Below are 72,089 nucleotides of genomic sequence, written 5' to 3' on the forward strand. Positions count from 1 at the left end.
CATTGGCGCTGCTTCTTGCACGCATACTGAGCTCGTTGACTTTATTAACTTTGCCTCCAACTTTCACCCTGCCCTCAAGTTTACCTGGTCCATTTCCGACACCTCCCTCCCCTTTCTAGATCTTTCTATCTCTGGTGACAGCTTATCCACTGAGTCTACTATAAGCCTACTGACTCTCACAGCTATCTGGACTATTCCTCTTCTCACCGTCTCTTGCAAAAATGCCATCCCCTTCTCGCAATTCCTCCATCTCTGCCGCATCTGCTCTCAGGATGAGGCTTTTCATTCCAGGATGAGGGAATTCCTCCACCATCAACTCTGCTCTCAAACGCATCCTCCCCATTTCACGCACATCTGCTCTCACTCCATCCTCCTGCCACCCCACTAGGAATAGGGTTCCCCTGGTCCTCACCTACCACCCCACCAGCCTCCGGGTCCAACATATTATTCTCCGTAACTTCCGCCACCTCCAAAGGGATCCAACCACTAAACACATCTTTCCCTCCCCCCCTCTCTGCTTTCCACAGGGATCGCTCCCTACGCGACTCCCTTGTCCATTCGTCCCCCCCCATCCCTCCCCACTTATCCTTGTAAGCGGAACAAGTGCTACACATGCCCTTACACTTCCTCACCACCATTCAGGACCCCAGACAGTCCTTCCAGGTGAGGCGACACTTCACCTGTGAGTCGGTTGGGGTGATATACTGCATCCGGTGCTCCCGATGTGGCCTTCTATATATTGGTGAGACCTGACGCAGGCTGGGAGACCGTTTCGCTGAACACCTACGCCGCTCTGTCTGCCAGAGAAAGCAGGATCTCCCAGTGGCCGCACATTTTAATTCCACATCCCATTCCCATTCTGACATGTCTACCCACGGCCTCCTCTACTGTAAAGATGAAGCCACATTCAGGTTGGAGGAACAACACCTTATATTCCGTCTGGGTAGCCTCCAACCTGATGGCATGAACATTGACTTCTCTAACTTCCGCTAAGGTCCCACCTCCCCCTCGTACCCCATCCGTTCTTTATTTTTATACACACATTCTTTCTCTCACTCTCCTTTTTCTACCTCAGTCCCTCTCACTATACCCCTTGCCCATCCTCTGGGTACCCCCCCCTCGTCTTTCTTCCCGGACCTCCTGTCCCATGATCCTCTCGTATCCCTTTTGCCAATCACTTGTCCAGCTGTTGGCTCCATCCCACCCCCTCCTGTCTTCTCCTGTCATTTTGGATCTCCCCACTCCCCCTCCAGCTTTCAAATCCCTTACTCACTCTTCCTTCAGTTAGTCCTGACGAAGGGTCTCGGCCTGAAACGTCGACTGCACCTCTTCCTAGAGATGCTGCCTGGCCTGCTGCGTTCACCAGCAACTTTGATGTGTGTTGCATATATTCTTTAACTGTAGGTCTTTAATACATAGAAGGATCAGGGTGCCCTAATGCACAATTTTCAAAATTCAGCTCTACATTATTAAATCTAGAGTTGTGCTCAGTATTGCTTTGTGTGTAAAAGAATGATTGCAAATCGTTGCAAACTGTTCTGACAAGATTCACTGGATTAATGCATGGGAAGTATTAGAAGGTTGGATTAGACGGGACAAACAAGCTGTTTGAAAGGGTAAGAGGCAACTTAATTGAAACATAAGCAAAGACGGGAAAAAAGCACTGGAGGAACTCAGGTTAGACAGCAGCTTTGAGAGAAATACACAGCCGGCGATTCAGGTTGAGGCACCCCTCCCCATCTGGACTGAAGGATCTCAATTTGAAAAGTCAGCTGTCTGTTTCCCTTCATAGATGCTGCCTGACCCGTTGAGTTCCTTCCAGCATTTTGCGTGTCGCTCCAGATTCCAGCAGCAGCACTCTCTAGAGTCTTGACTGGAACAGAAGATCCAAAGTCACCTTGACAGGTGTATGTGAAGACAGGGTTTCCTCTTGTGGAAGAAACAAGACCCCTGTTTAAAGATATGGGGTCGCTCACTTCAGAGTGAGACCCTCATTGTTTCAGAGGGTTATGAATCTTTAGAATACCTTTCTTCATGCCTTGTGGCTCATCAGGGCGGTGCTTATGCCGGTCTCCGTGTTTCAATCAAACTCTTAGCTTGATTGAAGCGACTGAGAGTATGAGACTCCCCCCACCGGACAGAACGCCAGTCTATTGCGAGGTTAACCCCCCGGCATTTTTGCTGGTGCCCATTTTCAGCTGGGTGGACTGGAGCATTGTGTGGTTCAGTGCCTTGCTCAAGGACACAACACGCTGCCTCAGCTTGGGCTCGAACTCACGACCTTCACGACACTAGTCCAACACCTTAACCACTTGGCCACACACCACACTTTTCTTCATAGGGTAGTGGAAACTCTGAGTACTTGTAAGGCAGAGCCAAATAGACTTGACAAACAAGGGGTGAGTGAGAACAAGGAAAAGGCAACAATGTGCAGTTGAGGTTACAACTCAATCAGTCTTGGTCTTTCTGAATGGTAGACTGGGTTCAAGGGTCTAAGTGGCCGATTTATTTGTTTATTTGTATGTATGCCTGTGAAACATTAAACAATTCTGTCTTGCTAGCAGCTACTGAGAGTTTTGGTGGTGGATTCAGTGTAACTATATTATTGTTGCAGCTTGACATGAGGGCCCCACATAGCCTGAGAGTGTTTTAAAAAGGCAAATCACAGTAGTCTGGAAAATAATGACTGCTCTACATTATGAAAGAAGCAACATGGTTATTATGTATCCATAGGGCAACAGAGAACACTTTCCTTTCCTTTCCATCATTGGTCTACAAAATGTAAGACTGAATGGTGAAATAGAAGACCAGATATAACTTGTTCTGGGGTTTACCTGAAAACCAATCACTCCCAGAAATCACAGCAACAATAGTACAGTCTTCAATTAGAATTTATCTTCAGCAGTGAGACAAAATCACACATAATATATTACCTTCAGCAAAGCCGATATTCGAATCATGTAGCTTATTTTCTTCGGCAGTGCTATTGTGGGGCCCTTCAGTCTGTGTATCATCGGCACTGGAGGGGTAAAAGTTACCCTTACTTACACAGGCAAAAGGAACAAACACTTGAACAAAGGTTGAAAGGCTGCGCGAAGCATTAGGAAGTACTACAGTGAAAAGTGAACAAATACAGAGGGGCAGATTGGAAGACAGATTTTGGAAAAGTGCAAAAATAACCGGGTTGCTTTCATGGGTGACTTCACTGTGCTAATATTGATTGGGAACTCTTCAATGCAAAAGGTCTAGATGGGGCAGAATTTGTTATGTATATCCAGGAAGGATTGCTGACACAATATATACATGCATAGACCAACGGGAGGAGGGGCCATGCTGGATCAGATACTAGGCAATGAACCTGGTCAAGTGACAGATTTCTAAGTGGGTGTGCATTTCTGAGAGAGCGACCACAATTCCCTGATGTTTAGCATAGCTTCAAACAGGGACAGGAACAGGCGGTATGAGAAAGCAGATAATTGGGAGAGGGTTCTATGATGCTATTAGGCAGGAGCAGATGTACTCCATGAAGATGTTGGAGTTGTTTTGGAAGGACTTGCATGTGGTTCTGGATAGGTTTGTCTCACCGAGGCAGGGAAAGGATGGTAGAGTGAAGGAACCATGGTTGACAAGAGGTGTGGAACATCAAGTCAAGAGGAAGAAAGAAGCTTGCTTAAGGTTTAGGAAGCAAAGGTCAGACAGGGCTCTAGAGAGCTACAAGGTCTCAAGAAAAGAGCATAAGAATGGATTTAGGAGAGTTAGAAGGGGACATGAGAAGACCTCAGTGAATAGGATTAAGGAAAATATACACATTCTATGTGTATGTGAAGAACAGGATGATGACTAGAGAGTGGTTAGGGCTGATTAGGCATAATAGAGGAAACACTGGGAGTCAGGGAAAACGGGAGGTCATTAATGAATACCTTGCTTCAGTATTCACCAATGAGGTCTGGACAAATGTGAGCACAGTATAAAACAGGCTGGAATATGTTGACATTAAGAAAGGGGATATGGTAGAACTTTCGAAAATCTTCGGGATGGATAAATCCCTGGAGCCAAGCTGGATATACCTCAGATAACTACAGGATGTGAGGGAAGAGATCCCTGTGCTTTTAGCAACTATCTTTGCATCCTCACTGGTCACAGCAGAAGTACCAGAAGATTGGAGGATGGCAAATGTTATTCTTTTGTTCAAGAAAGATAGTCGGGATAATCCTGGGAATTATAGACCACTGGGTCTAATGTCAGTGGTGGGCAAATCATTGGGGGGCTTCCTAGAGTCAGGATTTACAAGTATTTGGAAAAGCACATTCTGATTAGGTAAGTGTGGTTTTTGAGGGGTTGGTCATGTCTCACGAGCCTGAATCAATTCACTGAGGAAGTGACAAAACAAGCTGATGAAGGTAGAATAGTGAATGTAATGTAGGTGGATTTTAATAAGGTGTTTGCCAATGTTCTCATCCTAGGCTAATTCAGAAAGTCAGGAGGCATGGGATTCAGGGAAACTTGGCTGTGTGGATTCAGAACTGGCTTGGCCACAGAAGCCAGAGGTTGGTAGTATATGAAGCGGATTCTGTCTGGAGGTCATGGACCAGAGGTGTTCTGCAGGGATCTGTTCTGGGAACCCTGCTTTTGGGGTTTACATAACTGACGTGGATCAGGTTATTAAAGGGTGGGTTAGTAATTCTGCACATGAAGGTCGATGGTGTTTGTGGATAGTGTGAAGGCTGTCACAGGTTACAATGGGACATTGATAGGACGCAGAGCTGGGCTGAGAGGTGGTAGATGGTGCTCAATCTGGAAAAGTGTGAAGTGGAAGGTCGTACTTGAAAGCAGAATACAGGGTTAATGGCAGGATTCTTACCAGTGTGGAAGAACAGAGAGATCTCGGGGTTCACGTCAACAGAGGGATCTTGGGGTGCTCAAAGCTGTTGCTCAAATTAATAGAGTGGTTAAGAAGGCATGAGGTGTGTTGCCCTTCATTAGTCGGGGATTGAGATCAAGCGCCGCGAGGTAATGTTGCAGCTCTATAACACTCCGGTTAAATCATATTTGGAGTATTGTGGTCAGTTTTGGTCCCCTCAGTATAGAAGAACGTGGAAGCTTTATGAAAGTGCAGAGCAGATTTACCAGGATGATGCTGAGATTAGGGAGCCGGTCTTATGAGGATAGGAGCGAGCTAAGGCCTCTCTCTTTGGGGAAAAAGGCTTTCACTCGCTCAACTCATCCTCATAAGAGAGAAGTTGGAGAGATGACATGATAGAATTGTCTAAGATGATAGGAGGATAGTGGACATATTAAGATGATACAGTGGACAGCCAGAGACTTCACTCAGGGCAAAAAAAATTGCTATATGAGGGTTATAATTTTAAGGAAATTGGAGGAAAGTATAGGGGGATTGTCAGAGTAACACACACAAAATGCTGGAGGAACTCAGCAGACCAGGCAGCATCTGTGGAACAGAGTACAGTTGACGTTTCAGGCCAAGACCCTTCAGCTGGACAGGAGAAAAAAAGATGAGGAGTCAGGGTTAGAGGGTGTGGGAGTAGGGGAGGGAGAAACACAAGGTGATAGGTGAAATCGGGAGGGGTGAAGTAAAGAGTTGGGAAGTTGATTGGTGAAAGAGGTACAGAGCTGGAGAAGGGGGAATCTAATAGGACAGGACAGAAGACCATGGAAGAAAGAAAAATGTTCGTCAGAAGTGGGTTCTTTTTTACACTGGGTGGAGGTGCATGGAACACACTGCCATGGGTAGCGGTAGGGGTAGATTCATTGGGGGCATTTAAAAGACACTTATTGGGCACATGGCTGAAAGAGAAACATTGGGCTATGTGGGAGGGGTTATCTTAGAGTAGGGTAAAAGCTTGGAACAACATTGTGAGTGAAAAGGCCTGTACTGTTCTATGTTCTAAGTAAGGAATGCATAAATTGTATTTCAGTACTTATGGTTTAACATGAGACAGTCTTGAAACGTGTCTGAGTCGGGAAATAGTGACACACAATTTTGGCTGAGAGATTTGTAGATTTCTGAGACAGATTATTTTGCCAGAGATAGTACCACTTGGATGAGATCTTAAACTCTGGCCTCAGTTGCAATCTTGTTCCTTTTCACGCCTTCTGGCACATTGGGTGGCAATTTTGTTGTTTCTGTAGCATTTGATTCCCTTTTTTTATGAGGCAGAGTTGCTAGTTCGACACTCAACCCAGGACAGATGGAAAGTGTGCAAGGAGCTGGCCAGATTCAAACTCAGGACCATTTGCCTCGTGGTCCAGTGCTGATGCCACCACACCACTGGCCGGCGATACTGGCGGTCTTGGGTGACCATAAAAGATATCTCATGCTATTCAATTTGAAGGAGTTTCGGAAATTGTGAAAAAAGTGACGAAATGGACTTTTAACATCGCAAACCAGCGGGTTGTTGTTATGTCTCCTGCTCGCTGTGAAAATGGGGGACACCTCCCTCTCCCTTGCCAGGGAGAGAGAGAACCTGTGGTTTGTTGAATCTTGGATGAAATGCGAAGCCTTTGGGGTAACTTTGCTCTGTGTCTTTGCTATTGCTTAGCACACGCTTGGGCTCGGTGATGGTACCGATACATTCTTTTTGCTGCTGGGGGGGTAGGGGGGTTTGTTGCTTGCTGCTGCTTACGCGCGGGGGGGGGGGGATGACTCCGTGCTTCTCATACTTAACTGTTTATTCTTTGGGGGCACTTCTCTGTTTTCATGGATGGTTGTGAAGAAAAAGCATTTCAGGATGTATATTGTATACATTTCTCCAACATTAAATTTGACCTTTGAATTGCCATTTGTCCATCTCGTTTGCTCTTTGTGGGATGCTGCGGTGTGCAACATTGGCAGCCAACTGTGGCTCAAAATAGCTACCTTCTGTTAAAGGAAGGCTGCACAGAAAGAAATGAGAGCAAATGGAAAATAAGGAAGTGATAAAGGATAGCCGGGTAGGCCTACAGAGTGCAGTGGGCTTGTGGTCTACACAGTAATATACTCACCACTTTTGACTATTCAGCATTTTAGAGGATTCCATAACACATCAAGAATTCAAACAGCTGACCTTCAATTTAAAAGCCCAAGTGTTTAACTCCATCCCTCCTACCGTATCAATTTTCACATCCAGAGTTTCGTCCTGGACATGCTGTTTAGAGCCTCATGACGTCACTCTCACCCGGATTTGTGACGTCACATACATCCGGTTAAATTACAGTTTGATCATTCTATGACGCTGCTCAGTAGAGGGGCTGGAGTTAACGTTACATTTGACCGCCTTGATACATTGAAGTTTATTATTTACAAATCACGGCAAGGAATTTTATTGAGTTCTCTAGACAAGCAATGTCGGCATGGTTGCATTGCAAAATTTGTCGTTTAATACAGCACAGTAAAACATTCAAAAACTGTTTAATGTTTTCGCCAGTATATCTCAGTTGCATTTGTGTCTGTCAGAAGTTTGTGAGCCTCGCTCCATGTTTCTTCAACACATCATTTGAGCAGACGAAACAGTGGAATCCTGAGACAAGTTACATTGTCAGAGATAGGAGCAACACACGGTCTGCTGGATGAATTCAACCAGTCGAGCAGCATCGGTGGCAGGAAAGACGTTTCGGCTGAAACACTGCTTCAGGACAGGGATATTTACAATATCCCATTTCAAAGTGTACTAACTGAAACGACGAACACCTGTTATTTTTGATTTTTTTCTCTTTAAATTAAAATACTATTTTTTTCCAAAACCTACAGTAAATGCATCCTCCTTTGCGGGACTTAGATCTTTTCAAGATCACGCCTTTGCTGTCTCGAGTGGGAATCAAGAAGTTCCTCTCCGACTGCGGTTCCATTTCGAAAACGCGTTTTGTCGGCACTGTTGGCGAGCGGACGTCACGTCCTGTTTGGAGCGGCGAGGCTGCCGTGGATTGAACACGGCGTGGTGACTGTGGGGAAGTGATGGACGCTTTTGGTTCCTTGGGAGACACGCCGGTTCCCGGACAGTTTGACGATGCCGAGTCTGGGGAGAGGTAAATATCTTTTCGGGTTCGGCGCCGAGAGAAGTTTCTTCTGGTCATGTCAGGGTCTTACCTGTCTCCCCCACCCTCCCGTCGCAGCCCCTCAACAACGTCGCCCGCCCCCCCCGTGGCCGTGTTAATGGGACCTTTTGAGATGGTTTCGTCAGTTGTCCTCTCTACTCTGATCAATGAGTTTCCAAAAACCGGTGAAGTTAGCACGAAATAAGGACTGAGACAGGAATTGTATTGCTTTCTTCAGCAATCTTGTACTAAACTAGTATTTAAATAATGGGAATTCCGGGCGGCCAACCATTTTAATTCCAATCCCCTTTCTCATACCGACATGAAAGTCCATGGTCTCCTCTACTGCCTGAATGAGGCCACTCAAGTTGGAAGAGCAACATCTCAATTTCTGTCTGGGTAGCTTCCAGCCTGACGACATGTACATCGACCTCGCTAACGTTGAGTAATTTCTCCCCCCCATCACTTTTTCCATTCCCCATTCTGACCCCCACCTTACCCCTTCTCTTCTCCTCACTTGTCTATCACCTCCCCCTGGTGCCTCCCCCTTCCCTTTCTCTCTCGGTCCACTCTCCTCTCCTATCAGATTCCTTCTTCACAACTCTTTTTCCAATTATTGTCTCCCAGCTTCTCACTTCACCCCTCCATCCCCCACCTACCTGTCAAACCCCCCCACCTGGCTTCACCAATCACCTTCTAGCTTGTACTTCTTCCCCTCCCCACCTACTTATTCTGTCGTCTTCCCTCTTTCTGCCCTGATGACGGGTCTCACCCCAAAATTTTGACTCTATTCCTTTCCATAGATGCTGACTGACCTGCTGAGTTTCTCCAGCATTTTGTGTGTGTGTGTGTGTGTGTTGCTTCGGATTTCCAGCACCTGCAGAACCTCTTGTGTAACTGATAGGTTGTTGCTAAAGAAAAGAACATGTGTACAGTTAGCAGATGAAGAACAGACAAATATGGAAAGTGGATTAAATGACCAGATACATAAGAGGAAAGCTAGCTTGGATTGCATCTACATTAATGTAGGAAGCCTAACTAGTAAGTCTAATGACTGGGGTTCAACATATGGGGATTGATGATGTTGCTGTTATTGAAGCTGAGTTGAAAATTGGTCAGAACTGGCAACTCAGCTTTCCAAGGTATGAATTCTTCAGGCAAAATCAGAGGGAAATTAAATATTAATGTAATCTGTTATTACACTAAGGAAGTAGGATATCAGGTCGCAAACACGAGGAAATCTGCAGATGCCGGAATTTCAAGCAACACACATAGAAGTTGCTGGTGAACGCAGCAGGCCAGGCAGCATCTATTTGAAGAGGTACAGAAGTACTCTTACTAGCTCTTCTTTCATTTAGTCCTGACGAAGGGTCTTGGCCCGAAACGTCGACTGTACCTCTTCCAATAGATGCTGCCTGGCCTGCTGCGTTCACCAGCAACTTCTGTGTGTGTTGTAGGATATCAGGTCGATGGTCAGCATGGCTTTGTGCATGGTAGGTCATGTCTAACCAGTCAGTGTTTTGTTTAAGGAGGTTGCAAAGAAGGTTGATGATGAGGTGAGAGGCATTCATTGTGTGGATAGTCAGAGGCTTTTTCTCAGGGCTGAAATGGCTAACATGAGAGGGTACAGTTTTAAGGTGCTTGAAAATAGGTACAGAGGAGATGTTGGATAAGTTTTTTTATGCATGGAATGGGCTGCTGGCGACGGTGGTGGAGGCGGTTATGATATAGGGTCTGTTAAGAGACTCCTGGATAGGTACGTGGAGCTTAGAAAAATAGAGGGCTATGGGTAACGCTAGGTAATTTCTAAAGTAAGTACGTGATTGGCACAGCATTGTGGGCCGAAGGGCCTGTATTGTGCTGTAGGTTTTCTGTGTTTTTATGAAAGGTGGTGGATATTGTGTACATGGACTTTAGCAAGGCCTTTGACAACCACTTGCAATGGAGGCGAGTTCAGAAGGTTAAGTTGCCTGGCATTCAGGATAAAGTTGCCACTAGGATCTAACATTGGTTTAGAAGCCAGGGAGTAGGAGTGGATGGTTGTCACTCTGGAGGCTTGTGACTAGTAGTGTGCTACTGGGATCAATCCATTGATGCTTATCATGTATATTAATGACTTAATATTGATGTGGTAAACTAATTAGCAATTTTGTGTATGACACCAAGCCTGGGGTGGGGGTATCTTGGACATTGAGAAAGCTTCCAATGTAACCTCGACCAGCTGGCAAAATTGGCTGAAAATGACGGGTGAAATTTAATGCAAATATGAGTGTTGCACTTTGGAAGGACTTACACAGAGAATGGTATGGCTCTGAGGTGTGTGGTAGAACAAAGGGACTTGAGAATACAGGGCCCTAACTGGCATCACCAGTGGATAACATTTGTCACATATTGAGTCCTGGAATTGTGAAGTTATGTTGAAGTTGTACAAGATGTTGGTGAGGCTGAAATTTAGGAATGATATCAAGCTTGAAAGAGAGCAGAGAAGATTTTACCTGGATGTTGTCAGAACTTGAGGACCTGAGTGAGGAAAGGTTAAAAAGTGTAGGACGAGATTCCCTGGTGGGCAGGAGAATGAGGGGTGATCTTACAATGGGATAGAAAATTGAGGGGTGTAGATAAGGATGAATGCATGCAGGGTTTTTTTTCCCCTTCAAGTTGTGTGAGCCGAGAACTAGAGATCATAGGTTTGGTGTGAAAAGTGAAATATTTTTGGAGAACCTGAGGGGAAGCTTCACTCGGGATGTTGCAAGTGTGGAACTAGCTGTTGGCTCAGGTGGTAGATGCAGGTTCAATTGTAACATTTAAGTTTGGATAGGTACAGGTATCCCCCGCTTTTGGAACGCTCGCTTTACGAAACCTCACTGTTACGAAAGACCTACATTAGTTCCCTGTTTTCGCTAACAGGTGTTTTCAGTGTTACGAAAAAAGGCAGCGCGTAAAAAAAGTAGTGCATGAAAAAAGCAGCGCGCGCCCCGAGCAGCCGCTCCCCCTGGATTCGGAACGGCATTCTAGCCGACATTGCTTAAACACGTGCCTGTGAGCAGCCATTAGCAAGATGAGTTCTAAGGTATCGGAAAAGCCTAAACGAGCTTGTAAGGGTGTTACACTTAGCATAAAACTAGACATAATTAAGTGTTTCGATCGTGGTGAACGAAGCAAGGACAAAGTGAGTTTGGCTTGTGGAAGTTGACGAAGATGATGTTGAAAAGGTTTTGGCATCCCATGACCAAGAACTGATAGATGAAGAGCTGATGGAATTGGAAGGGGAAAGGATAACAATTGAAACCGAATGCAGTAGCGAACGGACCGAAAGTGAAGTTGTCCAGGAACTGAACGTGATGCAACTGCGTGAGATTTTCGCTGCAATGATAAAGTACGACTTCAATTTTGAAAGGGTACGTCGGTTTAGGGCATATTTGCAAGATGGTTTGAGTGCTTACAAAGAACTGTATGATAGAAAAATGCGCGAGCCTAGCAGTCAAGCAAGCCTTCAGCAAACGACGAACCTTGACCTTCAACATCGAGGCAGGCAGAGATAGAAGATGATGACCTGCCTGCCCTGATGGAAACAGACAACGATGAGATGACACTCCAGTGTCCCACCACCCCAACCACCGGGCCGCGGACAGATACCGATTTGCAGAGAATGCAGGGGTAGCCAGGAGGCACACAGCACATCTTTAAGAAAAAAGCCGAAATAAACAAGCTAATTAATTAGGTGCCGCCCGGCACGTAAATGTTGGCCCAGATCAGAGGCAACGCAATCAGCAATCGCCTCTGATCTGGGCCGACATTTACGTGCTGGGCGGCACCTAATTAGCTAGCTTATTTATTTCGGCTTTTTTCTTAAAGATGGGCTGGGTGCGTCCCAGCTACCACTGTACCCCTGCATGCTTCGCGGATCAGTATCGGTTCGCTGCCGGGAGGTTGGGGGCCTCTGCACCACCCCAACCTCCGACGACTCAACCTAACACACCATCATCAGTGTGCTCAATGTCTTCCTGATTCCCGTAAGTGATACTACACTACACATACATTATTTCTACTTTAGATATGCTGTATATTTTTACGTGTTATTTGGTATGATTTGGCAGCTTCATAGCTTAAAGGTTACTGGGGAGCGCTTGTGCCGTGTTTTTGCCGAGAGCGCTTGCCTGAGATTTTCGTTACGGAGAACAGTTCAGGCAATGATTGTAGATAAGTATTTCTACTTTATATAGGCTGTGTATTTATCATATCATTCCTGCTTTTACTATATGTTACTGTTATTTTAGGTTTTATGTGTTATTTGGCTTGATTTGGTAGGTTATTTTTTGGTCTGCAAACGCTCACAAATTTTTCCCATATAAATAAATGGTAATTGCTTCTTCGCTTTACGACCTTCCGGCTTATGAACCGTTTCATAGGAACGCTCTACTTTCAGATGGCGGGGGAAACCTGTACATGGATGAGAGGATTTTGGAGGAATATTGGGTGCTTGTGGATGGAACTAGGCAGAAGTTCTGATTGCCATGGACTTAGATGGGCTGAAGAGCCTGCTTCTGTGCAGTAGGTATTAACAATGATATCCTACATGGAAGAACTTGTGAAACAGCAAAAAAGTGATCACTTTGCTGTGGATGTGCTGCCAGCCTCCAAACAGTGATGGATGATTGAGGAACGAATGTGCAGAAAATCATGGAGAACCATAAAAAGATTAGGGGATTTCATCTTCCCTGATACGAACTGGGATTTGTTTTCGTGCAAAAGGCTTGATGGTGGAGGGGCAGCAGGGCAGAACTTTTTAAAGTACTTTCTGACATGCTCAACAACAGGAATTCTGCAGATGCTGGAAATTCAAGCAACACACATCAAAGTTGCTGGTGAACGCAGCAGGCCAAGCAGCAGGGTCTCGGCCTGAAACGTCGACTGCGCCTCTTCCTATAGATGCTGCTTGGCCTGCTGCGTTCACCAGCAACTTTGATGTGTTCTGACATGCTCTTTGAGCTAATACAAAGATAGTTCTGGAAGAGGAATGACGTTGGATCTAATCTCTTGTAAATATGGTTGAGGAATTGAAGCTAAGACCTAGGAAAAGTGGCTGGGAGCCACTTCATGTAGGTTAATGTACAAGCAACAAATGGAAGCATTCATAGTGAAATAGAACTCAGGGTCAATGTGTTTCCCTGATAGTGAAAGGTGTGTTCAACAAATCCAATCGAGAATACGCAAAAATCATGGGTGTCAAAGGGCATTGAAAGTTGAATAGAGAAGAAAGGTAGTTTATGACTTGGTGTGTTGAAAATAATGGGGCCCTGAAGGATAAGGTATTTAAAAAGTAATTGGGGCAAAGAGGTTGCATGAAATGGTACAGGAAGGCAAATTCAAGGAAATGTTAGCGGCAAGAAGGTAACCCTTGGAACAAAGGTGGAAATCGGATTAAAATCCTACAGGTGAAGCTGTCAGGAGCCGATGCGATTTGGAGCAGTTTGCTCAATTGGATCTGACGTTGGCTTGGTAATTGGCAGCAGAGCTTGATTAATGGAGGTTATTTTTGAAATAGGCCCTACTGCCTGTTACGCTGGTGGCATTTAGGGCAGCAATGAAGGTCCTCCATCTGTGGCGGTGTTCAGGTCCTCCTTCATTGTGTCAGTAGCTTCCTCTCGGTTTTCACTACTGTCAGTCATTCAAGTTCCAGGTGGTAACTTGGGAATACTGTCGCACTCAGATCTAGAAGGATTCTTCACTGCTGTTTCTGTAACAGTTTTGTTTGACCAGTCAGGGTTGTTAGCCCTGAGCTGAACCTCTGAACCTGCGGACCACACTTAGTCTGGCCTCTACACTTTGACCTGTTTGGCATGGTGACCCTACCAAGAGCCAAAGCATAAAGCCCTGACTCCAGCCAATGTAGTTCTCCGGGTCATTGAGACACGCAAGCTGTGAAAAGGTTGTGGTCATCTTGGAGGTTTTGCAATAGGAGGCCTGTAACAATTGAGTACTGTGGAGATCTGTGCAGGGACTCTTGCTGTTTGTTATAAACCTTGACAATATGGGTGTAGAAGGTATAATTAGAAAGTCCATAGGTGATATAAACATTGATCGTCTAGTGCAGGGGTTTCCAACTTTTTTTATGCCATGGAGCCTCACCTTAAATTGAGGGCTCCATTGACCCAGATTGGGAACCCCTGACCCTGGTGCGTAAAGAGGAGGATATTCTTGACTAGATCAGTTGAGAAGATGGGCGTAGAAATGGCGTGGAATTTAATCCTGAAAAATTTTACACTTTAGGAGGAATGATAAGATTTTGGTACACCATGATTGGTAGGGACGAGGAAGGACAGGATCTCAAAGACCTTAATATATATGCCCAAGGATCTCTGAATGTGAGTTGAGAAGATTGCTGAGAACACATTCGAGCCAGGAGATAGAATGTAAAAGCAGGGAGATTATGCTGCAACTGGTAGGCCAACTGAAGTACTGTACAGTTTGGTCATTGCACTATAAGATGGATCCTCTCTGGCATTGGAGAGGATATGGAGAATTGACCAGGTTTTTCTTTGAATGGAGTGTAACAGCTAGAGAAGAGACTAAGCTGGGTTCATTTTCCTCGGAGAATGGAAGGGTCTCAGATGCACAAAGTTAAACGCACATTGTTATCCTAATATGTTTTATTTTTTCCATATTTCTACCAACGTTCTCCACTGTCCTTCCTCCAACTTCTACCACTAATTTGCAGTCTGGGGACAATTTACCAAGTGCACATTTTTGGGATGTGGAATGAACCCAGAGTACTTGGAGGAACTGCACGTGGTGAAGGCAGAACTTTCAAACTCAACACAGACAGCACTCTCGGTTAGGACTGAACTGATGTTGCTGGAGCAGATCAGCTAGCTCTGCCACTTTTTCACCCGGCAAATGTGTCTAAGCAGCAGGCAAAGGTTTGAGAGAATGGTTTGGTGATTGAGAGAGGACACCAGGAAATCAACCAAGAGTAGTTGAAATTTGGAAAGCAGTGCCTTGGGAGTGGTGGGGGGTGGGGTGTGTGGTGGAGACAGGTACTGTCACAATATTTCAGAAATATTGAGGTGAATACTTGAAATACAGTGACATAGAAGAGTACTGGTCGGGTGCTAGGAATCAGATGAGTGTAGGTATGTACCTGATAACTAGCGTGGGCAATGGGTGCGGAAGGCACAGTCTATGGACTGTGCAATCCTATAACTAACCATGTACAAAATCATCTTCATTAAATTAATGGCTGCTTTCAGTAGTTAATACCTGGAGTTTTCTACGAAATAAAAAGGGTAAATATTTTACTTACATTTGCAGTAGTATAGTAGTCCTGCTATCCTAAATGGCAGATCTCTTGGCTTATTTTGAGATTGTGACTTGTGGTTCTCAACCCTAGCCATGGGGAACATAAGATCAGCATTTATATTGCCAAGCCCCTTCATGTTTCCACATTGACTCTTCCTGGTCCTTTTATTATTTCTAAGTCCTCGATATGTGGGCACGTGGCCAAGTGGTTAAGGCATTGGACTAGCTACCTGAAGGCCGTGAGTTCGAGCCCCAGCCAAGGGAACATGTTGTGTCATTGAGCAAGGCACTTAGTCACACATTGCTCTGCGACAACACTGGTGCCAAGCTGTATGGGTCCTAATGCCCTTCCCTTGGACAACATCGGTGTTGTGGAGAGGGGAGACTTGCAGCATGGGCAACTGCTGGTCTTCCATACAACCTTGCCCAGGCCTGCGCCCTGGAGAGTGAAGACTTTCCAGGGGCAGATCCATGGTCTCTCAAGACTAACGGATGCCTTAATAACTCCTGGGTTGCCACATCTTTAACAATAGATAGTAGTCTTGCAACTTTTTTTGTATAAGAATTTCCTAAAAACCCAAATACTGATAAGCAAATGCCCTACTGTATTCACAATTGATAAGGTGAAAGATTGAATTTCTGCTGCATTATGTGGAATACCTTCCTATTTTCAAGACACTAAATGCAATTTGTTTTTAGTGATGGTGGCTATTCTGATAAAGCACAAGAGGAGGTTAGATGGGCGGAAAAGAAGATTGAGATTCTGCAGCTGAAAAATCCAGATGAAGAGGAATTTCCTTTTGAGAGCGATGAAGATGAAGACTGGGACTGGGACGATTGTGATGGTGATCTCACCAAGCGTTATACAGCTTATAGAAACAACAGTCAGCAGGTAATGCAAAGCTTCAAAAATTCTCTTGTGCTCTCTGGTAAATCTGTGCACTCGGCTGTTCATACTTGCAAGATTAAATTGCACCCAAAATGGTTTAAAATAATCATTTTTTTAAAACTGAATAAATTTGTTTTGTTGAATGGTTTCACTTATACAATGTTGAAAATAATCTGCAATATAAATTGATTTTGTAGTAACAGGGCTATAATGTTGTAATGCTTGTAAAGTGTTATGCTTATGGTTACATACCAAATGTAAAGCTCATAAATAACTATTTTTGTGATCATTCATAAAATAGCTTTGAGATTAATTTGGCCATGTTGTTAATGAACATTGCATTTTAGCAAAATCAGCATGTATCCTAACTTTGTCCTTCTGGACAACACATTTTTAAGTTTTTCTATAATATTTCTTGTGAATTTATATTCTGCATTCGTATTACATTTTCATAAATACTTTTGATGATATGCTGTTGTCCAAATGTTAATGTAAATATTATTTATTGTTTATGTCTTTGTATGAATGTTAAGTTGATGACATAAAAGTTTTTCTGCTGCAATGCTTTAGGCAAATAGGCAAGCTAACTATAATTCAACGAGGATGTCCGCTCCACCAGACAAGGCTCTGAGAAAATTTGAACATAAAATTAATCTCGGTAAGTTTTAAGTATTATTTAGAATCAAAACTTAAAACTTAATTGATGGCCATTTTGTTCATACTTTGCAGTCCTACCTCCAAATTATTGGACTTTGGCTGTACAGGTTATGGTTCTTATTCAGGTGCTTTTATTTAAATGTTTAGATTCCTATTCTCATGTTAATACAAAAAGGAAGTTGGATTTCTCCAGTTTTAGCACATATAGTTATGATAGCAAGAAAACATAGTCATAAAAATATGTCCCTGAGTGGCGTGGCCTATAACTTGATGGTGCATGGGTTGTTGTTCTGAGCGAACACTGGAGGGCAGCACCAAGCATAAATCTAGTACGGATTCCAGCTTGCCCACAGAGCCCTCTGCTCACTCCCACAAAGCCCCGACATCTCCTCTTCAGGCGGCTGCAACGGGTGACACTGGCATAAGGGCTTGGTCCACACAACAACCGAGGCATTGCAGCTCACCGGCCACCGGTCTCGCCAATGAACCAGTGAACCAGTATTCTACATTACCAGGTGCAACAGGGTCTTGCAATCACAATAAAAATGTCTAAGACAACCATTTGCCCGACTTATTAGATTGCACACCACCTCCACACAACGACGATATGCAACAAGTCCAGGCAACCATCTCTATCAGGCACCTCACGGACGGGGTAGACCTGCAGTACTTGATGTTCGTCATATTCAGCAGTGTTTTGCAATCGTAAAAAAGATGTAAAAGATGGACAATTGCACCTTCGGATGGACCGGGAGAGGCCTTCGCGACCGTGCATGCCGCCATCTTACCAGAAGGACAGTGCAAAGTTAGTGAACTCTAGATTCTGACCTCATTCTGAAATAATTTTATTCTCAATTCCTCTCAAATCCTCGTGTCAATTGATCTATTGTAAATCCACCCCCTCCCTCACAACTATTGATCTTTCTGCTAAGGTGAGTAAATCTTTCTGCATACCTTATAGGCTCCTTAATTTAAAATACTTCAACTGAAGTATTCTGAAGCTTTGGAGCAAGTTCTCCAATTACCTTTAATACTTCAGCCCTGGCAACATTGTAGGCCTGCAGATTCAATTAGCATTGGAACCATTATTAAACTGTTGGATTTGCTTCTCATATTGCTCAATTTAACATTAATGAATGTTTGAACTAAGTTTCTGTTTTGAGTTTGAGTCCAAAAAAGTGAATGCCACTTACTGTTTGGGTTTTTGACCCAGTGAAATGTGCATTAAAATTTTGTCAATACACCATGTTAGAGATTGGTCTGATATTGCTATGATTTAGTTTCTTTTTTAAAGGAAACTGAATATCTTATTAGAAAACTGAGTAAACAAAAATGCATATTTTTGTCGGGAGACTATTGGAAGTTCAGATGAGTTAAATTGAGCCAGTACATTGTTTATGGTGATCGAATGCATAGTATTTATGCCAATTGTCAAGGAATCGAATATGCCTGTTTTTCAGCCAGGAAATAATGCGCGATGTTAGATGAATTTAATATGTACCATCATCAAAATAAATTTTTCGTGATGGGCACAGAACAGTTCAGTTAAAGACTAGCTTTTGAGTTTTCAATTTTTTTTTGATAGATAAACTAAACTTTGCTGATTCTGTGATAAACAAAGTAACTGAAAAGTCAAGGCAGAAACATACAGACATGTAAGTATAATCAATCTCGGTAAAACCTGATTAGTTTTCACATGTGCAATTAATAGTATTCTTTATTTAACAGTAGTAAAGGAAAATGGATTTCTCCACTTGAACTAGTTTTTACAGGCGTAATACAGCCATTTTGCGGGTTTGTGATGTAGTCTTACTTTGGTTTGATATCTGGAGAAACATTTGGGGTGTTACAATTGACTTCACTGCTAGGTGGTTTTCCTTCTATTTGCTGTCCGTTGACTTCTATCAGAAGTGCAGAGTATACAAGTGCAAGAAAAATTTTGTGAACCCTTTGTAATTGCCTGGTTTTCTGTATTAGTTACTCATAAAATGTAATCTGAGTAAAAGGATTGTGGGAAAACAAGACTGGTCCATATCAGTTTAGATCTCTTGTGCTATCCTGACATTGCTACGCTGTTGTGTGGAATCAGTGAGTGAGGACAGAAGTTACTTGTTACAATTAAGTAAGTTAACCGTATATTTACAGGACATGAAAAACACTAAACATTTAGTAAATCATGCAAGTTACACCCAGTTGCAGATGCAGAAATCTCGATGAAATTCTGTAAATACTGCAGGTGCTATGCAGGACAGTCGGCCTCTGTAGAGAGAGACAGACAGACAGGTTATTAATGATTATCTATAAAGATCGCTGGATATGCTTATGTCAGGGGTCCCCAACCTTTTTTGCACTGCGGACCAGTTTAATATTGACAACATTCTTGCGGACCGGCCGACCCGGGGTGGCGGGGGGGGGGGGTAGTGTTGCTGTGTTGCCGACAGACGGGAGTAGCAGTCAAATACGTTGTGTTTACCCCGAGAAAGACTACAATGACCATGAAGCCTTGCGCAGGCACCTGTGTGCGCATGCGCAACTTGCACATACGTGTACATGCCGATTTTTCCCTAAAAATCGTTTTTGACTATTCTGTTCGGGGGGGGAGGGGTGGTGGTGTTAATCACGACCGGAATATAGGTGATAAGTGGCTAATACACTCAATTTCGTTTCTAAAAGGGTTTATCTAATGAATTTAACATTAAACACACACCGCATATTTTCCTCGCATGAATATAGTGATGTCAATTATCAGGGGAGGACAGGGGCTTGAAGTAAGTGTTGAACGAACTTCCAGAAGTGGTAGAGGCAGGTTCGATGTTATCATTTAAAGAAAAATTGGATAGGTATATGGGCAGGAAAGGAATGGAGGGTTATGGGCTGAGTGCAGGTCGGTGGGACTAGGTGAGAGTAGTGTTCGGCACGGACTAGAAGGGCAGAGATGGCCCGTTTCCGTGCTGTAATTGCTATATGGTTATATAAGCCACTTATAATCAATAGCATCATAACATTTTAAGCAACGTTTGGATATTAAACACACAGTGCATATTTCCCCCATATGAACATATAAAATCATTGCAACACACCAAGACCGCTGAATCAGTGGGAGCCCTGGGCTTGTTTTCCTGCAACAAGATGGTCCCATCGAGGGGTGATGGGAGACAGCGATACTCAAAGGGGGTTCCTTATGTCCAGTCTATTCCTCAATTTAGTTTTCGTTGCATTCATTGCAAAGATATGTTGGAAATGGAAGCAATGTTTTCAGTGCTTTCAATCCTATCTCAGGATATTTAGCCTTGACGTTGATCCAGAATGCCGGCAGAGATGTTATGTCAAACATGCTTCTCAGCCCGCTGTCTTTTGCAAACTCAAGGAGTCGATCTCCTTCCTGCGCTAACAGGGATGACGTGCGGGTAATGACCGCGCGCGTTCAAGCTCAACAGTGGGCGTGACAGGGAATGAGGAAAGGTTTCCTCGCGGCCCGGTAGCGCATGCTTTGCAGCCCGGTACTGGTCCGCGGCCCGGTGGTTGGGGACTGCTGGCTTATGTAATATAGTGGGTGATAATGACTGTCATTCAACTCCTTTCTCCCAGAAACCAAGCAACTATTCATTAGGAATTAGGGTTTGTATTTATGTATTTATTGTAATCTGTCCACATATTTTAAAAAGTTTACCGTACTTAAGTGAAACTTCAAATATACGTTAGGACTCTGTAATCTGAAATATTTAATCAGATTTAGCCGCCTTTATTAACCATTTGTTTCTTAGGTATCGAGTTAAAGATAAATCTGACCGAGCCACAGTAGAACAGGTAATATTTGTACTGATCATTACACAGATAAAGTATTTGATAAGCTAAAGAAATATTCTGCATTGTGTTAGATCTTTAATTCAGGGCATTGCATGCTTTCAATATTTTCATTAACATAATTTGTGCACTGTGTTTTTGTATGTATAGTCAGAGTAAGAGCTCCTATTTGGAAATGTAATTGCACGTCTAGTATTGGTCAGAGAAATTGTCTACTTTATCCTTCAATCTTAATCTGTTCAATGCTATTTTTCGATTTATTTTTAAAAAAATTCACTTTAAAGGGAAAGCAATGGAATTAACAAACCTATGTGGCCTGAATTTTCTTCTTCAACTTGTATCATGCTTTGAAACTGAATGTAGGTACAAAGTTAAGAATGTTTTCCACCGAAGTATCTCTAAACTACAATTATATTCTCTTCCTTGTGATATTTTAATTATTATAATATGAAATATTGCAGCAACCCTGCAGTATTTTCTGAAGCCGTTCTAAGTCTGTGATGGACATGATGGTTTATGTCTTTGGAGGTTTTTGTCCAGTCAAGACTGAGGAGTAAGACATTATGGAGCTACCCAACCCAATTCTCTTTGAGAAGGGTAATGGGATTCAGCCAAAATGTATAGTAAATATGAAAGGCATGATCTTACTGTAATTTTCAGCTGAATCCCATTACCCTCCTCAAGGATTTGCATTCTTACCCAAGGTCATTTCTTGTTGCCTTATTAAAATCAAGGTCCAGCTTTGCTGAGAATGTTGCTAAAGTATCCTGAACAGTTTTTACAGATTTTTATGAAATTTGGCTTAATAGTTATGTCAATCTCTAGGTTTTGGATCCAAGAACTCGAATGATTCTGTTTAAAATGCTGAGCAGAGGAGTGATCTCTCAAATCCATGGATGTATCAGCACAGGCAAGGAGGTAATTCCCATTAAGAGTATCGAGATTCATTTCAGAAAGACAAATATAGATCAGTGATTTGAATGAGATGACTTTAATGTGCTTGGTAGGTCCCATGAGTATATAATAATATTTTCAGAATTATGTGATAGATGTAGTTAACAACTTATATATTCTGGACGTTAAGAAAATGGATGCAATTTGTGGAAATGCTTAGCAAGAAAGTCAGAAAGAAAGAAATTATGTTTCACGTTTAGTTTGACATGACTAATTTTGTTAACCAACAATTCTTAAAACTTTTCAAATTCATACATTTCAGGGAAATGCATGGCAGAAATGTGGCAAATGCTCAGGGAATATTTGCATGGTGTTCTGCATAGATTTGTTGAGTCAGGGTGGTAGGGTAAAATAACCATGGTGTACAAAGGATGTAGAAAACCTAGTTAAGAAGAAAAGAAAAGCTTATGAAAGGTTGGAGAAACTAAGTACTGTTAGAGGTCTAGAAAATTACAAGGATGCCAGGAAGGAGCTCGAATAAAATTAGGAGAGCTAGAAGGGCTGATGAGAAGGAATTGGCGAGCAGGATTAATGAAATCCTCAAGCGAGGGAGGAGATTACTGAGCCTCTGACGATGATCTTTGAATTATCAGTAGGGATGGGAGACACACCAGAGGATTGGAAGGTTGCAAACATTGTTCCCTTGCTCAAGAAAGAGAGTAGAGATAACCCAGGAAATTGTAGACCAGTGAGTCTCAGTTCAGTAGTGGGCAAGTTGTTGGAGAAGATCCTGGGAGGCAGGATTTATGATTATTTGGAGAGACATACACTGATTAGGGTTAGTCAGCATGGCTTTGTCAAGGGCAGGTCATGCCTGACAAACCTGATTGAATTCTTTGAGGATGTAACAAAACACATTGATGAAGGTAGAGCAGTGGATGTAGTGTATATGGATTTCAGTGAGGCATAGGATCCAGGGAGACCTTGCTTTGTGGATTGAGAATTGGCTTGCCCACAGAAGGCAAAGGGTGGTTATGGATGGTTCGTATTCTGCATGGAAAGCGGTGACCGGAGGTGTTCCACAGGGATCTGTTGTGGAACCTCTCCTCTGCGATTTTTATAAATGACATGGATGAGGAAGTAGAAGGTTGGGTTAGTAAGTTTGCTGATGACGGAAAAGTTGGTGTTGTGGATCGTCTGAAGGGTTTTCAGAGGTTACAGCGGGACATTGATAGGATGCAGAACTGGGCTGAGAAGTGGCAGATGGAGTTGAACCCAGATAAGTGTGAAGGGGTTCATTTGGTAGGTCACATTTGAAGACAAGAGTATAATATTAATGGTAAGACTCTTGGCAGTGTGGAGGATCTGAGAGATCTTGGGGTCCGTGTCCACAGGACACTCAAAGCTGCTGTGCAGGCTGACAGTGTGGTTAAAGTGTATGGTGTGTTGGCCTTCATCAATCATGGGATTGAGATCATGAGCCGTGAGATAATTTTACAGTTATATAAGACCTTAGTTAGACACCACATGGAGTACTGTGTTCAGTTCCGATCACCTCATTATAGGAAGGATGTGGATACTATGGAGAGAGTACAGAGGAGATTTACAAGGATGTTGCCCGGATTGGGGAGCATGCCTTATGAGAATAGGTTGAGTGAACTTGGCCTTTTCTCCTTAGAGTAACGGAGGATGAGAGGTGACCTGATAGATGTGTACAAGATGATGAGAGGCATTGATTGTGTGCATAACCAGGGGCTTTTCCCAGGGCTGAAATGGCTAACACAAGGGGGCATGGTTTTAAGGTACTGGGAAGCAGGTACAAGGGGGATATCAGTGGTAAGTTTTTTCACACACAGTGTGGTAGGTGTGTGGAATGCACTGCCAGCGACGGTGGTAGAGGATACAATAGGGACTTTTAAGAGACTCTTAGATAGGTACATGGAGCTTAGAAAAATAGAGGGCTATGCGGTAGAAAAATTCTAGGCAGCTTCTAGAGTAGGTTACATGGTCGGTATGACATTGTGGGCCGAAGGGCCTGTAATGTACTGTAGATTTTCAATATTGTATGTTCTAACTGAACACATTCATTTGACAGATGTTTTCATTGTACAGCAAGGTGCTTTATGCTCTCAAATGTTAGTATCTAGCTAAAAAGTAGGAATCATTGTCTTGCTGCATACATTGTGGGTCAAAAAATCTGGAGTCTTTTTTGATACAAGTTGTATTTAACTTGTTTGTTTTCTGCATGGTTGCTTCAAGCCTCCTTCACTAGTCAAATTTTGATCCTTTTTAACCAATAGGCAAATGTTTATCATGCAACTACAAACAACGGAGAAAACAGAGCAATAAAGATCTACAAAACTTCAATCCTAATATTTAAAGATCGTGATAAATATGTCAGCGGTGAATTCAGGTATGACATGTTGAAATATTGTGTATTAAAATTCCTTAAATTTGCACATCTGATATTTCATTTACAAACAATATAAAAGACACATCCTGCACCTCACTCGTTCTGTTATTCTGTTTTAGGTACTATAACCTTCTCTGTAATGTGCATGCTGTTCACATGATTAAACACTTGATATGCAAAGATCTCCGAAAATGGAGTCGACCAGTCTTCATTGAACTAGTGTGGCATATGAATTCTGCAGATGAAACGCAGGAAGTAAAGCAAATTGTCAGTGAAACATTCCAAATAATTGAATTTTTGAATAATACATGTAAATTTATATTAATATTTGTTATTATCATTTTAGTCATTGTTGTTATTGCATAACACATGATGAAGACAAATAACCTTTCCTTACCAGGACATCTTTCATGTGACGGGAGCTCCCAACCTGGGTCCACGGACGGTTAATTGTAAGGCTTCATGCCATAAAAAAGGTTGGGAATACCTGGTCTAAGAAATTTAAAACAAACTATTTCTTGAAGCTGCTGATATTATAGGCCATACCTATGTATTTGTGGCTTATTATTCTGCGACAGTATGAATACTAGTTTTCATGATTTAACATGTACAATAGGGCTACATTATTTAAAGAAAATTTTAAAAAGGCATTGAATAGTATAGAATGGAACTATTTATAACCTTTTATAAAAAGAAGTCCTTCTTTTGTAATGAAGGCTTGTAATTAAAGTTTTTGAGCACATTTTGTTGAAAGGGCAATTCTTTTTTTCAGATTTCGCCATGGTTACTGCAAGGGAAATCCAAGAAAGATGGTGAGAACGTGGGCAGAGAAGGAGATGAGAAATTTGATCAGGTACTGAAAACAACAATTTGTTGGAACTTTTAGGTGGGCTTGGTAATTTTTATTTAGCACATGAATGATTGCTGCAAGGTTCATAACTGTAGAGTCCAAGGCGACTGTGGATATACTTTAAAGTTGCTGGTGAACGCAGCAGGCCAAGCAGCATCTATAGGAAGAGGCGCAGTCGACGTTTCAGGCCAAGACCCTTCGTCAGGACTAACTGAAGGAAGAGTGAGTAAGGGATTTGAAAGCTGGAGGGGGAGATGCAAAATGATAGGAGAAGACAGGAGGGGGAGGGATAGAGCCGAGAGCTGGACAGGTGATAGGCAAAAGGGGATACGAGAGGATCATGGGACAGGAGGTCCGGGAAGAAAGACAAGGGGGGGGGTGACCCAGAGGATGGGCAAGAGGTATATTCAGAGGGACAGAGGAAGAAAAAGGAGAGTGAGAGAAAGAATGTGTGCATAAAAATGAATAACAGATGGGGTACGAGGGGGAGGTGGGGCCTTAGCGGAAGTTAGAGAAGTCAATGTTCATGCCATCAGGTTGGAGGCTACCCAGACGGAATATAAGGTGTTGTTCCTCCAACCTGAGTGTGGCTTCATCTTTAAAGTAGAGGAGGCCGTGGATAGACATGTCAGAATGGGAATGGGATGTGGAATTAAAATGTGTGGCCACTGGGAGATCCTGCTTTCTCTGGCGGACAGAGCTCTGTCCGCCAGAGAAAGCAGGATCTCACAGGTTGGAGGAACAACACCTTATATTCCGTCTGGGTAGCCTCCAACCTGATGGCATGAACATTGACTTCTCTAACTTCCACTAAGGCCCCACCTCCCCCTCGTACCCCATCTGTTACTCATTTTTATGCACACATTCTTTCTCTCACTCTCCTTTTTCTTCCTCTGTCCCTCTGAATATACCTCTTGCCCATCCTCTGGGTCACCCCCCCCCCCTGTCTTTCTTCCCGGACCTCCTGTCCCATGATCCTCTCGTATCCCCTTTTGCCTATCACCTGTCCAGCTCTCGGCTCTATCCCTCCCCCTCCTGTCTTCTCCTATCATTTTGCATCTCCCCCTCCCCCTCCAGCTTTCAAATCCCTTACTCACTCTTCCTTCAGTTAGTCCTGACGAAGGGTCTCGGCCTGAAACGTCGACTGTGCCTCTTCCTATAGATGCTGCTTGGCCTGCTGCGTTCACCAGCAACTTTGATGTATGTTGCTTGAATTTCCAGCATCTGCAGAATTCCTGTTGTTTGTGGATATACTTTGTATAGTGTCAATTTTTGTTTTCTCCTGAACATTCTGACAATTTGATGGTAGTTCCCAAATCTGGTCTCAAATGCTTTCAAACAGTAGTAAAGGATAAACACGAGATTTGTGCAGATGTTGGAATTCTCGAGCAACACTCAAAATGCTGGAGGAACTCAACAAACCAGGTCACATCTGTGGAGGGGAATAAACTGTCGATGTTTTGGGCCAAGACCCTTCATCAGGACGGGAAAGGAAGGGGCAGAAGCAAGAATAAGAAAGTGGGGGGAGAGGAGGAGTATAAGCTGACAGGTGATAGGTGAGACCAGGTGAGTGAGTTGGGTGGGTGGGAGAGGAGTGATGACGAAAGAAGCTGGTAGGTGATAGGTGGTGCAAGAAGTAAAGGAATGAAGAAAGAATCTCACAGGAGAGGACAATTCGTGATGGAAGAAAAGGAAAGAAGAGGGGAACCAGAGGGATGTCATGGGCAGGTGAGGATGAGGAAGGGAAAGAGTAACAAGGATGGTAAACTGGTTAAAACGAAAGGGGGGGAAATCAAGGTGCTGGAGCCTGGGCCTGAGAGTGAGGAATGGGCCAGTGTTCGGACATTGCTGGAGCAGACGTGGAGTGGATTTGAGGCGACGATCCTAGGTGAGGAGGAGTCGTCGAGTCAGTGGGGCCTGGAACTGAGAAATGTTTGACTGATTTAAGCACTGGGCCAGATTGGAAAGGTCGGATACATGCTGAATCGAATGGTGGAGCCGGGGCCCGTAAGTGAATTGAAGCTCCAGGGCCCAGGTCCGAGAGTGAGAAATGAGCTAGTGTTTTGCTGATTTAAGTGCTGGTCCAGATTGAAAAGCTCAGGGTGAGGGTGTTTGAAGGTCTTTTTTTAATGGGTTCTATTCGGTTTCTTTGTTTTGTGGTTGCCCGTAGGGAGATGAATCACAAGATTGTATGTAGTATACGTCCATACTTCAATAATAAATGTACTTTGAGTCTGAGGTGTTGCTCCTCCAACCTGAGTTTGGCCTCATCGTGGCAGTAGAGGAGGCTATTGACAGACATTTCAGAATGGGGATGGGAAATCAAATTGAAATGGGTAGCAACTATGAGATCATGCTTTTTGTTGTAGACAGAGTGAAGATGCTCAACACAGCAGTCCTCCAGACTGCATCAGGTCCAACCAATGTCGAGAAGACCAGGCTGGGAGCACCAGATACAATCGATGAAACTAATAGACTCTTAGGTGAATTGTCGCCTTACTTGGAAGGAGAGTTTGGAGCCCTGAATGGTGGTGAGGGAGGAGATGTAGAGGCAGCTGTAGCAATTATCATACTACATGGAAATTAGTGGAGAGGAAAAAATGGACATTGGAGTTATGTGGAGAGCTCCCTACAGAAAGCAGAGGCAAGGTAGTGAAAGATGTGCTCGGTGGTAGAAGCCCATTGGAGATGGTGGAAGTTACAGAGAATGATGTACTCGATATGAAGCTCGTGGAGTGGCAGGTAATGACAAAGGGAACCCGATGAATGTTTAATTTCAAAATATTGTTGTTTATCTACTTGATTAGAAAATGTAACCTTAACATGTTTTAAAATTTGTTGTTACCTCATAAAACATGTATCATTCATCTCTTTAAGAAAGGAGGAGGGCAGTAGAGGAAATTACAGACCAGTTAGCCTGACCTCAGTGGTTGGGAAGATGTTAGAGTCAATTGTTAAGGACGAGGTGATGGAGTACTTGGTGACACAGGACAAGATAGGACAAAGACAGCATGGTTTCCTTAAGGGAAATCTTGCTTGACGAACCTGTTGGAATTCTTTAAGGGGATTACAAGTAGGATAGATTGCAGTGGATGTTGTATATTTGGACTTTCAGAAGGCTTTTGTCAAGGTGCCACACATGAGGCTGCTTTCCAAGTTAAGAGCCCATGGTATTACAGGAAAGTTACTGGCATGTTAGAGCATTGGCTGTTAGGTAGGAGGCAGAGAGTGGGAATAAAAAATCCCTTTTCTGGTTGGCTGCCAGTGACTAGTGGTGTTCCGCAGCGGTCAGTGTTGGAACCACTTCTTTTTATGCTGTATATTAATGATTTAGGTGATGGAATAAATGATTTTGTTGCTAAGTTTGCAAATGATACAAGGATTGGTAGTGGGGTAGATAGTGTTGAGGAAACGGGTAGGCTGCAGCAGGATTAGGAAAATGGGCAAGAAAATGGCAAATGAAATACAATGTTGGAAAACGCACGGTCATGTACTTTGGTAGTAGAAGCAAATGTGCAGACTCTTCTAAATGGGGAGAAAATCCAAAAATCTGGGATGCAAATGGACTTGGGAGTCCTTGTGCAGAAAGCCCAAAAGGTTAACTTGCAGGTTGAGTCAGTGGTGAGGAAGGCAATTGCAATGTTAGCATTCATTTCAAGAGGTCCAGAATATAAGAGCAGGGATGTGATGCTGAGGTTTTAGAAGACTCTAGTGAGGCCTCACCTCGAGTATTGTGAATAGTTTTGGGCTCCTCATCTTAAGAAAAGATGTGTTGGGATTGGAGAAGGTTCAGAGGAGGTTCACAAGGATGATTTCAGGAATGAAAGGGTTATACAAGGAACGTTTGATATCTCTGGGTCTGTACATGCGGGAATTTAGAAGGATGGGGGGGGGAATCTCATTGAAACCTTTTTAATGTTGAAAGGCCTAGACAGGGTAGATGTGGAAAGGATGTTTCCCATGGTGGGAACCCTTGGACAAGAGGGCACAGCCTCAGGATAGAGGGGCATCCATTTAAAGCAGAGATGCAGAGACATTTCTTTAGCCAGACGGTGGTGAATTTGTGGAGGCCAAGTTGTTGGGTGGATTTAAGGCAAAGCTTGATAGGTTCTTGATTGGACATGGCATCAGAGGTTACAGGGAGTGGGGCTGAGGAGGGGGGGGAAAAGGATCAGCCATGATTGAATGGCAGAGCAGACTCGATGGGCCAATTGCCTAATTCTGCTCCTATGTCTTATGGTCTTGTATCTAAAGATGATTGTCCAAGTTATTGCTGTGACTTTTGAATAAACTCAACTTTGATTTCTTAACAATGTCTGATATTCCCAAGCCATATGGATATTGCTACTTAAGTCTGTGTGTGATGGTCTATATTTTTATGTCCTGTAGAAATAAACTGTCAATTACTTTTGATTACCCTAAATTCCAGTGTATAAGCTGACCCCCAATTTTCAGGGTTAAAAAAGTGACTTTTTCATGTTACCTTTGTATAAGCCGACCCTTTTTGTAGAGGTTTTTGATTTAACCAGAAAAGATCACAAGATCTCACATGCCGGTACTCAGCTTTGCTGGATCCGGAACCTGGAAATTTTGTGAACTAGTACCTGCTAAGAAAATTGGCCTACACATTGTAGAGCGTTATAAGCAAATTCTTAATAAATAAATCAGGAAGGGAAGTTTTGGATTTGGTTCCCAATGGTAAAGAATCCTCTGGAATGTAACCCCTGTGAAGCCATTTAGCACCCATCGTAATCTTGTTAAAACATAACACGGGGTGGTGGGATCAGTACGTGTACTCAGTATTGAGTTTGCGACCACCATGTACAAAAGATTAAAACAAATGCGATATGATGTTGGCTTCAAGCTGAAGGTTGTTGATTTTGCTAAAGGAACAAATGATTCTGCAGCTGCTAAGAAGTTTGGTGTAAACGAGAAAGAAGTGAGAGAGTGGAGAAAGGCAGAGGACACGCTGAGAGAAATGCCGAAGACGAAATGTGCAAACCGCAGGAAAACATGCCAGTGGCCAGAACTGGAAGGAAAAGTTTTAGAGTGGGTGAATCACCAGCGATCGTCTGGATTCATTGTTACCAGAGAAATGATTCGAGTTCAAGTGTTGAAATGGGCCGAAAAACGCCGTGAGGTCAGCGAAAATTTCAAAGCTATGCGAAGTTGGTGCACCAGATTTATAAATAGATGTGATCTTGTGTCGAGACAAAAAAACAAAGATTGCTCAGAAGTTGCCGAGCGACCTTGAGAGTAAGATTACAGCCTTCCAATCGTTTGTAATCAAGCATCGAAAGGCACATTCTTACCCGCTCTCACTGATTGGTAACATGGACGAGACACCAATGTTTGATGTTGCTGGCAACCGCACTGTCAATCAGAAGGGGGAGAAAACAGTCCTTGTCAAAACAACTGGACACGAGAAGCAACATTTTACTGTCGTGTTAACGTGTATGGCTGCTGGGACCAAACTACTACCGATGGTGATTTTTAAGAGGAAAACATTCCCAAAGAAAGAAAAATTCCCGCGGGGTGTTGTTTACTTTCAAGAACACGGCTGGATGGACGAAGCGGGTTGCTTGAAGTGGGTTAAAGAGGTGTGGCGTCGACATCCCGAAGGTTTCAGTAAGGAAAAGTCACTACTTGTCTGAGACATGTTCAAAGCGCACTTGTCAGGTGAGACAAAAGCAGCATTGAAAGCTGAAAATACGGACATTGCAGTTATCCCCGGTGGTTTGACGTCCGTGCTCCAGCCACTAGATGTGAGTTTAAACAAACCATTCAAAGAATTCATGCGTCGACAGTGAAACGAATGGATGATGTCTGGAAATCAGTCATTCACTCCAGCGGGAAATATGAGGGCCACATCTCTAGCTACAGTTTGTGAGTGGTAGTGCAATCGTGGGAGGAAATGAAGGCCAAGTGCATTGTGAAGGCCTTCAAGAAGGCAGCATCAGCAATGCCAATAAATATGACCTGTCTTCTGTATATTCGTTTTTCCAAAGTTGGCACCCTCTGTATAAGCTGACCCTTAATTTTAGGACCAAAATATAGGGCCAAATTCTCAGCTTATACACGAGAATTTACGGTAATTACTTTTGAAGTGCAGTTACTATCTGTAAGTAACATGATAACCTTAGCAACAAACACAAAATGCTGAATGAACTCAGCACGTCAGGCAGCATCCATGGAAATGAACAAGCAGTCGATGTTTTGGGCCAGGGTGCTTCTTCATGACCTAGTCCTAGTCATAGAGCACTACAGCTCAGAAATGGGCCCTTCAGCCCATCCTGTCTGTGCTGAACTGTTGTTCTGCTTCATCCTATCTACCCACACAAGGTATCCATACCCCTTATCCATGTGCTTGTACAAATTTGTTGTAAATATTGAAATCAAATTCTCATCCACTTCTGCTGGCAGTTTATTCCACGCTCTCACCACCTCAGGTTCCCCTTAAATATTTCACCTTTCACCCTTAACCGATGACATCTCGTTCTAGTCTCACCTAATCTCTTTACCCCTCATAATGGTTTATACCTCTATAAATTATCCCCTTATTCTTCTGTGCTCCAAGTCCTTACCTCTTCAACCTTTCTGTATAACTCAGGTCCTCAAGTCCTGGCAATATCCTTGTAAATGTTCGTCTTTCAATTTTAGTGATATCTTTCCTGTAGGTGGGTGAACAGAACTGCACACAATACTCCAGATTAGATGTCACCAATGTCTTGTACAACTTCAAGACAACATCCTAATTCCTTTACTCAATACAGGTTTCCCCCGCCATCCAAAGGTAGAGCGTTCCTATGAAACGGTTCGTAAGCCGAAATGTCGTAAAGCGAAGAAGCAATTACCATTTATTTATATGGGAAAATTTTGTGAGTGTTCGCAGACCCAAAAATAACCTACCAAATCATGCCAAATAACACATAAAACCTAAAATAACAGTAACATATAGTAAAAGCAGGAATGATATGATAAATACACAGCCTATATAAAGTAGAAATACCTTTCCATGATCATTACTGCACTGTTCACCGAAGCGAAAATCTCACGCAAGCGCCGTCAGCAGAAAATCTCACGCAAGCGCTGTTGGCAAAAACAGGGCGCAAGCGCTCTCCAGTAACCTTTAAGCTATGAAGCTCCCAAATCATACCAAATAACACGTAAAAATACACAGCCGACATAAAGTAGAAATAATGTATGCACAGTGTAGTATCACTTACTGGAATTGGGAAGACAGCGCAGAGCACACTGATGATGGTGTGTTAGACTGAGTCGTCGCAGGTTGAGTGGTGCAGTGGCCCCCAGCCTCCAGGCCGCCGACCCCATACATTGCCGCGAAGCATGCAGGGCTCCAGCGGTAGCCGGGACACATCCAGCCCATCTTTAAGAAAAAAGCCGAAATAAACATGCTAATTAATTAGGTGCTGCCCGGCACGTAATTGTCGGCAAAGATTAGAGGCAATTGCCGATTGCATCGCCTTTGATCTGGGCCAACATTTACGTGTGGGGTGGCACCTAATTAATTAGCGTGTTTATTTTGGCTTTTTTCTTAAAGATGTGCTGTGTGCCTCCCGGCTACTGCTGCATTCTTCGCGAATCGGTACAGTATCTGTCCGTGGCCTGGGTGTTGGGGTGGTGGGACACTGGGGTGTCATCTCGTCGTCTGTTTCCATTAGAGCAGGCAGCTCATCTTCTCCTATGACTGCCCGCCTCGATGTCAAAGGTTGAGGTTCGTTGTCTGCTGTGGCTGATGTGGAAGGCTTGCTTGACTGCTGAGCCTTGCGCATTTTTCTATCACACAGTTCTTTGTAAGGACTCAAACCATCTTGTAAATATCCCCTAAACCTATGAACCCTTTCAAAATTAAAGTCGTACCTTATCATTGCAGTGAAAATCTCACGTAGTTGCTTCACTTTTGCTACTGCATTCAGTTTCGATTGTTACTACTGCATTTGGTTTCGATTGTTATCCTTTCCTCTTCCAATTGCATCAGCTCTTCATCTATCAGTTCTTGGTCATGGGATGCCAAAACCTCTTCAACATCATCTTTGTCAGCTTCCAAAGCCAAACTCACTTTGTCCTTACTTTGTTCACCACGATCGAAACGCTTAATTATGTCTAGTTTTAAGCTAAGTGTAACACCCTTACAAGCTCTTTTAGGCTTTTCCGACACCATAGAACCCATCTTGCAAACGGCTGCTCACAGGCACGTGTTAAAGCAATGCAGTTCCGAATCCGGGGGAGAGTGGCTGCTCGGGGCGCGTGCTGCCTTTTATCGCCACTGAGTTTTTTCGCGTGCTGAATTTTTTATCGCACGCTGCTTTTTTTTCATAACAGTGAGGTTTTGTGAAGCGAACACCTGAAAAGCAGGGGACACCTGTACTTTTATTTATGCAGGCCAATTTGCCATAAAACTCTCTTTATGATCCTGTCTACCTATGACACCACTTTCGAGGAATTACGGATCTGTATTCCCAGAACTCTTTTGTCTACTGCACTCCTCAGTGCCCTGCCATTCACTGTCTAAGTCCTACCCTGGTTTGTCCTCCCAAAGTGCAACACCTCATACTTATTGTTAAATTCTATCTGCCTTTTTGCAGCTGGTCCGGATATCTCTGCAAGCTTTGGTAGCCTTTCTCACTGTCCACTACTCCCCCAGTCTTGGTGTCATCTGCAAATTTGCTGATGCATACATCAGGATGCTCTCTATCAACTACAATTTGGCATTCAATACTATCATCCCCTCCAAGCTAATCAATGTCAATAATCAGCTCCTTGGTCTTGCTGACATTGAGTGAGAGGTTGTTGTTGTGGCACCATTCAGCCAGATTTTCAGTTTCATTCCTGTATACTGATTCGGCCAATAGCAGTGGTATCGTCAGTGAACTTAAATATGGCATTGGAGCTGTGCTTAGCCTTGCAGTCATATGTATAAAGCGAGTAGAGCAGAGGCCTAAGCACATAACCTTGTGGTACACTTGTGCTGATGGGAGATTGTGGAAGAGATGTTGCTAATCTGAGCTGACTGATGTCTGCAAGTGAGGAAATCGAGGATCCAATTGCACAGGGAGGTACTGTGGCTAAGGTCTTGAAGCTTATTGATTAGTTTTGAGTGGATGATAGTATTAAATGCTGAGCTGTAGTCAATAAGAGCATCCTGTTAAGTGCATCTTCGCTGTCCAGATGTGACAGGGTTGAGTGGAGAGCCAATGAAATGGCACATGCTGTGGACCTGTTGTGCTGCTGGGCAAATTGGAGTGGATCCAAGTCACTTCTCAGGCAAGAGTTGATAATGTTTCATCATAAACCTCTCAAAGCACTTCATCATAGTGGATGTAAGTGCTACTGGAGAGTAGTCATTGAGGCAGGTCACCATGTTCTTCCTTGGTGCTGGTGTAATTGAAGCCTGTTTGAAGCAGCTGGGTGCTGCAGGGTGCTGAAGTGAGAGGTTAAAGATAACAGTGAACACTTCAGCCAGTTGGTCGGCATAGGTCTTTAGTACTCAGCCAGGTACCCCATCTGGGCCGGATGCTTTCTGTGGGTTCATCCTCATGAAGAATGCTTTCTCGTCGGCTTCAGAGACTGAAATCACAGGGTCATCGGGGACTGCAGGAGTTTGTGAAGATTCCTCAATGGTCAAAGCAAGCATACTGATCCTCTGTTGTCACAATTACGGCAAACTCAGGTTGGAGGAGCAACACCACACATTGAAAGTTCAAAGTGCATATATTATCATAGATGGAGCTATATATATTGAGCTCTTCGGGAAGTGAGGCCCTCTCATCAGCTATGTTGCTTGGTTTCATTTTGTAAGAGGTAATGGCATTCAAGCCCTGCTGCAACTGTCGAGCATCCTTCGTTGATTCAGATTTGGTCCAGAATTGCCACTTCACCTATGAGATGGCTTTCTGGAGATCATTCTGGACTTCTTGTATCATATTTGGAAGAAGTCATAAGATGTTTTTTGAATTTAATGATGTGGCCTCTCTTTTTTAAAGATAGTAGGTTCAATCATGCCAAATAATTCTTCCAGTTGAAAATCAATAAAGAAAAAAGAAACTACAAAAGTTGGAAATCTAAAATAAAAACTGGGCGTGCTGGAAGTATTCAACATGTCAGTACAATTTCTGGAAAGAGAAACTGACGTAATGTTTTAAGTCAAAGAATTGTTTTAGGTCGGGTCACATGTTTCAGGGCTCAAAAATCTGGGAGCATATTACAATAACAATTGTTCCAGTCATTGTGATGTGGCCCATGAAGTAATTCAAAACCTTGGGGACAAAACCCTAATTATTTGACACAACATTGGTATTCTCTTAGACATCATAGAGATTGATATCAAATCTGCCATTTACATTGTTGGTACATAAGCAATAGATGCTAACACTTAAATGTGATCATGTTATATATTATTAATTCAGACAAAAGCTGATGACCTGTTTTAAATTAGCAGAGAGTATTTCAATACGTATGCTGAATGTATTCAGCACATTCGAGTTGTAAATGTTCCATTTAACAAAAGTAAAATGTAATACTGTTCATTTTTTGTTATAGGTTGCAGACAGCAGAAATACCTTGCCCGGAGCCAATCATGCTCAGGAGTCATGTGCTTGTTATGGGCTTTATTGGTAAAGATGACATGTGAGTTTTTTTTCTGTGGAATTAAAGCTATTAATATTGAAAATCGATAAAATGTTTAAAAGAGAGCCTTGTTGTTGTGTTCCGTAAATAAACTGGGTTATTCTGATGGGTTTTGTATGTGAGGAGTGCTAAGGGTAAAGTATAAATTTTACAGGACCAGACAAGACCCATTTGTAGAATTGAAGATCTGCTCAGAAACTAGCTGTATCCCTTAACCAAGCTGTTTCAGTGCCATTACAACACTGGGATCTACCTGACAATGTGGTAAGTTGTCCATTTCCCATGGACCTATGCCCTTGTCTTCCTTGGTGATGAGGATGCAGCTGATGCACTCATCTGGATGTGTGCAATACATCTCATCGTACTCTGGACTTGTGCCTTGTAGATTATGGAAAGGCCTTGGGCTATCTTGAGTCACTAGCTACATCTTCCCAACCACTGAAATCAGGCTAACTGTGCTATAAGTAAGGCTAACTTTTCTTCTATCTCTCCCTTCTTAAAGAGTGGAGTGACATTTGTACTTTCCCAGTTCTTCGGAATCATTCCAGAATCTAGTGATTTTTGAAAGCTCATTGCTAATGCCGCCACAATTTCTTCAACTATCTCTTTCAGATCCTGGGTGTAGACCATCTGGTCCAAGTGACTTATGTACCTTCAAACTTTTCAGCCTCCAAAGCACCTTCTCCTTAGTTATAGCAACTTCACTCACTTCTTCCCTCTGAACTCTCAAATTTCTGACAAACTGGTAGTGACTTTCACAGTGAAGACTGATGCAAAATAGTTATTCATTTTGTCTGCCATTTCTTTGCCCCATTACTATCTCTCCAGCATCATTTTTCAGCGATCCGATATCCACTCTTTTAGTATCTTTTATATTATTGTCAAGCTTACCTTCATATTTCATTCTTTCTCTCTTTATCATTTTTGAAGTTGCTTTCTGTTGGTTTTTATGGCTTCCTGATCTTCTAACTTTCCACTAATTTTTGCTATATTATATGCTCTCTCTTTTGCTTTTATGCTGTCTTTTACTTCCTTCATCAGCCACGGTTGTATCATCCTCCCTAAGCATACTTCATCTTTGGGGTGTATCTATCCTGTGCTTCTTGAGATGAGCTGATCCTGCATCTTCCAAGTTACTCTTAGAAAGTCCACCAGTTGCTGCTCTGTATTATCGTGCTAGCGGCCCCCTCCCATCAACTGGTCAGCTTCTCTTTCGTGCCTCTGTGACTGTCTTTATTCCACTGTAGTAATGATACATCTGACTTTAACTTCTCCCATTCATTCAAACTGCAGGGTGAATTGTTTTAACTCCTCAGACTTAAATTTTAGTCTGCATCTATTCTTGCCTAAACCTGCTGAGCCAAATCCTGTCCACTCCAACACTATACACACCAATAGTGGCCACTCTGCTTACACCTCTTTTTTTTTGTTCTGTCACGTACCCTGTGACAAGTTAAAGAACCAGCAGAAATAGAAAACACCTTGGAGTCCAGTATTGCTATTAACTAATGGTATTTAGTAGTAACTATGCAATACAGTAATATAAATGCAGATACGTCAAACAGATTAACGATGATTATATATAAGTAAGTATATCAGTAAGTGTGGAAATATATGAAAATCAAGCTTCTTCAAGTCTGGAGGTAAAAAGATACAATCTTACAATGATGAGTAAAGTTCAGTTCAGTTCGTGGTATTGAGTTGAGTAGTGATGAGAGAGAGAGAGAGGGAGAGATTTGAGTCTTCAGGTGAGCTGACGCTGTCGATCCTCCCGTTGTCCTCCAAAATCCTTTAGAAGTCTCCGACTGTGACCACAACGAAGGGGACCATTCTTCTGTGGTGGAGCTATCAACCCAGGCAAGGGTTGGACACACAGATAACTCCCCACCAGTCACACCCTGTTCTCACTGCAAGAGCCACTGATTGATCCTCCAAAACCCACTTTTTCTGTGGGCACAACAAAGCTCATTCAGTGTCCAAAACCATGTGTCTGAGGTCTATCATCTGACCTTCTATTTATCTGCCCGTGCTGAATACCAACTGCCACTCAAACAGCTCTTCCCTTCTCTGTCTGTAAGAATTTCTAAGCAGGCAGCGACCTTGTAGAACTGTAAACATACTGTGAGCAGTCTTTGCACCTCTCTCTCCCCCCCCACCCCCCTCTCCCCCTCTCCCCCCCCTCCCCCCTCTCCCTCTCCCCCCCCTCTCTCCCTCCCTCTCCCCCTCTCTCTCTCTTAAAAACAAGATGTCGGTGTTAAATAACTCTATTTTTGACAAGGTGCTTGTGTTGGGCACCTCTCTCTCTCTCTCTCTCTCTCTCTTTTCAAAAGCAGTTTTTTGGGGTAATTCAGGACCCCGTCACAGTTCCCTGATTTGTTATGATTTCAGCCCACTGAAAAGTTCTGAAAGTCCCTGAGCTCTTTCTAAATCTTGTGCTACCTCACCAACGAATGACCTCTTGCATGATTACAGCCCACTGTTTTATTTTGTTTCATTAAATAATATAAGAAACTGGCTTTCAGAGAAACAGTGGTATACAGCAGGTATAGTTAAAATAGTAGCAAAGCTGCCAATGTGCGAATGGCTTTATTTGGATTAGAGTCTTGCTTTAAAACTTCAAAGTTTCTTGTGTTCATAATGAAATTATCACATGTTTATTTTTGCAGCTCCATTTTTATTGTTTTAAAAAAACCTGTCTCATCAGTTTCAATGTAAAGGAATTGAGAAATTGTACTTACTCACCATCCTTTCTATCTTCTAGGCCAGCACCACTGTTGAAGAATGCTCATTTGTCTGAATCCAAGGCAAGGGAGCTTTATCTTCTTCTGATTCAATATATGCGAAGAATGTATAAGGATGCTCGGTTGGTTCATGCTGATCTCAGTGAATTTAACCTGTTGTAAGTTCCTTTCAATGCACCTATTAATCATTGGACTTTTTATCTGTTCTTCACAACCAGAGCCACGATCTACAAGAAGTTGCTTTGTTCAGAATACATTTATTATCAAAGTATGTATAACCTTGAGATTTGTCTGTTTACAGGCAGCCATAAAACAAGAAACCCAAAAGAACCCATTTAAAAAAGACCAACAAACACTGAATGCGCAGAGAGAGAACAAAAAACACACGTTGAGCAAACAGTAAAAGCAAGCAACAGCATTCAGAACAAAAGTAACTCCATAGACACAAAGCCCAAAGTAGGCCCACAGCCTCAGCTTCAGTTGCTCATACTTAAAATGCAAATTTCTGTCACATAATTCACTTATCTTGAAATGACCAACATCAACTTGTAATGTTGTAAATATTACACATTAACTATAAACTTCGACATTGTATATTTTAAAATATTTCTCAACAGTAACTGAAAGCATTTTTGTGCTTAAGCAATTTCTTTGTTGGAAAGCGTAGCCAGGCACCACTCAAAAGGTTGACATAGCCAAGTAAAGAGATGCTGTAATATTAGGATGTTTGACAAAAATGTTGAATTGGGATTTGAAAAAAAGATCTTGGAGGAGGGCAGATAGATGTGACTCTTGTGATTGCACACGGTCATTAGTATTAAGTTGTGTGAAGACAAGAAATGGAGAGCCTGGAAACAGCCGATCGTATGAAATGAGAATGGTGGGCATGGATATATCTGAGGGTATAGAAATTGACATTGAATTATCAACTTTGTAAATTCAATTCCTACCTTGTGTTTTCCGTGGTGTGTAGTTTTGTGTGTAACAGTATATGAGCTGGACAAGGATGAAACATAATCACATAAATTTGACATTACACTGACATGCTGTTTAGCTCAACTGCTCTGTGTTGTTCTACAAGAGACAGCATTAAGAAATAGAAACAGAGATCAGCCACTTGACCCCTTGGACTTCCTCCATCATTGACATTGGGACTGATCATTTATCTCAACACGACTATTGCACTCGCTCTCTCTCCCTGATTCCCTGAATATTTAAAACACTCAATTGCAGGTGGAAAATTCCTCCCCTCTGGGTGAAGAAATGTGTCTTGTCTGCCTTGCATGGCAGACCTGTATTGTAGTTCTAGATACACCAGCAAGAAGAAACTTCACTCATCTAACCTGTCAAGCCTTTTATCAACCATGCATTTGAAGGAAGCATTGCCTCATTACAAACACACCATCCGTTGAACCAATCTGGTGAACCCTCAAGTATATTCTTCCTTGGGAAGAGAGGTTGGGCCTGTACTCAGTATCCCAGACATCACCTTGGATTTAAGTTATTGTGGCCAGATGTATTGCAATAAAGACAGCTTTTCTGATTGCTTATTGAACCTACATGTTCAAATAGTGATTTAGCTACAAAGGGTACGTAGGTCTCTTTGAACATCAACACTTTGCGGTCTCTCAACATTTTCTGCTCACTGCTCCACGACGTTTGCTCCACTTTGTGCGGTGCTAAGACTGTGAGACTGCTCCAGGCTGGGAGCTTCGCAGTGGTTTGTTCCACTGTGTGATGAACTGAGGCGGTGGCCTGCTCCTGCTGCTCCAGGCTTCGTGTCCATGGACTCACTTCCGTTCTAAACGCTGCTGCTTGCTTTTATTGTTTATATGATGTGTTTTTTTTTTCTCTGCGCATTGGGTGTTTGTTGATCTTTTTTTTAAATGAGTTATTTTGGATTTCTTGCTTTGTTGCTGCCTGTAAACAGACAAATCTCAAGGTTGTATAATTTATAGATACTTTGATAATAACTCGCCAGTTGGTGGCATAGTGGCATCAACGCTGGACTTTGGGGCAGAAGGTCCCAAGTTCGAATCCAGCCGGCTCCCGTGCACGCTTTCCTTTCGTGCTGGGTTGAGCGTCGAGCTAGCAACTCGACCTCATGGAAAAGAAATTGCCTGCTACAGAAACATCAACAGCAAAAAGTTGATGGCCTATGCTCTCCCGTGAGTTTAAAGGCAATTTCTTTTCTCTCTCTTGATAATAAATGTACTTTGAACTTTAAAAACAAAACTTTGTCTATTGTCTCTAGCAAGGCAGAGATAACACATTTTTCTAATTGTATCTCATGTTCCATGCTTTCACCCATCATCTTAATCTGTTCCTATCCACTGAAGTTTCCACATAGCACCCTCACAGTTTACAATTAGTGTCATTGAATCATAGAGCACTACAGCACAGAAGTAGGCCTTTTGGCATATGTAGTCCTTGCCAAACTTACTCTGCCAAGTTCTATTGGCTTAGAACTGGATCACAGCCCGTCATTCCACCACCATCCATGTCCTTATCCAAACATCTCTTAAATCTTGCAGTAGAACCCAAACTTAACAGTTCCACTGGCACCTCATTTCACACTCTCACCACCCTTTGAGTGAAGAAGTTCTTACTCAGATTCTCTGTAAGTGTTTCATCTTTTATCCCTAACTCATCCAACCTTAATGGAAAAGTGTGTTTTCATTTATCCCTCGTAATTTTGTGTACCTCTAACAAATCTCCCCTTCATTCTCCTACACTCCAGAAAATAGTCCAACCTATTCAATCTCCCTATAACTCGGGTCCTCAAGTCCTGCAACATCCTTGTAAATTTTCTCTATATTCTTTCAATCTTGTTGATTCCTTGGTGACCAGAATTGCACCATATTTGACTTCACCAATGTCTTGTATATGTATAACAGCATCTCAACTTCTATACTTGGGACTTCAATTTATGAAAGCCAGTTTGCCAGAAGCTTTCTCTTTGACCCTGTCTACCTATGATGCCATTTTCCAGGAATTGTAGATCTGCATTCCCAGATCCCTCTATTCTACCACTGTTTTTAATGCCCCACTGTTCACTATGTAGGTTCCACCCTGACTTGTCTTCCCAAAGTGCAACGCCTCATACTTGTCGGCATTAAATTATATCTCCCATTTTGTAGGTGGTCCAGATCCCGCTGCAAGCTTTGGTAGCCTTTGTTGTCCATTATTAAAAACCTCCAGCACTCAGGACATGCCCTTTTCTCACTGTTACCATCAAGTAGGAGATACAGAAGCCTGAAGGCACACACTCAGTGATTCAGGAACAGCTTCTCCCCCTCTGCCATCCGATTCCCGAATGGACTTTGAAGCTTTGGACACTACCTCACTTCTTTTAATACACAGTATTTCTGTTTTTGCACATTTTAATAATCTGTTCAATACACATAATTAATTTACTTGTTTATTTAATATTATGTTTTATTTTATTTTTTTTTCTCTCTTTCTGCTAGATTATGTATTGCATTGAACTGCTGCTGCTAAGTTAACAAATTTCATGTCACATGCCGGTGATAATAAACCTGATTCTGATTCTGTTGTCCCCAATCCTGGTGTTATCTGCAAATTTGCTAATACAGTTTATCACATTATCATCTAAGTAGAAGACATAGGTGACAAACAGCAACGGACTCAGCACCAGTTCCTGCGGCACACCACTAGTTCCATGCCTCCAGGAAGAGAGGCAACCATCTACTACCACTCTCTGGCTTCTCCCACAAAGCAATGTTGAATCCAGTTTACTACCTCATCCTGAATGCCAAGCAACTGAACCTTGCGGATCTGCCTGTTCTGTGAGACTTTATCTTCAGCCTTGCCTAAAGTCCCTGAAACCTCTAAGATTGGATAGATACAACTTCACATGCAAACTATCCTTAACCAGGCCCTATTTATCCAAATACTTATGTATCCAGTACCTTAGAATACTTTCCATTAATTTATGTCAGGCTCACTGGCCTTTAACAATAAGGAAACTGGATCTGCATGCAAATCTGACAGGAATGATTAATATATCCTACATTATTAATCAAACACTTAGGAGATGTAATTTTATAAACAGATATGCAAATTTAAAAATAAATAGCGATAAATATATATTACAAACGCATGCATGCATGCTCACACGCCCACTCCCTCTCCCCTTAGGTACATGATTGTACTTAATAAAGTAGCCACATGAGTGGAACCCAGTGTGGTCTTTTGCTGCTGTAGCCCATCCACCTTAAGGTTCATGATGTGTTGTGCATTCAGAGATGCTCTTCTCCACACCACTATTGTAATTTGTGGTTGTTTGGTTTACTGCAACCTTGCGGTCAGTCTGGCCAGTCTCCTTTGACCTTCTTTCTATTAACAAAGTATCTGCACCCACAAAGTTGCCACTTGCTGGATGTTTTTTGGTTTTCTCACCATTCTCTGTAAACTTTAGAAACTGTTGTATGTGAAAATCCCAGAGGATCAGCAGTTTCTGCAATGCTGAAACTTCCCCTTCTGGCACCAACAATCATTCCACGGTCAAAGTCACTTAGGCCACATGTCTTTCCCATTCGAGGTTTGGTCTGAACAACAACTTGAACCATTTGATTATGCATGCTTTTCCGCATTGAATTGCGATCACATGATTGTCTGATTAGATATTTGCATTAACGAGCAAGTATACTATTGGTCACTGAGTGGGTGTGTGTGTGTTGTTCAAGCTTCGTTTTTTTCCCTAATTTCATCATACAGGTACCATAATGGGGGTATTTATATAATTGATGTATCACAATCAGTAGAACATGATCATCCATGTGCTTTGGAATTTCTCCGAAAAGACTGTCTCAATGTTAATGGTAGGTCAAAACCACAACTAATCTTGTTATGCTTAGATTTTTCCTTTGATTTGTTGGAGACTATGATCAATTGTTATGTAACAAATCTATAATATTTAGTGTTAAGCACTGAATATTTATATAGATGTTAAGTAAATCTGTTTGAGCAGGGGTTCCCAGCCTTTTTAATGCCATGGACCCCTACCATTAACTGAGGGTTCCATGGACCCCAGGTTGGGAACTCCTGTTCTAGAGCTTTCACTGTAAGTTGAGAGTGCCCTCATATGCTGAGAATATAGACTAAGTTGATAGCTGATACAATGCTGGAGACCTAAATTGTTGATCTGCCATCAAATAGTTTCCATAAAATTAAAAATATTATCTATTATACATTCCTAATCTCATAGTTGTCAATGGTTTATGGGAAATCTTATCACAAGAATATTTTGAGATTTTGGAATGAGATATGCTCAAAATAATTGTTACTTTAAGCTAATGTTCTTCCATTAAAGTAGATTTTTTTAAATTCACTCATATTTGGATGTCATTTTAGAATGCATGGCTCGTCTAAGTGTTTCATTTTTACAAATAAACTCTTCTTGGGCTTCCAGCCAGATATAAGTATCGATTATAACTGACATTTCAATGACAGACTCTGCCATCTTCTTCAGGGATGATGCCTGGGTATGTCTAGACCGGTGATATTTATACCTCCATAGTCTGTCCCTCCTGATTGGTTAGTCCTTATCCAATTAGGTTTCTGCTCTCCCACCTTGTTTACAATCAAATTCCAGTTCTTAGAGTGAGACCTTCATCTTTGCTAAAATTCTTTTCCTCTAGTTTTATTTCAAATGCTTCCTTTACCAGGTGGTCCCAAAAGGCAATGGCATGGCACAGTAGTTTTGTACCATCAAAATCAATGCTGTGGTTATTGCGAATGCAGTGCTATGTTCTGCTTCCGCCGATTTCTCCGAGTAATCCAAACAGCTACACCTGCTGTGCTCCTTGTTGCGGGTTTCCACCATGCGTCCTGTCTGGGCGATATACACTGCTCTGCATTCACAGGGAATCCTGTAAACAGCAGATGACCTGAGTCTCAGGTCATCTTTGACCCGCATAAGCAGTAACTTGAGCTTCCGTACGATTTGTGGATGGTGTTAATCCAGTATTTCTTCCAGATCCTGGCTATCCTTCCAGAAAACATGGAAAGATAGGGAAGACCGGTGGTAGTGACAGGTTCCTCCTCATCAGGTTTTCAGGTTTTTCTGTCAGCCCTTTTAAGGGCCCGATTGATTTCTTTCACCTTGTAGCCATTCCGTAGGAAAGTCATGTGTAATCGTCTTATTTCCTCAAGGAGACTCCTCAGGTCTGAAATAGTTTTCGTACGGTTAATCAAAGTAGAAAGAACTGCTCTACATTGGGAGGCGTGATGGTGGCTGTTGTTGTGAGGTATAAGTCCATGGAAGTGGGTTTCCAATTAAAGCCCTGTCCAAGGCTACCATCTGGTTTGCATCATGTTAGAATGTCCAGGAACGGGAGGCAGCCATTCTTCTCCATCTCCATCGTAAATTGAATGTTTGGATGTATACTATTCAGATGGTAGTGAAACTGTTGGAGAGCTGGGAGTCCATGAGGCCACACTACGAAGGTGTCATCGACGTATCTGAGGTTGTTCCCCTTCTAGAGAAGGTACGTCAATGTAAGGGGTGTTCAGAAAGGTGAATGGTACCCTTGTCAAACCTAAAGAGGGACACCATGTCGAAACTGACCATTATGTCCTCCGGATTCAGCTGGATGTTGGTTGTCGTTCTAATGAAGTCGGTCATATTTGTGATGTGATGCCCACAGCCCCTAACAAAGGGAGACAAGCACGGTCATTAAATGCTTAGCGAGGTAGTAAGTCGGAGAATCTATCCCACTGACGATAGCCTCAGGGGAGAACCCTCCTTGTGTATCTTAGGGAGCTCGTAAAGTCTTAGTGGTACTGGCGCCTGAGGTGGAAGTGTCTTACATATGTTTACTGGCAGTCCAGATTTCTTCAGACAAGTGGGGCTCCCTGTGAATGCAAAGCAGCGTATATCAGCCAGACGGGTTGCACAGTGGAAACCCACATCAGGAAGCACAGTAGGTGTATCTGGAGAAATCAGCAGAAGCAGAACACTGCATTTGCAATGATCACCGGATTGACTTCGATGGCACAAAACTACTGTCCACACTAATGGCTTTGGGACCTCCTGGTAAAGGATGCCATTGAAATAGAACTAGAGGAAAAGAATTTTAACAAAGACAAATGTCTCTTTCTAAATAAGAACTGGATTTGATTGTAAAGAAAGTGGAAGAGTGGAAACCTGATTGTATGAGGAGGAACGGACTATAGGAGTATAAATACCACCAGTCTGGACATACCCAGGCATCATCACTGAAGAAGATGGGAGGGTTTGAGGGTTTGTCATCGAAACATCTGTTATAATCGATACCTGTACACGGCTGGAAGCCCAAGAAGAGTTTATTCATCATATCTACCAGGAAAGCAGTAGATCCTGTTACATTATAGCTATTTTTATTGTTTTTTCTAGAATATAATTATGCATACATTTTTTTATTTTAGTTTAAATTTTGAATAATTTTTAAAAATGTAACATTCTATATGTATTCAATGCATACCTAGTTTAATTTTGACTCCTTGGTGTTTTTTTTAATCAAATGGTTTGATGCATTATTAGTATTATGGATGAGTTTCTTCACTTGACACAGTGGGCATTGCTTATCAAATTTGAAGGAATGAACACATGCAATTTTATACAAATTGTCTAAGTTTATAGATTGTTGAGAATGTATATTCTTGATTAAACAATTAACAAAGTTTTTAAAACATTTGCAGGATTCCCATTATTACTATTCAGATCATCAGGGAATTCTTTCAGAATCTGAATCAGAATCAGGTTTATCATTGACATATGTCATAAAATTTATTGTTTTGCAGCAGTGATACAATACAATAGGTAAAGTTTACTGTACATTACAACAAAAATATGTTTAAAAAATAAATAATGCAAAAAAGAAAACAAAATAGTGAGGTAGTGTTTGGGGATCATGGACCGTTTGGAAATCTGATGGTGGAGGGAAAGAAGCTGATCTTAAAACATTGAGTGTTCATCGTCAGCTGTACCACCTCCCTTTAGAAGAGAGCATGTCGTGGATGGTGAGGGTCTTTCATGATGGTTGCTGCCTTAAGGTATCACCTTTTGAAGATGTCCTTGATGTTGGGGAGTCTTATGCCCATGATGGAGCCGGCTGAGTTTATAACCCTCTGCACTTTTAATGATGCTGTGGATTGGCATCTCCATACTAGACAGTGAAGCAACCAGTGAGAATTCTCTCCACGGTACATCTCGAGAATCTGCTAGAGTTTTAGGAGACATACAAGATCTCAAACTGTATATTTTTTAAAAATATGATAAACTTCATTCTTTATTCTTTGTGGTAGAATTTTTCCGTAAACACAATGTCGCCGTTATGACTGTGCGGGAGCTCTTTGAATTTGTCACAGATCCTTCCATTGCAGAAGATAACCTTGATGCTTACCTTCAAAAGGTAAAACAAAATTATAATTTTCTTGAAGTAGCAGAAAGGCATATCAAGTTTCTGATATTTGGCTTTAATCAGTAGTGTCCAATCAGCAAGCTCAGTTTATATCCCCTTTCTCTGATGTTTTACGGTTAATTTATATGCTTGCTCCATCTGCATTGACAGCTGTTTCACTCACCATAAGAAATAAATGACATTACCTGACCAGGAGTATTTATCATGTGCTACAAAATTGTTAAAATATTGCTTATCCATTGTTTTGATATTTTCTCATATTAAATTATAAGGTATTCGAACACAGTGCAAGCTGAAGTATGTTGTAGTGTAATTACAGTTGCACACTTCTGGTGGAGCTGTAGCAATTTGCAGTATTAGACTGTACTGCATAAGCCCTTGTACCTGAGGCAATACTACTTTCTGAATCATTGTATTTTGTTGTTTCATTATAACTTTAGAAAAAATTATAAATATAAACCTGAATGTTTGACTCTTATAACTGTGGCTTAATATCAAAGTCAAATTTGAATTTGTTGTTGTATGTGCAAGTACGTGTATGCACAAGTGCAGTGTAAAATTTGCAGCAGTATCATAGGCATGTAGCATTGAAAGAAAGCAGCATTCAAAAGAAATCATAAACACTATACCCAGTTTTTCAAGTGATTCTGTAATCGAAAATTTGCTGGATCAAATAACGACAGCACAAAAAGATCGTTACTTATCTTTTCACTCGTTTATTTCTTCGAGCTCAGCCGGCGAGTGAACTTGGTCCGGATATCAGGGAGAGAAGAGTTCTCATCTCTCCGGCGGTTCAACAAGTTCACTGCCTAATGTCAGAATTGTTAGAAGTTATACGGCCACTGATACAAAAGAACAATCAATTTGATAAGCATTCCAGCCAAGTCAGTGGACTATTGATACAAAAGAACGATCAGTTTGATAGACACTCCAGCCACCTTAATTAAAGGAAGGAATGTCCTACCTGGTTTGTTGGAGCCACAACTTAATTACAAAGATAAGAACATCCATCAAATTTATTCTTTAATTAAGAAAGGAATGTCCTATCTAATTTCCATCAGGTACTGCCTTTTGTCAAAACCAAAAGGTGTGAAAAGCCAGGAGACATCTTACGTGGGTCTTTAACCCTTATCTTGCTTTACGTGGGTCTTTAACCCTTATCTTGCTCCAAAGAAAGCAGCTGTGAGACATTATTCAAATCCACTGCAGTCACCCACAAAATACACAAATGTAGTCGGTACTTAACCCATTGTTTACAGGAATCTGAGAATCCCCCATTCCCTTAAACTTTATCAATTCAATAATTATAACATAAAAATTCCATGTGAATGCAAAGTGACTAAAGTTGTACCAGTTGGTTCAGGAACTTGAATCTGGTTGCAATAATCCCTAGTTTACTGTACCCGAAGATTACACTAGAACGTAACTCGTACTACATTCTTCTGTGTTTTAAAAGCTTAATTTAAAATATAAATCGTAATTTCCAACAAGCTTCCAGATGGTTTTTATTTGGAGTTTAATACTGTTGAAGATAGATCTTCATTGCAAGAAAAAGTTTGTGAACTCTTTGCAATTACCTGGTTTTCTGCATTAATTGCTCAATATGTAATCTGATCTTCATCGAAGTCACAATAATAGACAAACTAATAACTAATGCCTAAACTAATAACACAAACAATTGTACTTCTCGTCAATACTGAGTACACCATTTAAACAATCACAGTCTAGGCTCAAAGAAGTATGTGAACCTCTGGGATAATGCCTTCTACCAGAGCTATTTGGAGTCGGGTGTTCCAATCAATGAGACGAGATTGGAGGTGTGGGTTGTAGAAGTGGCCTGCCACAGTCAGGTTACTGACACTGCCTGCTCTTCTCAAAAAAGATCTGTTTGTGTGCAAAGCTCGATCAAAACAACTTTCAGAGGACAGACCTTCGAAGAATTGTAGAGATCCATAAAGCTGGAAAAGGGTACAAAAGCATTTCTAAAGTCCTGAGTGTTCATCAGGCCACAGTAAGGGAAATTGTGTACAAATAGAGGAAATTCAGTACTGTTGCTACTCTCCCGAGGAGTGGGCATCCTGCAAAGATCACACTTGAGAGCACAAGGTGCAATGCTGAAGGAGGTGAAAAAGAACCCAAGGGTAACAGCAAAAGACCTGCAGTAATTTCTATAACTTGATAAAGTCTCTGTTCGTGTGCCTACTATAAAAAAATTACTGAACAAGAATGGTGTTCATAGAAGGACATCATGGAGGAAACCACTGCTCTCCAAAAAAAATATTGCTGCACTTCTCAAGTTTGCAAAAGACTACTTGAATGTTCTACAATGCTTCTGGGACAATATTCTGTGGACAGATGACACAAAAGTTGAACTTCTTGACAGAAATGCACACCGACCACAATGTTTGGAGGAAAAAGGGCACTGCACATCAACACCAAAACCTCATCCCAACTGTGAAGCATGTTGGAAGGAGCACCATGGTTTTGGGGCTGTTTTGCTGTCTCAGGGCCTGGACAGCTTGCAATTATTGAGGGAACAATGAATTCAAAATTGTATCAAGACTCTTTACAGGAAAATGTCAGGGTAGCAGTCCATCACTTGAAGCTTAATAGAAGTTGGACGATGCAACAAGACAATGATCTGAAACACAAGAGTAAATCAACAACAGAATAGTTAAAAAAAGAAGAAAATTCATCTTTTGGAATGGCCAAGTCAGAGTCCAGATTTTAACCCAATTGGGATGCTGTGGCTTGACCTGAAGAGGGCTGTTTATGCAAGGTAATCCAGAAATATTGATGAACCGAAACAGTTTTGTACGGAGGAATGGTCTAAAATTCCTCCTCACCATTGTTCCAAGTCTGATCAACAGCTACAGGAAGCATTTGGCGGAGGTTATTGCTGCTAAAAGAGGTTCTACCAGTTATTAAGCACAAGGGTTCTCATTCTTTTTCCAGCCTGGACTGTGAATGATTAAACAATTTGTTCAATAAAGACATGAAAAGTACAATTATATGTGCTATTAGTTTAGGCAGATTGTGTTTGTCTATTATTGTGACTTAGATGAAGATCAGACCACATTTTATGAGTAATTTAGTGCAGAAAACAAGGTAATTGCAAAGGATTCACAAACCACCTCTTGCAACTGTACATATAGTGCAGCCACTGCTCTAAAATGTACAAGTGGCAAACAAGGAGAATCTTGAGTTTGGACATCGCTACCTTTTACCAAGGTGATAGACCTAATAAAAAGATAAAATCAAGTCATGCTTTGTATTGATAGCCAAAATGCCCTCATTCTATAAGCTAAAGAGAAAGGGAAATATTCCAGTAGATATTTTGTATAGATGGATCTGGAAAGATTGTGAAATCATGACTGTAATTAGATTTTTAAATAGCATCGTTGCAAGTTAAGTTCCTCAAATATGCAGTTTGGTTTGTGCTCAGTGAAGCACCTGCATTCCAACCACCAGAAAAAACAGCTGTCTGTCATGCTAATTTTCCAACCTACTCTGCCTCCTGTGTCGCTGAGGCTCAATCTATTCTTGAGAAACACCACATCCTCTTCCATCTGGGCATTGTAGTCTGAACTGATTCAAATTTGATAGGTGAGTCACTTTCTCCGTTTGTATCAGAATTAAGCAGTTCTGCTATAAAAGATATCCATCTGTACTATTAAATCAGTTATCTCACTTTACACACTGCCTATTTGCTTGGCATTTCCTTTTGATCTGGGACTCCAAACAGCTTTGCAGCTATTACATGAACATTTGTTTATTTTCTCTTTCTCTAACTGTTCTCTTTAATCTATCAACCAGTTGGCTCTGTAAACTTTGGAAACACCTTGGCAACTCTACTTCTCTATAACAGAAGTGCACCCTTTGTTTTATCCAAAGTTTTATTCCTGAGCTGTTACTTCACTTTTCCAGTTCTGATGAAAGATCTTTGATCTGAAATGTTAACTGTTTCCCTTTCTGCAGAGACTAACTGACCTGCTCTTTCTAGCAATCTCTGGTCTATTTGTTTGCATTTTAAAGGTTGAGCTATTAAGACAAAAATAATTCATTATTTTCCATGTCCCCTCTGTTCTGCCAATTGAAATAGATTCCCCCAACTACTCTTATCAGAAATTCCAATCATTCTGAACAGCCCTGTTATAGGTTAACTTTGCTCACTATTTGTAAATATCTGAAACTCCTTGTCATTCTAGTAAAATTTCATTGGCACTTCAAAATTCTTAGTGGTCTTTTAAAATGTACAATTCAAGAAATGAAGCCAGAGTGATTTATAAAGAATTTTGGGATAGGAAATTTGGTTTTGTACTCCATTACTCAAAGCAAATGCATTTTATTGGCAGTGTCGACTTAATCATTATATGAATCCTATGCTCTCCATTTTCCTCAACCTCTAAAATTTGTATGATTTAGTTTAAACTGTTGGTATTGCCACTGAAAATGCTCATTCTTTGCAGCAGTAAATTTCATCTAACATGTTCTAGGGCAGAAGTTCCCAACCTTTTTTTATGCTATGGACCAATACCAATAAGCAAGAGGTCCATGGATCCCAGGTTGGGAACCCCTGGCATTTCACCAGGCTGTTTATTTTCCAAAGTCTTTAAGTTATTTGATATCGTTTGTGAATTTTTCCAAATATGGTTGAGAGTATTGAGCTCTTTAGATGCAAACTTTTCTCAGTTTTGAATAGTTTTACTGAACAAAGTGCTGCAAAATAATAATTCTATTCTTGGAATATTTAATAAGTGAATGAGCAATGAAAGAACTTCCTAGTTTGCTGTGTGTCTAACATTACCAAATGTTTCACTTATGTTATTAGGCAATGGAATTAGCTGCAAATAGAACAGAGGAGGAAAGATCCAACCAGGATAAAGTAGACGAAGAGGTGTGTATCTTCTGTGGGATATTGATTGTCTATATTTTCACCTTCTACAGATCTTTGAATGTACTTCTGGTGCAGTTTTGCCCAGAACACATTTATTTACCTTGCTTTGCACCTTATGTATTAGTACACTGTTCAGTGTTACTGTCTGAGTGGGCTAATTACATTAAACTAGGGGTGTAGGTTAACTTGTGATGATCACTATTGTCATTATGCTTAACTGCTCTGTGAAGCCATAATGGCATTTCAAAGGTTCATTTATTATCAAGACATGTATCCATATACAACTCTGAAATTTATTTTCTCCAGATAGCCGCAAAACAAAGAACATGAAAGTCATTCAGAGAAAACATCAAACCCACCCACCCCCCAACACACAAAAAAGAGCAGCATCCCAGTCAACAACCCCCATAAGCCCCACTGCTACCCGCATAAAAGAGAACAGGAACATCACCCCATTCTCCCAAAAAAAACAACTCCTCTCCGAACAAAAAAGCTAACAGAACTGAACAGAACATCAACCTCCAAACACCCTTTCTTCACACAGCTAAATGGAAAAGGAACAGGCGATTAAAAAACACAAATCAAAAAAAAAACTTGAGTCTGAAAAAGTCCACAGTCCATAAATGATGTAGTCCAATCCATAAACGCAGAACCATGATACCATCCTATGATATCACCAATATTTATCGAAAGAGAGGGACACCACACGAGGGAGTGAGGACTACCCACCTGCCACAACAAGCCACACAGTGATAGGCCACTCACAGACTCCTTCTCCAGTACCAATCAAAAGGTACACAAGTTTACACAAGTTCCTGTCACCCTTGTGAGGGGCCAGTTCAATTTACTCAGCTGTAGAGCAGCTGCATTCTGGTCCAGTAGGCCCAACGTTAAAGTGAGGAGTTTCTGATGAAATAATATTATTCAACTGCATGGTCAATCCCTCCTACATGTTGTCCCATGGAGACAATACTGTAGTCATAGGATTAGCTTTCATATGTACTGTAAAGTCACCCATTTCTACCTCCTGATGACCTCCCTATCACATTGCTGGTCCAGCATGAGGATTTTCCACAGTTTTCACCAGATGATCTTTAGGAAGACCAAAGTCTTTGTCTTCTGGCCTTGTCAGACACTGCAGTAGTGCTGATAACGTAATCCTACTCCCAGGTTACACATGGGCTAAATCAGACCGTTCACTAGTTGAGTTACTATCGCCAAATGCTGTCTGATATAGATACCCTGAATATCCACCAATGCAAAATCATGCAGATCTTTCCCAATCCAGAGGCAAGCATTTACTGCCTGTAGTTTCCAGCACTGCAGTGCTCTCCTGCCTCAACTCATTCTCATCATTCTTCACGGATTTCATCACAGCCAAAGTTCTGCTATATGTATAATTTGGTGTGCCAGGTTCCATCCATTAATCATCCTTTCCCTGCCTATAGGTATTGATAGCATATCATCTTAAAGAGCATATTTTCATTGAATTTTTTGTGTAATTCGTTCTTCATTGATTTTGTAACCTTTGCTAGAACATACCCTGAACTTGTTTCTGGACAAGCTTGCACATAAAGTTCATACAAAAATCTCATCAAATTTCTAAACACAAGAGATTCTGCAGTTGCTGAAAATCTTGAACAACACACAGAGTGGTGGAGGAACTCAGCATCTATGGAGGGGAATAAATGCTTAATGTTTCAGGCTGAGACCCCATCAAAATTCTATTTGTTTCTGATGAGATTACTTGGGAAGAATGTTGAACAAAATGCAAGGGAAACTCCTTGCCATTCCTCACTGGGTGAGGGAACATTTGAATTAACGGGCGCATCGATACAACATCTCACTTAAATTTCATTTCACAGCATTCCTGTGGTTCAATGGTTCTTCAAATTCTTGACTGGGCATTGATCCTGCAAACTTCTGACTTAGAAATGAGGGTGCAGTTTTGCATCCATGCTATTATTGTAGGTGTATTGTTTAAAGTTAAATAGTGAGAAACAATTATTGCATATTTTATATTGCATACAAAATGATGGATTTCCTCATGTTTGCAATATAAAAATATTGCTATTTTGTATTTTCATTTATATTGTCTATTAAATGTTCTTCCCAGCAATTATAAAGTAATTTAGTAGATTGGAAAGATAGAAGTATTAACTTTGACAGCAAGAAACGGATTATTAATTTAATAATCCCTTACTCTAGATGGTTCTATACATTTAAACACATGATTAAGTTGGTTTTATATATGCTGCTTTCTGTGTAGGTGTTTAAAAAGGCCTACATTCCCAGGACGCTGAATGAAGTGAAGCATTATGAACGAGATGTTGACATTATGACCAAGTCCAAGGAGGAGAATGTTTTAGATAAACAGCATGACAATGTAAGTGGTTATGCTTGTGATGTGCTTTAGGAAAAAGGAAGTCTGTTTTATATGAAGATATTTACTGCTTATTAAAATAATGAATCCACAGGAAGGCATAGGCTTCATCCTTGGGTATTTGTGGAAATCCACCCAATTATTTTTTTTATATATAATTTCTCCTCCAAAGTAGCTATTCCTTAAGTTAAAGTTTATAGTTCAGCTAGAGCACTGAAACTGCTTAACTGTGAATGTCAATACACTGGCTTGAATTTTGACATAAGAATGACAAAGCAATCCAAATTCACGACTATTACAGCATTTATCCAACAGTCTAGTTTCTGTCAGGAACCCCTGGCTGTTTTACAATGAAGATTTTTGCGGTTTCACTGAACCAACAGATCTGTCTTTAGTGGTACAAACTTACGCTGTTTATCCACTGGTTCCATACTAAAAGACAGATGCAAAGTTTATTTAATCTGATGTGATTGACTTTTTAAACAGCATAATGAATAATAATTAATTTTGAGCAACTTTCTGACCCCAAAGAATCAACTGCAAAATGTTAATATTCCTTCAGTAGAAAATTGATGTTAGACATTAAATAGAAGTGCATTTAGTTTTTCTGATTGCCCTTTTTCAGATTTCTCCTTCAATTATATTTGCGTGCCCCAGTTTTTATTTCACTTCTGGTATAATGATTTAAATACAACGTATCTGTGTTGCTATTTTTTACAAATTAAATTCATAGGTTAATTTTTTTTTAAAAAAGCTCTTTACAAGAGTAATTTAGATCCCTCTTCTAGACAATATGACTTGCCCAAGCTTGATGCAACTGACATGTTGGCTCTATATATACACACACCTTCTAAGAATTTGTATACCTTCAGAAAATGATACTTGACACCTTCGCTGAAGAATAGGAAAAGATGAGCCTTGTATTAAACATGTGGACAACCTAGATCATCTGCTCCTGCCACAAATCACAGCCCCTCAAAAATCAAAATCATGACAAAATCTTTCAGCGTGGATATTTCCCATATTTTGTGAGCTGAATATATACATCAGTGCTGATGTTTTCCTCTGCTGTTTATTTCAGAGGTATGGATAGCCTGTAGTAGACGCCTCGTAGCATTGGAGACTTCACCATTGTGCATCCATGATAACCAACAAACCCATGTAAAAATGGGCAGAGTAATGTCATTTCCTTCTCCCAGGCTGTTATCCCCATCATCGACACTCTCTCTGATCATGCTTTACCAGCTGTGGTGAGCAAGTTGTTGAGAAGTTGTTGTTTCCACAATGGCAGCTCAGGTTCAAAGGTTCATTTTATTATCAAAGTATTACGAAGAATACAACACTGAGATTCGTCCCCGCCCTAACCCTCCCTTGCACAAAAAACTAACAGATTGCCCACCCAGACACGGCAGCTAAAACATCAAGCCCCTCCCACGCAAAAGAAGTGTCAATACCGTCAAACCCCCCCCACCCCTCCCTCAACCAAAAAAAGGTAACATATTGCTTACCTGCCAATCAGCAACAAAGAAAGAAAATGCAGAAAACCTGTGTCCACTCCAATAATCATATATGTTTTGGAATTTTGAAAACATCCTCCATCAGCATCAAGGAGAGCTCAAACTCAGTCCTTCCATGGGGCCTTCGTCAGCCGAGACATGGCTTCCCTACTTCCAGTCCGACACGGCCTCCCGGGGGGGGCGCGATCTCAAGCCCGATAGGGCCTCTCACGTCAGATTGAGAGGTTACTTGCAATGAGTTAAAAGAGTACACAACTCAACTACTTACACACCAGATGACAGATGAACATCACCTTCGAGCCCACGAAAATGAGCTGGAAACAAATGATCCTTGACCGGGGGGACTACTGAGGAAAAACAAAAGAACCAGTTGTCCATATTATAAAATCAATGTCTTTCAGATGTTATGAATCTATTGAAATTCTTAATATTTTTAGAAAATGCCACAGGTAGAAGTATGTTCAGTGTGATTAATTCCAGTTTATGTAAATATGCCTTCAAACAGCATGTGTTTTACATTTGTTTTAAAACAATATACTTTAGGACATTATGATTTATGATTTTGCTTAGATTCTGTACCAGACAGTAACAGGAATGAAGAAGGACTTGACAGGTGTACAACAGGTAAGATTTGTTTTTTGGCAAATGAGTTGGATGTAAGGATTCTTTAATTCCTGGTCTCTTTTCTAGGGTACCCAGAATCTTGTCTAAATTGCAAAAGAAGTTTGAGAAAGGTGGCCATTTTGTGTGTTCTTCCTAAGTACATTTTCAAGATTTAAATAAGATTGTCAGAATTGATGTGGGTAAACTTCATTTATGTTTCTTTTAAAAAATGCAGTTTGAGGAAAAAGGGAGATGAAATGAATGCCTTGAGAAGAGGTTTTGTCTACTTTCTTGGAAGGCTACATTTGACAGGATTTAGCCAGGGATATGATATCTAAAGATGTACTGAATGGGTGAATTGAGATCAAACAAGGAGTGATGGACTTAAGATGTCATTTTTCCCATTTTGTTTCGGTATTTGAGTAATACTTCACATCCTATTGAATTTGTTGGTGATTAGTGATTTGTACTTTTTAATTTATTGCGTTAACTTTGGATGGTGGATTGTCTTAATCCAAACCTTGAATTTCATTTTAATTTGTTGTTTCAGGTACCTGCTCTTCTCGAGAGTTCAGAAGAAAGTGATGAACAATCTAATTCTGATGATGATGACTCTAAATCAGACCTCAATCCTGAAGAAGGAGAAAAGACTCCTTCAAAAAAGCATATCGAGGAAGATGAAACTAACAAAAAGGTGACCTTACGATAGTCAACAATATTCCCTTACTTCTTAGTAACTGAGTGGGAACTTAGATTGTTGGTTTTCCTGACAGCCTGTATTATGATATGGTCATGATACCTGTACAGAATGGTGCAATGTAGTAATTGGAAGCCTTGAATGGCTATTTATTGTTAATGCTACACAACCACGGATGGACTTCAAGCACATTTAGAAACAGGGTCTTAGTTTGAGGATCAATGGAGAGAGACTGGGTACTGAAAGAGGTATATAATACACAATTATATACAAGGAGGTATATAGTAACTTTTGATAAAAATGTTACCACAGTAAAATGGATTCTGCCAAAATATTGTTCTCATCTAAAACTGGCAGTATTACACTGGATTTGTGGGGGGGGGGGGTGGAGTGTGGTGATGTGTCTGTTACTAGAGACAGGTGGCTGAAATGAAGTTGCATCATACTGACTGATGGATTTGATTGCTTCCCTTTAGCTGTAATCAGAGACCAATCTTCTAGGTTTCGGAATCCTCGATCACCACTGAACAATGCCACTCAAAAATTTAACATGATTAAAAGAAACATGTACTTGGAGCAGTGATGAGCATTATATCATTTGGCAGTGAACTTAAATTCATGCATATATTGCTTCCATTGATGTAATTGTAAATTACATTAATTGCACCAGTGAGTTAATGCAAATGTGAGTTGATGCAAAATTGGCAAACTGTGTAGGATAACGAGAAGTTAATATTGAGTCATTGATGCATTTCATGTTTCTGAACAATGCTGTTCCTTTTTTCCATAGGATAGGAAAAGATTAGTTAAAGAAGCCCAGCGAGAAAAACGAAAAAACAAAGTGCCTAAACATGTCAAAAAAAGAAAAGAAAAGGTTGCTAAAATGAAGAAAGGGAGAGCTTAGATGTTTGAATGACTGTTTTACATCAACTGGCGTATGTTGATTGATGGTCGTCACAAGTTTACAGAATGAAGAGTTCCATTTTCTAACTTGGTTCATCTGTCCTGTGAGATCTGAAACTCCATGTTCCAGTGCCTATTATTTCTCAGATAACTTCTGTTTCTTCTTTCAAGTCCTAGTCTCTCTCTATCACCTCAGTCCTTGTGTAAATAGAGATGTGTTCTGTTATTATCCAAAAGTTATCTTTACTAATTATGAATGCTGCTGCATAAATTATTTTCCCAGTGTAAAAATAATAAATCTTAACATGAATGAAAGATTAAATATTATTCAAGACTTTAGTGAATATGCACCACATCCTGTCTTGTAAATTAAAGGAATTCGAATTTTGTAAATGTTAATGAAGCCATCAGTAAGAAATTAGTAAGAAACCTGTGATGTTAATGTTTTAGAAACATATTCAAATATAGAATAGCTTAAAGAAAAACAAAACTGAATTTAGGAAACAGATTAGGTGCATTATTGTAGAAGCTGAAGTTGGGTCCGCAATACAGCTATTAATCTAATCAGTTCATCAGGATTTGGCAGATTCAAATTGTCAGAATTTTCTAAACCACAGCACAAATTCAACACCATGTTTCAGAGAGCTTAGGTCAGAATTGTAATTGTCTTACATTATGATATTGCAACAGAGTTGAGAGTTATTAGCCAATATTACATTTGCTTTAGAATAATCTAATTCTAATATGAAGTTACCAAAGTAAGTCTTTCCTAACCACTGGCATCACCTTACCTTAGTGAGAGTGTTAAAATATTGGGAACATACTGCAGAGTGTGTGTTCAATCATGTATAGATCTTCAACGTTTCTGGAGAATCTTGTATAGTCCATAAGACATAGGAGCAGAATTAGGCCATTCAGCCCATCAACTCTGCTTCATAAATGCACAGAAGAGATTCTATTATAGACTTCAGGGAGAGTAAGCCAGGAGGATATATACCTGACCTGATTGAAGGATTAGCAGTGGGAAAGGTGAGCAGCTTAAGATGCCTTGGTTTCAACATCATGGGCCAAACACAATGATGCAATCACAAAGAAGGGATTCCAGCCTTTATTTGGACTCCTGCAAATGTCTACAGTGGAAGGCGTTCTGACTGACACTTCCCTACCAGGTGATGATGCAGCCAATGCACAGGATCAAAAGAGGCTGCAGAGTCTGCTCACTCCATCACAGGCACAAGCATCCTCACCATCAAGGACATCTTCAAAAGCTGGTGCTCAAGAAGATAGCATCCATCATTAAGGACGGTTACAAAATGAGGCACACCCTCTTCTCAATATTCCCATTGGGGAGGAAATAAGGAGTCTACAGAGACACTCAACATTTTAGGAACAGCTCCTCTGCCATCAGATTTGATTAGTCCATAAACACCATCGTTATTCCTCATTTGCACTACATTTATCTCTATAACTTGTAGTAGTTTTTATCTTTCACTGTACTGCTGGAAGTCAAATTTTACAACATGTCAGTAATAATAAACTTGATTCTACAGGTTGAATAGGTTCTTTTACTTTTTATATGCGGTATATAGAGAAATTATTTGTCACTGAAAATGCATTTCAATCTTTATTTCAACAGTAAACCATACTTGTGTAAAGTAACTATAATCATTCTGTTTAAATATGAGATTATTTTCAACTCTTACTCATCATTTAAATTTCTGGCTGAAGTATCAAATAAGAAGATGAGGGACAATGATGTAATCTAGTCTTCAGTATAAACTTTTTTTTACTGGTTTTTACTGATAATCTTTTAAACTTGTAGTTAAATTAGTTTGATGACTCACTCTACCTCCTGTGTTTTCTAACTCTGTGAAGGCAACCGGTATTGGTTTCTTTTGTAATGGTGGTTGCTATGGCAACTATGTAGAACAATATTACCATAAAGTTAGTTCCAGGCATTAGTTTTTCAGAATATATTTGATCTGCATACATCAAAAATAGTTGTTCAAGCCTTGATGAGGTTTAAACCATTATAAGTAAGGCTGATTCATCATGCATAGCAATTACAATAGAGAAGCAGAATTATGAGTTCCTTTTGCAAAATGACCCAAAGTACCTTTTAGACTTGTTTTATGTCTCGCTCTGGCCTCTTATATTGTACGTAGAAACATTCTATATGTCTACCCTATCAAATCATTTCCGGTCACCCTACAGACTTTTTGAGAGAGAAGAGCCTAAATCATTTCATTTGTATAACTTTTAAATTTTAGCAATGTCATAGTGAATCTTCTTTGCACATTCTCCAAAAGCTCTATATTACCATGTCATAAGACCATAAGACAAAGGAGCAGAAGTAGGCCATTCGGCCCATCGAGTCTGCTCCGCCATTTTATCATGAGCTGATCCATTTTATCCTATTTAGTCCCACTGTCCCGCCTTCTCACCATACCTTTGATGCCCTGGCTACTCAGATACCTATCAATCTCTGCCTTAATGACACCCAATGACTGCCACGTACATGATCTCGAAGACTCCAGTCTATAAGGGTGAAATATATCAAACTGCAACCCTTCATTTCAGGACAAGGCTCCACTACCACACTGAATGCAGAAGAACATATTTAACTTTAACCTACCTTTGGCACGTCATTACCATTGCCCAGTACTTCACCAGCGAACAGTTGATATGGCTACATAAATACTATGGCTATATGACCGAAACTGGATATCCTGCAGCAGTCAACTTAACTCATGGCAGCCGGAAAATTTTTCACCATCTACAGGACACAAGTCAGGACTGTAATGGAATACTGTCCTTTTGCCTGGATTGTGTGTAGCTTTGGCAATGAAAGCAAAGTTTAAGCAGCATATAGACAATGCCAAAGGTACTGTCTTCGGGGCATCGGGGTGCGGTTTTAAAATGTGGTCACATTTACCCTCAGGAGTACAAAATGCAGAATACAAAATAATTTTTGAATATTGATAGGGAGTACCATGGGCAGGCAGATGTGTGGTTTAAATTGGCATCCTAGTCAGCACAAATGTGATGTCAGCACAAGTGCGATGTAAATAGGCTTTTACTCCAAGAATGATTGAACCAAAATTCTATATGGATTTAATACAACTTTTACACTACGAAGGACCTCTGTTTGTTTTTGATGGATTAACCCATTTCATTCTTTTCAGTAACTTGACGACCCTCCCTCTCCTCTCTTTAATTTCCCATTCAGACGCTAAATTCCCCAAATTTCCTCAATGAAAATGCAGCATGGTGCCACTATCACTTTATCAAATTTGGTTCAAATAAATTTGATCTTTCCCCAAAATCAAAGTATTCTGTTATTTACATTTTAATTCTTTGGACAAGCTGTCATATATTTAAGATAGTCTGTGGGCTCCTCTCTCTACAACACTACGGCTGTGAGACTGCCCCCGGCTACTGTGCTTTGTGTTTGCGAACTTTGCGGCAACTTGCCTCGACAATGATCTGAATACTGAGGTTTTGGACCTACTCCCGAGCTGCTCCGGGCGTTTGGACCCGAGGACTCAGTTTGGTTTGGAATGCTGTTGTTGTTGCTCGCATGATTTGTTTTGGCTTTTCTCTTTCTCTGTGGGCATAGGGTGTTGGGTGTTGGTCTTTTTTTTAAATTGGGGTCTTTTGGGTTTCTTGCTTTGCAATTGCCTGTTAATCAAACAGATTTCAAGGTTTTATAATTTAAACATTCGTTGTTAATAAATGTTCATTGAATATTTTGTATATTAACGTAAAACAATGCTGAACTTGATGTCATTAATGCCTTCAGCATGTTTTCCAAATGCTTTTTAGATAATTCATGTCTTGTGATGTCTATTGCCCATGTAGGGAACTTGAGCAGCCAATTTACACACAATGAATTCTTACAAATAAATGAGGTAACTGATCAAAAAACAATTCTTCAAAAGATATTGGTTGTAAGACAAATATTGGTTAAAGATCTAGGGAGGCTCCATCTCTCTTTGTTCTGATAATTGCACAAAGTTTTTATGCCCTCCTTTCAGGGTAAATTGGACCATATTTTAACACCTCATTCAAAGAAAGTATCCTTCACATTCAATCTAATCCAAAATAATGCAGTAGGTGTGCCTTGATTGTGTACTGAGACCCTCAAAGTGGCACAGAACCAAAAGTTTTCTAATACAGGAGTAATAATTCCAACAAAACCATGGCAGTCCTTTCATGGGGGAGGGGGTTGGGCTTAGGCAATCACTTGTAAGATCAGGGATGACTTCCTACCTTTCAGGTTTGTTGCCTTTTAAGTTTGCAGCTAGAGGAAATCGTTGAGGTAGGTACAATTACAAACTACAAAAGACATTTGGACAGGTACATGGATAGGAAAGGTTTAGCGAGAGATGGGCAAAATGCAGGCAAGCAGACTAATTCAAGTTGGCACCTTGGTCGCATGGATGCATTGGACCAAAGGGCCTTTTACTGTGCTGGATAATTATTTTATGACCACTTCACCATGCACCTATGCTCCATCCACCGTGCCAGCCAAGATTTCCTGATGGCCAGCCATTTTCATTCTATTTCCCATTTCCATATCAACATGTTTATCCACAAAGTTCTCCACTGTCAGGTCAAGGCTACACAATTTAGAGGAACTGCACCTCATATTGTGTCTGGTGGCATGAACATCAAATTCTGCAACTTCTAGTAACCACTCTCCCTCCTTCCAACCTCTCTTCTCCTTCTGATCCAACTAACCCCATTTACCCCATCTCTTTCCCTTCCTGCATCCTCTCCACTGCCCATCACCCACACACTCCCTCCCCTAATTGTCACCCCAACAACTCAGTCCTTTTATTCTGTTCCACCCTCCCCTCCTCACAGCTTCCATCATCATAACTTCCAGGTTCTGACATCATTTCCACTTTCCCCCCACCCTCAACTGCTTATCCATCCCCTCTCCTCTTTCAGTGCAGATAAAGGGTCTCAACTGGAAACTCTGAATGTCCATTTCTCTCTAGAGATGCAGCCTGACCCGATGAGTTCCTCCAGTAGTTTGTAAGTGACTCTATTTTACATACGTGTTGGGAAAGCGGTAAGTGGAAGGTGATTCTCTGGTCGTCAGTTGTCCAGCTGCAACAGGAATAAAATGGTAAAATATGTTGGACCTGAAGAAAAAAAGGGAAATAAGGAGTTAATATGTTATGGAAACTAGGTTTAATTCCTTACTGAATCATGGAACAGTGCAGGTACCTGGGACCCCAGTATGATTCTGGTGACACCACTCTCAAGGACGAACCTGGAATCTGAAATTAAGAAAATGCTTAGTGACACTGAAAATCTCGTACTTTTACTATCCTGCTTAAACCGTGAGGGCACACCCTTGCAAGTAATACTTTGAACAAAACTAGTTTGCCTCTTACATAATGCTGTTCATCTACCTTTCTTTTGTCAGATTCTAACAGAACTGTGCCTAGAGGATAAGCAACAAACTTGCCCAGTGTTTTAACGGAACAGCCTGGAAATAGCACACCTTTTAATTTTCCTTCCTTGTTCCAGGAGATATCAGATCTTTTCTCAGCCCCTCCCTGTGCAGGTGTGGTTTGGGCCAGGAACTCCGCCAAGAATTGTAATAAAACCTGCATGCCTCAAGGTTAGATGCTTGTGTATTCATGTTCACATGAATACACAAGCATACACTCAATACACAATTGATGCATTCTGAGGGCGAGGGGAAAAAAGAGTTGCGGCAATCTCTCCTAGTGAGATTATGTTTAAACAAACCAGGCTTTAGCATTCCTACTAGATATTGTGCTGCATTATCTGTATGCTATGTAGTGATACAGACCAGCCAAGCCTTAGTTTTAATAGGTCTTGTGCTGAGTTAGTTGAATGTTACTGGATACTTCCCAGTAAACTAGATTTAAGATTTTCTCTGGGGTTCACACTTTTGTAGATTATTCATTGAAATTGGATATACTGTGAGAACTCTAACATCTCACTTAAACTCCCCCTAGTGTATCTGATTATGCTATGGGGTGTCAGGGAGGGGTAGCACCTCAGTTGGGGGGGGCATGTCGCATCCTTTTCAAGGCGGTTAGCCCACCTTTGGTCCCCACCTGGCACTCAGCTCTCACCTGTGGCTCCCCGTAGCTGTTTCCATGCGACAGCGGCCATGCCCCGGGCAACGGCTTCGACAAGCCGGCTAAACCAGGTGAGGGTAGCTGACGGGTCTCAAACCCTCGGTGAGATAGGGAGTTGTCTATCCCAGCATGTGAAGACAGTCTCCGGCGGATTGAGCGGACGAGACCAATGGTAGGTCCAACGGTCAAGAAGGCGGTCTCTGCAAGCGTCGTGGAACATGTAGAGCAGGATATGACACAGAAGATGTCCTGGTCATCCACTTCGCCTAGTTCCATCTCCAGCCGTCTTGACTCTGTCTTGCCACTGGATCCAGATGGGAATTGGGAAGAGAGAGTGAGGCTGACGCTGCGCAACTCTCCCTCACTTAAATCCAAATCAAGCGCTAGTCTCAACACCATCATAATGGTGTCGAGGTCCTCATTGACATCGACGATGGACGAACACCAGAATACGCAGGCCCACATTAAAGTCAAGCTTATATCATATGCACAAGTACATGTATGCACAGATGTAATGAAAAACTTACTTGTAGCAGCATCAGAGGTATATAGCATTTTATAAGCAGCATTCATGCACAATTTTTACAAGAAAACACAAATTAGAGCAAAAAAAACAAGTCCATTCTAATGTAAAAATGATTGAAGTAGTGATAGTGTTGCTAAACTGTAGTGATTAGGGTTCCTTGCCTCAATTCGGGGCCCCAAACAGTCCTTCAAGGTGAGGCAACACTTCACCTGTAAATCTGAAGTGGTCGTCTATTGTGTCCATTGCTCCCAATACAGCCTCTTCAACACTAGTGAGACCCGCCATAAATTGGGAAACTGCTTTGTAGAGCACCAATGCGCCATCCGCCCAAAGTGGAACTTCCCGGTGGCCAAACATTTTAATTCTGATTCCCATTCCTGTTCCAACATGTCAGTCCATGGCCTCCTCTGGTGCCACGATGAGGCCACCCGCAGGCTGAAGGAGGAACAGCTTGTATCGATTTCCCTTCTTGTAGAAAAAAAATTCCCTCCCTCCCCCTCCCCCTCCCCTCTTCTTCTTTTCCCCACACTGGCCTCTTACCTCTTCTCACCTGCCTATCACCTCCCCATGGTCCCTCCTCCTTCATTTTCTCCAATGGCCACTCTCCTCTCTTATCTCTCCAGCCTTTTATCCTTCCTACCCACCTGGCTTTAGCTTTCATCTTCTAGCTATCCTCCTTCACCTCCTCTCTCCTCTTTATTCTGGTGTCTTCACTCTTCCTTTCCAGTCCTGAAGAAGGGTCTCAGCCTGAAATGCCAACTGTTTATTCATTTCCATAGATGCTGCCTGACCTGACGAGTTCCTCCAGCATTTTGTGCATTGCTTTGGATTTCCCGCATCTACAGAATGTCTCGTGTTTGTGATTGGGGTTGTATCAGATGGTTCAGGAACCAAATGGTTGTGGAATTAGCTGTCCTGATGTGGGACTCAAGTTTCTGTACCTATTGTCTGATGGTAACTGTGAGAAGATGACGTGGCCTGGATGGTGGGGATGGTGGCGATGGATGATCCCATCTTGAAGCAGTGCCTGCTGTAAGTACTTCTGATGGTGAAGAGAGATCTGTCATTGATGTATTGGGCTGCGACCACCATGCTCTTTCGCTTGTTGCCTTCCTGCAAACTGAATTGCTGTACCAGTCAAGACACATTCAACAGTGCATCTGTAGGAGGCTGTTAAGAGTGTTTGCTGGCATGCCAAACTACTTCAGCCTTTTAAGAAAGTAAAGATCTTAATGTGCCGGGCCCAGAACGAGTCTACCCAGGAATTTAAAACTGCTGACCCTCTCCACCACTGATCCACCAAAGTAGACTGGTACATTTTCACCATTCTTCCCCTTCTTAAAGTCAACGATCAGTTCTTTAGCTTTATTGACGGTGACCAAGAGGCTGTTATTGTGGCACCAGACAACCAGGTGTACTAGCTAACACCTGCATGCTGACTCATCACCACCTGGTGATTCATTCAAAAAGCATAGTATCATCAGTGGACTTGTGTATGGCATCATAGCAGAGATTTTAACAACTAAACCAACTGGTTTTTTTAAGAAAGCAAGGTTTGGGTAATCAATAAACCTGTTCAGAGTTGTGACCTATTCTTAAACCTTTATCTAGCCTCGTTGCCATGGTAATGGACATACTTGGAATGTGTCAGCTCTCCCAGACACTGCAGAGCACTCAGCTGTCAAACACATGAGATAAGAATCTCACCAGATAAGTGTTAAAACCAAGGAATCAATTTTCAGAAGCAAACATTGAAAACATCCAATATTTATTAAGATGTACCAATAGTGTATGTTTAACACAAGTGAATAAAGTACCACATGGTGAAAACTAAACTGTTTTAAATAGAAAGCAATATTTGTGTTGAATTAACAACTTTCTCTGATTAGAAATTTTAATTCTAATTTGCTGATAGGAATTGTCTTTTTCAAGTTAAAAGGAACCTTTAAATGCTCTATAAGAATTCCAGAGATAAGTGAGGCAGTGGGATTAACTAATTCCTAATGGAGAAATGTCTGTCCCGTGCAATATATTTTGACTAACACTGAACAGACATGGCCGAGTATAACTGGTCTTCTGAAATAAAAGGAAGAAGTATGGTCTAAAATCATATTAAGATCATATAAGGTTTTATCATCAAGTATCTGTCCAGTTCCCTTTTAATTTGTGACTTCAGCTCCCATGGCCTTTACAGAAGAAGCAACAACTGTCTGTTGATAGATAACTCATCCCAAGTGTTGCCTGATCATACGTATATCCCTGGTAACACCCCAATAAACCTCTTCTTTAAGGCCTTCATGACTTTCCTGAAATCTGGTGCTTTCAAAGTTCAAAGTAAATTTATTATCAAAGTACATATAACCCTGAGAATCCTTTTCCTGTGGACAATCACAGTAAATACAAGAAATGCAATGGAATCAATGAAAGACCACACCCAACAAGACAGACAATAACCAACAAGCAAACAAAAACGGCAAACTATGCAAATACAAAAATAAAGAGAGGAAAAAAAAGAAATAATAATAATAATTAGTAAATAAGCAATAAATATCGAGAACATCACATGGAGAGTTATTTAAGGTAGGTCCATAGGTTGTGGGAACAATTCAGTGATGGGGCAAGTGAAGCTGAATGAAGTTATACACTTGGTTGAGGGGTAATAACTGGTCCTGAACATGGTGTTGTGGGTCCTGAGGCTCCTGTACTTCCTGATGGCATCAGTGTGAAGAAAGCATGGCCTCAGTGTTTGGTGTGCTTGATGATGGAAGCTGTTTTCCTGTAACAGCAGTCCAGATCGATAGATGTGCTCCATGGAGGGGGAGGGCTTTATCTGTGATAGGCTGTATCCACTACTTTTTATTGGCTTTTCCAATCAAGGGCTTTGGTGTTTCCATACCAGGCTGTGAAGCAACCAGTCAATATACTTTCCACCACACATCTATATAAGTTTGTCAAAGTTTTAGATGACATGCCGAACCTTCACGAACTTCTAAGGTAGAGGCACTGCTGTGCTTTCTTTGTAAAGGCATTTACTTGCCGGACCCAGGACAGGTCCTCTGAAATGATAACACCACGGAATTTAAAGTTGCTGACCCTCTCCACCTCTGATTCCCCGGCGAGAGCTGGCTCTTGGACGCCTGGTTTCCTCCTCCTGAAGTCAATAATCAGCTCTTTTGTCTTTCTGGCATCACTTAGCCAGATTTTCATTCTTGCCTTGCCCCTCATCACCTTCCACTGTATCACAGATCTCCAACTTTGATATCCTCTCCTTCGTCCTACATCCCAACCCTCTTTCACTTCACAGGCAATCTTGAAATGTCCACAGATTAATGGACACAGAAATATTTAAACAGTAAGTACTTTTAGTTTACAGGGAAATCTTGCGTATCGATTGGTGTACTGAAGAAGCATTGGCCATGTCGTGTTTACATGATGACATTAAAAATAAGAGTCCAGAAGTTTGAAATGGAGAATAAAGACAGGAAATGACAGAAGCACCCAATAGGTCAGGCAGCATCTGTGGAGAAAGAGGCAGCATTGTTTCAGGTTGAAGACACTTTGACAGAGATGGAAAAATGTGATTTAAAGCAAGTACAGAAGCAGTGAAAGTGGGTTAGGGACGTAGGAACAAGGAGAGGAAATCTATCAGGAAGATCTGTGACACTGCCGAAGGTGATGATGGGCAAGGTAAATGGGAGAGTGATTGGATGGATAAACAAAATATTTAATAGTCATGGAGGGAAGGCCTGCAGAGGACAATGGCGCCTCACCTCAAACACTATCACTCATTTGCATCAATACTCCACAGCTGGAGACCATTCAGCCCGTCAGGTCTGCACTAACTCCTTGCAGTGCCATCTCTCCAGTTCAACTGGTACTGTGGCACAGCTTGTGGACCGGCTGCTTTGTAGCACAAGCAAGCTGGTTCAATCCACCTCCACGAGTCAGTGTGGACTTCGTGCATTCTGCCACATTCCCCCTGTGACCCCATGAGTTTTCCCTGGGTGCTCCAGCTTTTTCCCACATCCCAAATGCAGATGGGGGCGGCACGTGAATTGGCTGCTGCAAATTGCCCCAGTGATCAAGTGATGGGGGATGTAAAGAGAATGCAGGGAAAATTAATGAGAGAATGGGACTGCTTGTGAGCTGGCATAGACTTGATGGGCTGAATGACCTCCAAAAGAAATTTGGAATATGAAATTTCCTTTCTTCTTATTCCTCTGTCACTCTTAATAATATCTTTTTTTTTTGTCACAGGTCCATCAAATTTTCCTTCTGATTCTTTAGCCACTTCCTGACATTAAGGGGTAAATTACTATGATGTATTCATGTATATTTTCACCCTTATGGGTTGCTATCAAGCTTCCCATTGTGTTACATACTGAATGTAATGTGAGAGGGCATTCTGGGAGATGGGCCTCACAGGCTGAGCCAGCATTTAATTGCCCATTCCCAACCACCCTTGAGAAAATGGTGGTGAGCTGCCTCCCGTCACCAGGTGTGAACGAGGCCCAAGTGCGGAGTGAGAGACACTGAAGCAGGTTGATAGTTCACAGACTTTAATGCGAACAGTGATAAAAGGAAAAGAAAACAATAAACACCAGGCCCGACAGAGCTGTTAACTAAAACCCTCAAATGGAAGACAAAGCCTACACTGTGGCTGAAAAGAACAACTAAGAATAAAACAAATACTACTAGTCTTCAGAGTCAGTTGACTCGACAGTCCAATTTCTCTGGCAAGGCGGAATGCAAGCAGACAGCGAAGCGTTGCTGTGTCCAAGTCTCAACAGATACTAAGACGGAATGAATGGAGTTAAATGCTATCATAATGAAATAATAATTAGCTGACATGTGCATATTCACCGGTGCAATTGCCGAATCTGCTGCGCTGCCGAATCTGTGTTTGTGACACCTTCTTCAATTGTTGCAGTCTTCAAGGTGTGAGCATACCCACATGCCTGAAGGTAAGACCTGTCCCATACACCCTCAAACCAAAGGTAGAGGCTGAATTGGAAAGACTGGTTCAGAGTAAGAGAATAGAAATAGTGTGTATAAGTCAATGGGCAACCCCAGTGGTTCTTGTTCTAAAGAGGGATGGATTTTTAAGGCTTTGTGGAGACTTGAAGGTAACCATGAACCTGATTCTTATGACTGAACAATACCCTCTTCCCCTCATTTATGACCTTTTTTCAAAATTGGCCGAAGAAAAGACATTTAGTGAGATTGACTTGTGTTAAGCATACTTGAAGATGCATGTGAGGCCAGAGTCACAGGAACTGGTGACTATAGTGACTCGCAAAGGAACGTTCAGGTACCGAAGTCATCCGTTTAACATCACCTCTCCTTCTGTACTTTCACAGCGAGCGAGGGACCAGATCCTGACTGGGTTGACAGGGTGCAATGCTGCTTGGATAGCTTACTCATTATTGGGAAAAAAATGAGCGTGGGCATCTACAAAACTTGGGTGCTACACTATGAAGGCTTAAGGCACATGGGTTAGGGATCTAGAAAGGCAAGTTCTTCCAACCTTCAATTGAATACTTTGGTCATGTGATCAAGAACCCAGGGCTTCACAAGGCACCATCAAAGGTGAAGGCAATCATGGAGGCTCCACCACCGCAGAATGTAAGTCAATTAAGATCTTTCTGAGGACTATAAACATACTGTGCAAAGCTTGTTCCTAACCTAGCTAGCATGCTGAAACCTCTTCATGAGCTTTTAAATGAATCAACACACTGGTGGTGGACAGATCGCTGTGAAGAGGCTTTTAAAAAGGCCGAAGCAGCTTTGTCAGCATCTGAAATACTCACACACTTCAGCCAGTCATTGCTCATACAATTGGTCTGCGATGCATCACTCTATGGTGTGGGGCAGTTATCTCACACATCATGCCATTAGATGAAGAGTGTCCAATCGCTTTCACATCAAGGATGTTAAGCAAGGCAGAAAGCCACTGTGCCCAGGTTGCGTCGGAGGCACTCACAATTGCCTCTGGAGTTAACAAATTCCCCTTTTGTTGATGACTTACAATTCTGACAGATCATCATTCCTTGATGTCAACTTTTGGTCTACACGTGGGCATTCCTTTCCTGACTGCTAGTCGAATGCAACATTGGGCTCTGTTACTATCTAGACATCAGTATGATACAAAGTACAGGAGGTCCAAGCACCATTCGAGTGCTGATGAACTATCCAGAGTTCCCCTTAGCTGATACAGCTCCAGTGCCATCCCCGAAAGACATCTTTTACTTCAAGGAAGTACCAACAACTCTGATAACTGTGGTGCAAGTCCGGAAACACCCACATACTGACCCAATTCTATCTAAAGTGGTGGACATGGTAACTCAAGAATGGAAAGGAGAGCCAACCATAGAATTGAAACCTTACCAGGTTCGATGGAAGGAGCTTACAGTGCAATCAGGATGTTTATTTCAGGGCCACTGTGTTGTCAATCCTCCACCATTCGGAAAGCTAGTGCCTGACGAGCTAAACGCGGGACACTGTGGTGTCGTGCACATGAAAGAAATCACATGCAGCTAGTTCTGGTGGCCGGGACTGGATGCAACCACTAAAGAGAAGATCAAAGCATGTCCACATTGTCAGTGAGTGAGAAATGCTCTCAATTTGCTCCTTCGCATCCATGGGAATGGCCTGAAGAATCGTGGCAGAGTCTCCACTAAGATTGTGTAGGACCTGTAGAAGCCCTCATGATCTTGGTCGTAGTGGATGCACGCAACAATCAGCCTGAGGTTGCCATACCGAAGAGCACTATGTCTGAAATAGGCATTGAGGAGTATCATTCCATCTTTAGCTGTTTTGGGCTTCATCAACAGCTTGTAAGTGACAATTGCCCACAACTCTTGTCTGAAGAGTTCAAGGCATTTATGGAAACAAACAGTATTCAGCACAGCAAGTGAGCAATATATCATCCAGCCACTAATGGCTTTGCTGAATGATTCATACAGACAATGAAACAAACCCTCGAGACTTCAGTGGGAAGTAGATCTCCCAACCAGTGTCCTAGCACTTTCTTACTGACATACCGCAACACACCTCACACCACCACCAGAATGGCTCCAGCCACTGCACTGATGAAAAGACAGCTTTGCACATGTCTTGACCTGCTTAGATTCCTAAACACATACAGATTGTGCAAAATGAACAGAACCCCCAAGCAGAAAGATATACCAAAGTTGAGTGCAATAGTTTCACAGGAGGGGAGAGAGTACTCGCCCAGATCTACATGTCTGGAACAAAGTGGATTCCCGCTACGGTGGTGGTACAAACTAGTCCTGTGTTGTACACGACAGAAACTAGTAACCACTACATCTGGAGAAGGCATGTTCTCAGCTGTTGCCCACTTCTGAGGCTACTGAAAACCAACACAAACTGACCAATCCGGATCCAGTTGTAGAAGTGGGACAGAATTCTGAGAACCTCCATTAAGATCAAATGACACGGCCAGTGCTCCCCCATCACCTGAGGTGCCCCCTACTGACTATGCCGTACCCAAGCCAAGATATACCACCAAGAGATAAAATGACTTTGGAACCATCCCCAGTTCGTCGGTACCCTCACAGAAAGAGACTGCCTCCAGACAAATTGAATCTCTAGTTTAGTGACTAAACCTCAGCACCTGGGGCAGAATAATCCCCAGGGTTATGTCTGGGAACAGAGGCAGTCTACCCTCTTTCCTTCATTTAGAATCAAATGTTTTGTTGTTGAATTTAAAAACGCAAACACGAGGAAATCTGCAGATGCTGGAATTTCAAGCAACACACATA

General features: G+C 41.6%; 1 protein-coding gene across 1 annotated transcript; it reads left to right on the top strand.

Moving 5' to 3' along the window:
- The first annotated feature begins 7,903 nt into the window (after positions 1 to 7,903).
- On the top strand, positions 7,904 to 59,188 carry riok1 (RIO kinase 1 (yeast)). The gene is made up of 17 exons (XM_063036582.1): positions 7,904 to 8,022; positions 16,030 to 16,222; positions 16,790 to 16,877; positions 18,462 to 18,531; positions 20,641 to 20,683; positions 21,506 to 21,598; positions 23,875 to 23,987; positions 24,760 to 24,840; positions 35,398 to 35,484; positions 38,246 to 38,383; positions 42,966 to 43,069; positions 46,536 to 46,642; positions 51,483 to 51,548; positions 53,818 to 53,934; positions 56,019 to 56,072; positions 56,602 to 56,745; positions 57,539 to 59,188. The coding sequence occupies exons 1-17, from the start codon at positions 7,952 to 7,954 to the stop codon at positions 57,650 to 57,652; spliced, it is 1,683 nt and encodes a 560-aa protein (XP_062892652.1). The 5' UTR covers positions 7,904 to 7,951; the 3' UTR covers positions 57,653 to 59,188.
- The last annotated feature ends 12,901 nt before the right edge of the window (positions 59,189 to 72,089 follow it).

Source organism: Mobula hypostoma, chromosome 1 (genome assembly GCF_963921235.1).
Source record: "Mobula hypostoma chromosome 1, sMobHyp1.1, whole genome shotgun sequence".
NCBI lineage: Eukaryota > Metazoa > Chordata > Chondrichthyes > Myliobatiformes > Myliobatidae > Mobula > Mobula hypostoma.

What these genes read in the sequence shown, in the direction of transcription:
- riok1 (XM_063036582.1), top strand. Translation starts at nt 7,952, where the DNA reads ATGGACGCTTTTGGTTCCTTGGGAGACACGCCGGTTCCCGGACAGTTT. An exon ending in GATGCCGAGTCTGGGGAGAG is followed by an intron (nt 8,023 to 16,029) that starts GTAAATATCTTT and finishes ATTTGTTTTTAG; the next exon opens with TGATGGTGGCTATTCTGATA. An exon ending in TTTATTGGTAAAGATGACAT is followed by an intron (nt 35,485 to 38,245) that starts GTGAGTTTTTTT and finishes TCTATCTTCTAG; the next exon opens with GCCAGCACCACTGTTGAAGA.